This window comes from Silene latifolia, chromosome Y, assembly GCF_048544455.1.
Source record: "Silene latifolia isolate original U9 population chromosome Y, ASM4854445v1, whole genome shotgun sequence".
Taxonomy (NCBI): Eukaryota; Viridiplantae; Streptophyta; class Magnoliopsida; order Caryophyllales; family Caryophyllaceae; genus Silene; species Silene latifolia.
The window spans coordinates 351,538,068-351,610,156 of record NC_133538.1 but is presented as its reverse complement, the minus strand read 5'-3'; the positions used below and the strand labels follow the sequence as shown (position 1 = coordinate 351,610,156).

The following is a 72,089-nucleotide window of genomic DNA, read 5'->3' as shown; positions in this document are numbered from 1 at the left end:
TGTTCTCAAAACCAACTGTCTACTCAGCTAAATGAAATGTTTAATAAACTAATCATGCTACAGCGGAAGACTCTATCATCAGACGGTGGCACATCCCAACTATCCCATGTAACTCGACTCATACCTGCTCAACAACTGCTCACCATCCCCGAATGGATCACCACAGTTTTTAAAACAATAAACGGGGTCAGTACTAATCACACAATTTATATAATCCAACAACACAGTAAACAAACAGCTCAATCATCACATATATTTTCCGAACTCCATTCCCAACTCCACAATACTGACTACACACTAAAGTGTGTAGCCCTGCCAGAGTGCGCATCGCAACCAGTCACTCCACGCCGCCAGTGGGGGACCGCAGCCGTACCCACCAAATCCCTGCTTATCTCCGTCGAGCGATAAACCCAAATTTCTTAATGTGCACATCCCTTCTATGGCGGGTTCCACAGAAGGCGAATAATGGGCGTGAAGCCACTCCAGCAAGTGACTTCACTCAGCCAGGGACGTGCCCCGAAGAACACAGACAGATACAATCAATAACAACTACTATCAACAACCAATTCCAACAATCGTCACAATACGAGTATGATAATATTCAACAATCACAAAACACCATCAACACATTATGGGACTAATACTGAGTAGGGAAACCCTACCTGGAAAGCAACACAGTCAGACGATCTCAACAGCTGATATCAAAAGGCTTCTTCTACGAATCCTCCTCCTAACATACAATCACATAATTACTACCAATCAAGAAACACAACAAAACCCCCCAAATCCCCAAATTAGGGTTTAACTAAATTTAACAAAATGCTATAAAAACAGTATGTAGATATTACCCTCGACGTAAGGATTACAAAGGTATAAAGAAACACGAATTCCGACCTTCCAAGCTCCGGGATTTGCCGATAATGCGATTGATGCGAAGAACGTAGTTTGTTTTCTCTTTTGAAAGCAATTAAGTTTGTAAAAGTGTTTAAAGAAAGTGACGGGAGTAATTATATACTAAATCGCATTATTAACAAAACCCGACAAATCATCCCCCCGTAAACCGGCTACTCGATCGAGTAGCTGACATACTCGATCGAGTTCCTGCTACTCAATCGAGTATCAAGGTTACTCGATCGAGTACCCAACAAGTCAGAAACTATTTTAAAACGCAACACACCCTTACTCGACAGAGTAAGGCCCACTCGATAGAGTACCCAGAGACTCATAAAACCGTAGTATTACAGTCTTCCCTCCTTAAAAAGAACTTCGTCCCCGAAGTTCAAACCACAACAAAACAAAGACACGCACTACAACACTCCCGACTCAACAATCGAAACAAAACTCAACATAAAACATGTTACTAACCCAAACTCAACCCGACTCAACCACAACAAACATACCGACACAACATAAAAAGGTATAAAAAGCTCTTAAAACTCTTCGCGATCATCTCCTACCCCCCTAAAAGAAACAAGGTTACGTCCCCGTAACCATACATACCTGATCAAAAAGGAAAGGGTAACGCTCTCTAATGGCTTCCTCTGCCTCCCATGTAGCTTCCTCAGACTCGTGGTTAGACCAAAGGATCTTAAGCAAAACTGTCTCAGCACTCCTAGTCTTCCTAACCTTCCGGTCAAGAATCTGCTTAGGCACCTCAAGATATGACAAGGACTCATCTAGCTCTAAGCTCTCTGCCTCTAACACATGTGACGGGTCACTCACATACTTCCGCAGCTGAGATACATGAAACACATTATGCAGTCTCTCTAACGCAGCTGGTAAAGCATGACGATATGCAACCTCTCCAACCCGCTCTAAGATCTCATAAGGCCCTATGAAATTCTGACTCAGCTTGCCTTTCTTCCCAAATCTCATAACCTCACGCATAGGAGACACTTTCAGAAGAACCTTGTCTCCAACCTGAAACTCTATATCCCAGTGATGTAGATCTGCATAACTCTTTTGCCTATCCTGAGCCGCTCTCATATTTTCCCTGATCATCTTAATCTGCTCAACCATCTCATGTACCATCTCTGGTCCTAGAACCACTGCCTCAACACTGTCATCCCAACAAATCGGACTCCTACATCTCCTCCCATATAAGGCCTCGAATGGTGCCATACTAATACTAGTGTGATAGCTGTTGTTGTAAGAAAACTCTATCAAATCCAACCTCTGTTCCCAACTACCACCAAAGTGTTAGAAATCTATATCTCATTAATTAACATATTCATATATGTGATGATATAATTTAGTCATAAAATTAATTACAAATCTTATGCATGCAAACTAAAATAGATAAGTGAAGAAATCGTTTTCCTTACTATAAATTTCGGATTAAAAGGGCACCAACAAGATCTCCTTGTTAGTTCTTGAGCATTCCAAATAATGGATGAACAAAGGTTCAAGTATAGAATCTCTCCCAAAAGTGAGTACCCAAGGAAACTTCCCAATAACAAATATTATTATGATCTAGTTATAATAAAAGTCTAACTTAAAAATGACACAAAATATTAATTTGTCTCTCTACTATTTCGGTGGAGAGGAGGAATTATTTGGAGTTTATTTCTCTAGAATTTACACAAATTGTAGAGAGCGTGCATTTTTCTTACACTAGAAAAATTATGATAAGAGTGAATGAATAATTGTAGAGGAAACACTCTCTATTTTTCATGGTGAAATCGGTTGGAGGGAGTATATGTGCCCAATGCATGGGCAAGATTTTCTACCCAAGAAAATGATAGGCATGCAAGGCTAGTAGTTAGCTTTTATGATTGTGTTTTCCACTTAAAACAATTTACACAATTTTTCCACTAACTCCCTTCAATATTTCGGTACATGTCTATAAAATGGGAGGTCTATTTTATTTTGTCATTTGTCAATTTTGTCACATGTAACATGTTACATGACATGTCACAATGTAATGTATTTTTAACATATTAAAAATCAACATACTCATAAAATACATCATTTACAAAATCGACTAGTAATTCGTAATTACTTGTACCAAAATGGTTTGTCAATTATAAATCACAACATCTTGTATTTATAATAAATCATTCATTCAATCTTAATTAAATATCAATTGTTTCGTAAACAATAATTTTATCCAAGTAATAAAACAATTCGATTACTTAGATCGTATCTAATTTAATCGAATTACAATAAGACACGTTAACTTTACTCACAAAATCATCCGACAATTTTAAGCCATTTAATTAACCCGTATCGGCATACGATTAATTAAATAATCAATTAAGAGTATTTTCCTATAGGTATGACCTAAGGGGGTCAACTGATCACCACCGTCGCACGACACTAATGTCAAACTCTAGTCAGCCAATCATTACCGATATGTGTGGACCAGTTGACTGTAAAATATTTACATCCCATATGTATTCTTAAAATGAGACTTAAACATGTGATCATCATGATCGACAGTTGTGATCGCATTATTGTCGGAGGACACATATTCCAACAATCACCCACTTGTCCTCGACAAGTGTGCATCACTACTTCTCTTGTCCTATTACTATCTCCCACTCAATGCAAGGTGTCTTTCAGGTCGTACTTGCAAGTGATCATATCGAGAGTGGTTTCCTCGATCTGGAGAATAACTGATTGACCGGAGTTTATCTACCAAAGATACTTTCCGAGCGTGGCCACGCATTTCCAGTTCATTACTCCTCGAGTGGCCCTGAGATATTGTTATAACCCTGACAAGGGGTGGACGATTCCTATCGCACTTATTCCCTACGACTAGCCACAGCCATCATAACCCAAAATATGCCCATTTGACCCCATTTACGAAGGTCGTAGTAACACAAATCAAAGTGAATCTGAAACTGTGCCATCTTAGGCGAACAGTCTTTAGTCAAAAGAATCGACTCATTAGAATACTATAGTAGCTCTCGCCACGACCAGGCTATATAAATTTGCCAGAACTCTATAAGCGGTCATAAGGCCCGACACGGTGTTCTTAACAGCCTGCCTATGTGATCAACTAGTCATTCTCATATGACTCCATGGCACTTGAACTTGCCATCAATCGCATCACACTCTAGTCACTTCGAGACGTCACCTCATATAAGTGACTATGGGCGAATAGAATGTTAATCCGAGTTCACTTTAACGGGGTTCAATATTGTCTCTACAACTCGTTTGGATGTAACAAAGTATAAAAGGAGTTTTCGGATTTAAAAACTCGAACGATAAATGTGATTATCACATGAGTAGTCAATACTTGATTACTACTTCATATTCTATAATCCAGTTTGATCTTGAATGTAGTTGTTCATCTCAATTCAATTGAAATGACATGACTCATCATGTTAAGCCTATGAGAAGGCTTTGGTTAGTAGGTTTTATCAACTTCTTGTACCTCAGTCAACCTTACTACATACTCGTTTTCCTTTGTAATGTATACATTTGCATTACAAAACTTTCTGAGTATATGTCGAGATCTAATCAAGACATAGGCCCTCTAGCCTTAGAATAACTCCCACCGTTTTCACAGTGTGCGGGACTCATCCTTCTTGCACATCTCATGATTGCAAGTGTACTCAATTTCCGTTGTAAATATTTCTCATTGTTCATTATTGCCTAGAACAATTCTAGAAAATCTATTTCTTAAATAACATAGCCATAATGGTATCTTTAACCATCCTAATGTGTTTTGATTATGGTTTTGTCGGAAACCATGCGCAATCTCAATTGTCAATTGTCACTTGTGTAACACCCTTACACAAAATTGCATCAAAAACACTTTGGATTACATCCTTAATGCTTCTGCAAACACTTAAGGGTAATCTTTATGGCTTACTTGGTAACTATTACTTAAATTCGATTTGAAATAATTCATCATACTCAAAGTATATGAAGTGTTATACATCATTTCCTATTTAATTGATTCGGCAGCAGAAGCAAATGGAATCAATCAAATGTGTTCAACTTGATTGAGCTAGTCATGAATCTTATCAACATAAGACTTCTTATTTGACGCTAATATTATGTGGATTTATCTCCACAAATCCGGATATTAAGATGTATTATAATACTCCAAAAGTCTTAAATCATTCCCAATGATCAATATGTCATCCACATATAAGACTAATTAAATTTTCTGTAACTCCCACTAAACCTCATGTATAAACACAACTTCGAGAAAAGTTTTATTAACATGATCAAGACAGTGATTCCAACTCATTGATGTCCTACTTAAGACCCTCTCTTTAGTTGCACATTATCTCAGGATTGCAAGAATCTACAAAACTCAAGACATGTATTGAATACATTCCTTCTAATTGAAGAAGTGGGTTTTAGATTCACTTGCTATATGTATATCATCATAATGAAACACAATCCCTAAGAAGATCCAAATAGACTTAAGCATTTCAACTAGTGCAAAAACCTTTGCTACCAATCAAGCTTTGAAATCTCTCTTTATTAGTGCAAAACCCTTTGTCACTAATCAACCCTTTTATTTCGGATTTTCATGGTTCTAAGCCTTGTATTGAGTTGTGACTTAAACATTCTCATGTAAGTCATATGTTCATTACTTTCCAGAAGTAATTAACTTGAATCAAATAATTTCTTTGTAAGTTGTAAGCTCTTTACTTTCTTAAAAGTAACATGAATTCATCATCTTCAACAAGTGATGACTTTAACCTCCTAGGTTTTGAAGAAACAACGTCTTACACAAAACGTACAAAATGTCTCATGTAGCCAAGAAAGACCAGTTTCTCGCGACATGACATTCTTTTGTGACTCTTGAATAATTTCTCCCACTCTGTCTTCTAGAAATAAACTTGTATTCTAGAAAGACAGCTTCACAAGCCGCAAACTCGTTGTACTCGTGATTATAGTAAGGAAAAATGAGCATTTGTTTCTTTGTGAAAACTTACAAACATCGTACCCTACCATTTCACATCTCATATGATTCGTTTTAGATTTAATGGAAAAATAATTTAGACAAAATGATAAAATCCCCAAAAGGATCAAGTAACTCAAAGTAACTTGATCGAAGTCCAAACCATATCAAATAGCGTTTGATTTCTTTATCTAACCACATATTATCCCATAATGTGTGCTAAGAGAGATTAATTTGTGATACTATATCACATTTCATTTGGCTTGCATCAAGGTCTTATCTTGATAATCCCATCACGACTAAATCGTGATTCCTTGAACTCTTTGAACTTCTTCAAAGATTTCTCTATTTACCTCATTAAGTGAACACATTAGCGTCAACTTAAATCGTTGGTAAAAGAAAATGATCAACCTATTTTGGATCAATGATTTACAACCTCGATCTCCTTTTCAACCAAAAGGCACGAGACATCTTGCTTTGAATACAAGATACGCATATACCATAAGATCTAATGGTTTCAAGAGTACTCGATAACTCTTTGCGTTCATCATTCCAGAATTTAAGGTTCAATCTTGGGTTACCAATTTGAGTCTTGCATCATCTACATGATATATCATTCTAGTTTGGTTTAGAATATAATCACCTTGATAATGGGCTAGCCATACATCAAATCATGGTGTATAGGGTCACAAAAGTGAAACCTCTTTTATATCTTAACAAGTTTATATTCTTATTTAGAGTTTATGCACTTAATAGTCATAATTAAGTACAACTATAAACCCAAAAACTAGATTGAGTACACAATAACTCTATCTCTCGACATTATTTGATGCTAGTCGTCATATTATAATCATCTTATGTATCAAGTACAATGATGAAAACCACCACTGGTTTCTAATATTGACGAAGTAGTACTAGAAAAATTTATGTCAATAAAATAAATAAAGAATTAAGTCTTATTAGATGTCCCACAACTAACTTGCTTATTCTTTAACAACTTAGGGTAGTTTCTTTTCTAGTGTCCAACATTTAAGACAATGGAAACTTTATTGGTCGGGATTGATAGGTTTAGTATTGTTATTCTCAATAACGTTACTTTTAACATTACCTTGTATCAATTCCATTCTAATTTTACTTCTTTAAAACCTTATCCTTTTCTTAACGGTTTAAGAGAGTGCTCCCACTCATTTCAATGAGTCTTTGCCTTGAGAAGCAAAATTATATTCATGAAGACTACTCTTCATTCCTTTGTTTAATCTTAAAACTTTCATTGAAGTGGTTGCGGTATTTTGGTCTATTACGATTTCCTACAAATCTAATTACCAAAACAATTTATCGCTTCAAGGTACTTAATTCAATTAAGTATATGAAAAACAATCCATTGTAAGTAGATGTGTTAGTCAAGAATCAAAAACCTGTTTGATAATGAATAACTTTTATCTATACTCTTCAAGAGAGATCCTTAGCAATGGTTCATATGAGGTTTTTAGAAGAAAATTCATATTTGTCTTTAGTTACGATGTTTTAATGGAGATTTGAATTAAAATCGAAATGATATCGTATATGAATTGTGGTAAAGAAATAGAACAACATAATAACGGAATAATGAAAATAAAACATTTATCGTTATAATAATACTTGTAAATAACAAGTAAAGCATTTACATAGTGACCTCTACCCAACTATGATAAATGATTCCAAGATCCAAATTCATATTAACTTGGGGCACGGTGTGCCGAAATACCCTTTATTAATATAACTCGGTGGATTAACTCTTTAATCGATTCTACTTTTAGAACTCTTGGTCGATAAAATTACATTAATATTTATCTTTAGCCCGAAACACATCCGGAAATCGTCGTGAATACTTTCGATGAGTTCAACCCAAATTTCGAATAAATGTGTCCATGATCCAAACTCATATCAACTTAGGGCACGGTGTGCCGAAATACCCTTCATTAACATAAATCCGGTGGATATACATATACACCCACTTCCCCTACGTAACAAGGTTTGTACCCCGGTGTGGCCGAGTGCACTCCCTCATGAAATAGGTTTTCATGGTTTCTACTTTTTGGTAAGGCTAAGTCTCAATTGTTTATTTAGCGAGAGGTCATGTCAATTTATTATCTATCACGTTTTAAGTGAACTAAAGCGGTGAACTACGATAATTGTAATTGACACGGTCGATAAACTCGATAAAATGATAATGCATGTTTTAGTTACGGCGATTTAGCGATGCATGCAACATATAAATAAAATGCAAAGCATAAAAAAAATTCTAGTATGGCCTTCCTAAAATAGAAAATCTAATTAACTATTACATATTCGGAAACCAACTCCATTGGTCCCTTGAACTTCGGTTTTGGCACGCATCTCGAGGTAACACCGTCTTTATGTATCGTCTTCCTTGAGTGACACCGTCTTCAAGGAACTCCGAAATAAATAAATAAATTACATAACAAATTACATAATTTCCTATTATACATTTGTAATTAAAATAAAATAAATCTATTAAATTACAAAACGGTGATACAAGATCACAATAAATTACAACTGAATCGATATTCCCATACATTTCGGGTAATACCAATTAAAAACTAAGGCCATATTAAGTAAAATTACATAATTTAAAAAATTTCATAAAATTAAATTATGACAATCATAAATAAAATGTAGCATTATATATGTATCAACATGCCCAATTTTATGCTAAATCGCCTTTAAGGAGCCAATATCGTATAATAATTGGTTTTTACGGATTTGCGTGATTTAACCTTTTAAAATCACAATAAATTACATAAAATTATATTTATGCACAAGTTAATTACCCTAACCAAATTAGGACTCAAAATTAGTCTCCACTAACATTTGACAATAATTAACTTATATTTCTTAAAATTTGTTCATTAATGGACTCAAAATTACAATAAAAAGCCATAAACTCCAAATAAATCACAAAAATTTCAAATAAATTTGAAATTTGAAATTTAAACTCATGAACATTCTGGAAAAATACCATGACACTCATAATATCAAAAAACTTAGGTTAAAATTTTGAAAATGTATCGGGAAAAACAATGTTGCGGTTTATCGGATTTATCAAATATAATCATAAAAACATGAGAAAAATTATATTTATCAACTTTTCAATTTTGGATCTGAAATAGGTAATAAAATGCAATATGTGACGTTTTTCCTTAGTCATGAAGTATGTTTTAGCAATTATTCACTAATTAAAGTCACTATTTATGCTATTTTTCATCAAAAATTCATAAATCATGCATAAGAACTTCATAATAGCCTATTATTTTACAAACATCTTATAAAATTTCATGTGACAACATACTAAATTTATATGACCAGATTCGAAATTTATCTCATATTAACTTATTTTCATTTAAATTCGATTTTTATCATGAAAAATCCATATTTCGAGCATAAAAACTCCAAAAATTCTGAAAATTTACAGGTCATCTAAAAATAATATATGTGAAAACATATCCAAAAACCACTATAAAATTCGAAGTTTAGCTAATTTTAGTCCGAAAATGACATTTTTATCATAAAATCACATTTTTAATGTCATTATTATATAAAATGAACAATAAAAATCCATAAATTAAACAAAATATCCTAAATACATTTTAGGATCAGAAACTTTAACATGCAAAATTGATTTCGTGATATATCATAATAAACACAAATTTATAAGTTTTATATGTTAATCATATAACTCGGAAAAACTATAACCGATTTGCATGCAAACAATCTAAGGCTCATGATCCCGTTTGTTAGAAATATATATCTCATTAATTAACATATTCATATATGTGATGATATAATTTAGTCATAAAATTAAATACAAATCTTATGCATGCAAACTAAAATAGATAAGTGAAGAAATCGTTTTCCTTACTATAAATTTCAGATTAAAAGGGCACCAACAAGATCTCCTTCTTCTTAGTTCTTGAGCATTCCAAATAATGGATGAACAAAGATTCTAGTATAGAATCTCTCCCAAAAGTGAATACCCAACGAAACCTCTCAATAACAAATATTATTATAATCTAGTAATAATAAAAGTCTAACTTAAAAATGACACAAAATATTAATTTGTCTCTCTACTATTTCGGTGGAGAGGAGGAATTATTTGGAGTTTATTTCTCTAGAATTTACACAAATTGTAGAGAGCATGCATTTTTCTTACACTAGAAAAATTATGATAAGAGTGAATGAATAATTGTAGAGGAAACACTCTCTATTTTTCATGGTGTAACCGGTTAGAGGGAGTATATGTGCCCAATGCATGCGCAAGATTTTCTACCCAAGAAAATGATAGGCATGCAAGGCTAGTAGTTAGCTTTTATGATTGTGTTTTCCACTTAAAACAATTTACACAATTTTTCCACTAACTCCCTTCAATATTTCGGTACATGTCTATAAAATGGGAGGTCCATTTTATTTTGTCATTTGTCAATTTTGTCACATGTAACATGTTACATGACATGTCACAATGTAATGTATTTTTAACATATTAAAAATCAACATACTCATAAAAAACGTCATTTACAAAATCGACTAGTAATTCGTAATTACTTGTACCAAAATGGTTTGTCAATTATAATTCACAACATCTTGTATTTATAATAAATCAATCATTCAATATCAATTGTTTCGTAAACAATAATTTTATCCAAGTAATAAAACAATTCGATTACTTAGACCGTATCTAATTTAAGCGAATTACAATAAGACACGTTAACTTTAGTCACAAAATCATCCGTCAATTTTAAGCAATTTAATTAACCCGTATCGGCATACGATTAATTAAATAATCAATTAAGAGTATTTCCCTATAGGTATGACCTAAGGGGATCAACTGATCACCACCGTCGCACGACACTAATGTCAAACTCTAGTCAGCCAATCATTACCGATATGTGTGGACCAGATCAGAAAATATTTACATCCCACATGTATTCTTAAAATGAGACTTAAACATGTGATCATCATGATCGACAGTTGTGATCGCATTATTGTCGGAGGACACATATTCCAACACAAAGTCCATCACACAAGCTCGCAACATATCCTCAAGAGTCTTGATCGTTCTCTAAGTCTGACCATCTGTCGCAGGATGAAATGTCGTACTCATCTTCAAAGTTGGTCCCAAAGATTCCTGCAACTCTTTCCAAAACCTTGAGATAAACCTCGCATCTCTGTCAGATACTATGTCCTTAGGGACTCCATGTAACTTTAGCACATTCTTCCGATAAGCCATAGCTAATTGTGCTTTAGTCCATGTATCTTTCATTGGCACAAAGTGAGCTGACTTGGTCAGTCGATCAACTATTACCCATATCATGTTGTTACCCTGTTGACTCTTTGGCAAACCCACGATAAAATCCATAGAAATGGATTCCCACTTCCACTCAGGTACCTCTAAAGACTGAATCTTACCTTGTGGTCGTCACTGTTCCCCTTTAACTCTCTGGCATGTCAAACAACGGGCCACAAACTCAGCTGTTTCTTTCTTCATCCCATGCCACCACAACGTGTTCTTTAAATCCTTGTACAGCTTGTCACCACCTGGATGTACTGAATATGGTGTACAATGAGCCTCTGTCATGATTGTCTTTTTCAGCTCCTCATCATTAGGGACACACCACCTACCATCAAACCTCAAACTACCATCTGTATGAATAGAGAATCGAGACACTGTCCCTTTCTCTACTCCAGCTCTCCACTCAACCATCTTAGGATCCAACGCCTGTTTACCTCGAATATCATCATAAAGATCAGGCTGCACTGTCAAATCTCCCATGGTATCCCCTCTATTCATCATATGTATCCCAAATCTCCCCACCTCATCTCTCAATCTCATCAAAGATAGAGTTGTACACAAATAATGTACACTCTTCATACTCAAGGCATCTGCAACAACATTGGCTTTCCCTTCATGGTAGATAATATCCATGTCATAATCGCCAATCAGCTCCATCTACCTCCTTTGTCTCATGTTCAACTCCTTTTGAGTGAAGATGTACTTGAGACTCTTGTGATCCGAATATACCTTAAAGGTCTCCCCATAAAGGTAATGTCTCCATATCTTGAGAGCAAACACCACTGCGCCCAACTCCAGATCATGTGTAGGGTAGTTCTCCTCATATGGCTTAAATTGCCTAGAAGCATAGGCAATCACCTTACCGTTCTGCATCAACACACATCCCAACCCGTTCTTTGAGGCATCTGTATACACCTCAAAGTTCTCGATCCCTTCAGGTAATGCTAAGATAGGAGTTATGGTCAAACGCTCCTTTAATGTTTGGAACGCCTTCTCATAACTCTCATCCCAACGAAACCTGTTCTCTTTCCTCATCAAAGATGTCCTAGGTCTAGCTATCTTGGAGAAATCTTTCACGAACCGTCTATAATATCCAGCTAAACCCAAGAAACTTCTAATCTCAGCAACATTCTTTGGTGCTTCTCACTTTGTCACTGCCTCAATCTTCGCCGGATCCACAGCTACTCCCTCCTTAGAGATCACATGCCCCAGAAAAGCAACTTTCTCTAACCAAAACTCACACTTGGACAGCTTAGCATATAACTCATTCTCCCTCAGAGTCTGCAACACAATCCTCAGATGCTCCTCATGCTCCTCCTTAGTCTTGGAGTAGACTAAGATGTCATCGATAAACACCACTACAAACTTGTCCAAAACACGTCAAAGATTCTGTTCATCAAATCCATAAACACAGTCGGTGCATTAGATAACCCAAACGGCATCACCACATACTCATAATGGCCATACCTCGACGTGAAAGCTGTCTTTGGTATGTCCACCTCTCTAATCTTCACCTGATGGTACCCCGACCTCAAATCAATCTTGGAAAAGACTGATGCACCACTCAACTGATCAAACAGGTCATCTATCCTTGGCAAAGGATACTTGTTCTTCACCGTCACTCGGTTCGGCTCACCCCGTCTATGCACAACCTCAAGCTCCCATCTTTCTTCTTCACAAAAAGAACTGGTGCTCCCCACGGCGATACACTAGTTTTAATGTATCCCTTCTCTATCAGATCATCTAACTGTTTCCTGAGCTCCTCCATCTCTTTAGGAGATCATCAAACTCCTTATCCTTTCCCACTCTCTTTAGGGCCTCAGTAAGAGCATCTTGATGCTCCAACATCTTAACTACATCGTCGATGTTCATGCTCTCAGCTCTCGCATACAAAGCATTTCTCTTGGGCGGCATCTTTAAACTATATAAGAAAGGGTAGATATAAACATACGCACTAAAACCTCAAAACACGAAAGCGGATCGCTTGAAACACACTCGATCGAGTGCCTAAACCTACTCGATCGAGTAGAGGCTACTCGATCGAGTGCCCACCATACTCGATCGAGTGTCTCGACATCAGACCCCAAACAGACCTTCTGATCTCTAACATACTCGACCGAGTAGCACAGCTACTCGATCGAGTGACCCCCTACTCGATCGAGTGCCCTATGTACTCGATCGAGTGCCCAAAAACACGATTCTGGTTATAAAAACGTCAAATACCCACTCGATCGAGTCAGGCCCACTCGACCGAGTACCTCACCTACTCGATCGAGTGCCCCCTACTCGATCGAGTCATGCTGACTCGTATATACTATCCGCATGTTATCTCACATATCCCAACATACTATACAACTTTATAAACTCAACATTATAATATAGCTATGCATGTAATTCTACACAACTCTTCATATGATCAACAAAACAACTATTTCATGTTATCAAATGCCACATAATAAACATCCAACATGCTTCTTATTCAAACAACATTTTTATATACTTCACCAACCTTTCATTCACAATTTCAATCTTCTACTCCCAACATCCAACAATTTACAACGTACATCGTCACATCCACATTCAAGCTAACAAACATCACATACGACCTTGACATATACCCCCCATGTGACCGGTTCAAAATTGTAGGGCGAGTTCGCGACTTTAGGACGTCTCCCAAGTCTTTGCATTAGCTCTTACAACCTTTACCCCGGGTTCATTTTAATTGACTCCCTATGTTCATTGGATTCATTGGTTACAGGTTTCAGGATCGTCGCTCTGATACCATTTTGTAACACCCCCATACTCCAAGTGCCTTACCAGGACCACTCAGGTATAAAGATGCTACCATCTCGGTTGCCCGAGGAAATGATAATCATAAAACAATAACGAAACAACATTTAAATAGTATAACTTTAGTGAATAGAATACAATCCAAAACCAAAATACCAAAATACGGTTACATGTTCTCAAAACCAACTGTCTACTCAGCTAAATGAAATGTTTAATAAACTAATCATGCTATAGCGGAAGACTCTATCATCAGACGGTGGCACATCCCAGCTATCCCATGTAACTCGACTCATACCTGCTCAACAACTGCTCACCATCCCCGAATGGATCACCACAGTTTTTAAAACAATAAACGGGGTCAGTACTAATCACACAATTTATATAATCCAACAACACAGTAAACAAACAGCTCAATCATCACAGATATTCTCCGAACTCCATTCCCAACTCCACAATACTGACTACACACTAAAGTGTGTAGCCTTGCCAAAGTGCCCATCGCAACAGATCACTCCACGCCGCCAGTAGGGGACCGCAGCCGTACCCACCAAATCCCCGCTCATCTCCGTCGAGCGATAAACCCAAATTCCTTAATGTGCACATCCCTTCTGTGGCGGGTTCCACAAAAGGCGAATAATGGGCGTGAAGCCACTCCCGCAAGTGACTCCACTCAGCCAGGAATGCGCCCCGAAGAACACAGACAGATACAATCAATCACAACTATTATCAACAACCAATTCCAACAATTGTCACAATACGAGTATGATAATATTCAACAATCACAAAACACCATCAACACATTATGGGACTAATACTAAGTAGGGAAACCCTACCTGGAAAGCAACACAGTCAGACGATCTCAACAGCTGATATCAAAAGGCTTCTTCTACGAATCCTCCTCCTAACATACAATCACATAATTACTACCAATCAAGAAACACAACAAAACCCCCAAATCCCCAAATTAGGGTTTAACTAACTTTAACGAAATGCTATAAAAACAGTATTTAGATCTTACCCTCGACGCAAAGATTACAAAGGTATAAAGAAACACGAATTCCGACCTTCCAAGCTCCGGAATTTGCCGATAATGCGATTGATGCGAAGAACGTAGTTTGTTTTCTCTTTTGAAAGCAATTAGGTTTGTAAAAGTGTTTAAAGAAAGTGGCGGGAGTAATTATATACTAAATCGCATTATTAACAAAACCCGACAAATCATCCCCCCGTAAACCGGCTACTCGATCGAGTAGCTGACATACTCGATCGAGTGCCTGCTATTCGATCGAGTATCAAGGTTACTCGATCGAGTACCCAACAGGTCAGAAACTATTTTAAAATGCAACACACCCTTACTCGACAGAGTAAGGCCCACTCGAAAGAGTACCCAGAGACTCATAAAACCGTAGTATTACAATATGAATCTAACAATTGGTATCAGAGCATAGGATGTTTCATGCATAATCGATTTATAGTTTTTTCTATTTATTAGTAAGTTAATTAAAACTAAAAATTTGTGATTAATTAGATTAAGTCACAAAATCATGATGCATGTTATATATTCTGGTCCTAAAATATTTTTAGGTCATTTTTTTAATTTATGGTATTTTATTGCTCAATTTAATGATTTTTAGTGAAATAATTACATTTTTATAAGTAAAATGAACTTTTATTTACTACAAACAATTAAACTTCATTACTGGCCGTGATTTTTTAGTATGACCTCACATAAATATTTTGCGTATGTTATGTAAAATTTCGTTTTAATGTTATTAATATTTCATGATTTATGATTTTTCTAAGATAAAAATGAATTAAATGGAGGTAAAATGGTTAAATATAGTTAAACTTCGAAATAGGCCATGAAATTTTAATATGTTATCACATACATGTTTTACTCACTGTGTGTAAAATTTGAGATGAACTTGAATCATTTAGCATGATTTATGAATTTTTAGTGTTAAAATGACATAAATAGTGACTATTTTAGCATAATTAGCTAAAATGAATTACATGGCATGAGAAAATTATGTTAGGTTGCATTTATATCCAACTTATAAGATATAAAGTTTTAAAATTGATTAGATTAATTTTTAAGTACTTTAGATGTTTTATTTGATAAAACCGATAAATTGCAACTATATTTTCTCGAAATAAAATTCAAAAATTTTAACCATGATTTTTGACATTATGAGTGTCATGGAAATATTCCAGAATGTTCAAAAATTTAAAATTCAAACTTTGAAATTATTGTAATTTAATTTGGATTTATTTCATAATAGTTATGATTTTAAGGTCAAAATGAGCATAAAATTATATCAAGTTGAATTATTGTCAAAAATTGAGTGATGACTAATTTTTGAGACCTAAGTATGTTATGATAATTAACTGGAGCTTATAATTTGATTTAAGTATTGATTTGTGATTTTAATAAGTTATTATCACGCATTTCCATAAAATCGGGTTATGTAAACGATGTATGTTAAATAGGGCGATTTGGCACATAATTTGGCATGATAGACACATATTATAATGCTGAATATTTCAATTGTTGAATGTCTTTTTTTTTATATAATTTTGAATTATGTAATTTTATCTTAGTATGGCCTTAGTTTTAATCGATATTACCCGTAATGAAAGGGAATATTGATTCGGTTGTAATTGAATGTGATCTCGTATCACTTTTATTTTTACTAGTTTATCATTTTACAAATCTATAATAGGAATAGCTATGTATTTTTATTATTATTTGTAATTCCGGAATTCCTTCAAGACGATGCCATTCGGAAAGTTGTTCCGACAAAGACGATGTTCTTGGGAGGCGTATCACTTGAAGATTCAAGGGACCAAAGGAGTTGGTTTCCGAATATGTAATAGATTAATTGATTTTCTATTTTAGGAAGGTCGTGCTAGGAATTTATTATTATTGCTTTGCATTTATTTTAATATGTTGCATGCATTGCCAAATCGCCATAATAACACATGCATTTCATATCGAGTCATCGACCGTGTCAATTATAATTATCGTAGTTCACTGCTTTAGTTCACTTAAAACGTGATAGATAATGAATTGACAAGACCTATCACTAAATAATAATTGAGAATTAGCCTTACCAAATAGTAGAACCATGAATCCCAATTTCATAAGGAAGTAGGCTTGGCTCACCGAGGTACTAAACTTGTTACGTTAGGTAAGTGGGTAGTAAATTGTTATTACATCGAAATTTGGATTGAGCTCAACGGAAGTATTCGCGACCGTAGCCGCATGTGTTCCGAGCTGAAGATAAATATTAAAGTAATTTTATCGACCGAGAGTTCTAGAAGTAGAATCGATTAAAGAATTAATCCACCGAGTTATATTGATTAAGGATGAATCGGCTCACCGTGCCCGAATTGATATGAATTTGGATCTCGGAATCATTTATAATAGTTTGTAGAGGTCACTATATAAATGCTAAAACTTGTTTTAAATATTTACAAGTTTTAAAATGATAAATGTTAATTGTTTTCCTTCAGCTTCGTTTTCGTAGTTATTTATCCGCAATGGATTCATTAATAATCTTACACCGATCACCATTAATTTATGGCTCCAATCATTCAATGAAAAATGCTTATTGTATGACAATGACCCGACTAGAGAACTACACTTTAGCATTGGTGAGGATGGAAATCTTTGCTATCTTACCACTTCCACACCTCCCACTCATATATTCATGCCCACCTCGTTGGTAAGAGAATCTCACAAATTCCATGGCATCCTCGTTTGTAGACGCAAGGAGAAATATCATATTGTGTGGGAGTTCTAGCAAGAATGTCCTTGCAACTAAAAGGAATAATGGTATTAATAAAGGAAAGGCAAAGAAGGGTAAGAAACCCAAACCTGATAGTGAATTGGAAGTGGTTAGTGAGACTACCACAACCAAAACCAAGAAAGGTGCCCAATCCTACGACGAATGTCATTATTGTAATGTCATGGGCCATTGGAAGCATAATTTCCCCAAGTATTTGGAAGATATCAATGTTGGACTTGTCACTCCGCTTGGTACTATTTCTTCCGGAATCTCTGTTATTGATATAAATTATAATTCCACCTCAACGTGGGTATTGGATACCGGTTGTGGTTTTCACCTTTATAATCATTTACAGGGGCTCGGAAATGTGGAAAAGCTAAACAAGTGTGATGTAGATCTTCGACTAAGAAATGGAGCTAGGGTAGCTGCCACTTCAAGAGGGACTTATGTACTTGTTTTAGCTAATAGCTTTGAGTTGTACTTACATAATTGTTATTATGTAACCATTTTGTCTAAAAACATTATTTCCATTTCTATGTTAGACATGGAAGGATTATTCTTTTGCCATCAAAAACAATCATTGTATTTTGTTGAATATGACTTGACCATGAGCCAAGCCACTTCTATAAATGGTATTTATGTTTTAGACACTTCCAACTCAACTAAATATATCTATAACATACAATCCAAAAGACTTATAACAAGTGATCCAAATGATTTGTACATTTGGCCCTTTTCAATTAGGTGACATAAATGAGAAACGCATTAAAAGGCTAGTGTCGACTAGTTTTATTGGACCATTTGATTTTCAATCATATGAAATATGCAAATCTTGTCTCCTTTCCAAATTGATTCATACCCCCTTTAGTGGTAAAGGGACACGAGCAAGTGATTTGTTGGGACTAATACATGCCGATGTATGTGGTCAAATGAGCATCACCGCAAGGGGAAACTATGACTACCTCATCACTTTTACCGATGATTTAAGTAGATATGGGTATGTTTACTTAATCAAATATAAAAGTGAAGCATTTGAGAAATTTAAATAATTTCTTAATAAAGTAGAGAGCCAATTGTACAAAAGGAATTAAAGCATTACGATCCGATCGTAGGTGGCAAAGATTTAAGTAATGAATTTGTTTTATTATATATGAATTATGACCTTGTGTCACTACCCATAAGATCAAACTAATATGAGTCGGGTTGAGTTGTTGAACTCAATTTTGGGGATTTTTATTTTAATCTGGAGGGTCAACCTGGAGATACCTAAAATAGCAAGTCTATTTAACATATGACATGGATCAGACATGCATATTACATGAATCAAGCTGCCATAATAGAGCTGGTCTTTTATGAGCTATCACGTCAGTCTAGACAAACTTCTATTACTTCACCATATATGTTTGTAACTCACAAATCTATCTCTTAAGAAGATAGTAGTATTTCTAAGAGATAGAGTAGGAGTAGATCGTCACAAACATGTCTTATAGTCAATGTGTTACTTTTTGAAAGTAATGGAACTATAATCTATTAAGATAGAATGGGAGTAATGTACACATGTCTTATTGTTAATATGTTACTTTTTGAAAGTAATGGTATTATGACCTATTGAATGATCAATTGCGAGCAGTCCCAAATCGACTTTGTTGCATAATAGCTATAGCATTACAATCTCACGAGTAGATTTACTTTAAGGCGTGGGTCTCTTTAAAGTAAATAGAGATTTAGAGTACCTAAGAGCATAGATTGACATGAAGATTTTGATCAAGATAAATCATGTTAGGAATTGCCACGTTTCATTTTGATGAAGAATGGCAAATAGTATTAAAAAGTTCGCTTTTCTAAAATGGGAATTTAGAAAAGGATGTGTATGGAACACAAAACCTTAGATAAAGATCTAGGAATCCTCACATATTATGCAAATCTTTCTTAAGTAATCCTAGAATGGTCTTAAGCAAGCCTTTTCGTTCATGTGATAAATGAGAACGGTTTCATTCACATTGTTGAAGAATCATATTTATACATGAAGTTAAGTGGAGCCAGAATTATTTTCTCATATCTTATATGTTGATAACATATTATTTATTGAGAATAATGTACCAATACTCTCTTCAGTGAAAGAGTGATTGAAAGAGTAGGAAAAGGTGCGATGTATTTTAGATTTCCGAATCTATGTAAGAAATATTGGCATAGAGTCGAGAGTCTTATGATGATAATATCTTTCATATCTGTTTTACATCAACAAGGATGAGTAGGTTATTCATGTTGATGAAAGTGGAATTGCTATGATAGAGTCATAGTCATTCACTGAACCTAATAAGTTGTTGATCACATGAAATTGATTTCTAATGTTTCCGTCATTAGAACGATCATGTATGCCATTAAATGCACATGCCGTGATGAATCATATGATTGGAGCATAATAAGTCAATAACAAGTTAACTCGAATGATGGTCTTGTGAAAGCCTTAAAGAACATCCTTAAAATTCTTGAGGAGAATTGAGGATTCGTTCTTATGTTTGGATGATAGACTAAGTTTTGTGTTGAAGGGTTACACAAACTTTAGTTTCCAAACCTATAAGGAATTATCGAAATCCTAGGCTAATTTTATTGACTTAGGAGTAAGAGACTAGAGACATGTTTTAGTTTTGACCATTGCAAATTCTACAAACAGAATCTAAGTAAATTGTGATAAAATGGTCAACATAGGGAATAAGAGTGAATCCCTCTACCAATGACTTTATCACAAGTTATGAGATAACAGTGGGAGCATCTTTCAAGCTAAAGAGCCCAAGTCTAGTAAGAAGACTAGACATATACTTAGATAAATTCATGTTATTAGAAATAACATTGAATAGAAGAAAATAGCAATTCATAAAGTTAGAATATTTGGATACATGGTATATCCACTTGCCAAGCTTTTATTGCACTTCAACTACTGTAAAAGGTACACTTTAGATTATAAGATATGAAGTAGTAATAGTGTATTGATAATTCATATATGATAATCGCATTTATCGTTTGAGTTTCTTTAAACTCGTTTATTACTTTGTTAAATCCAAATGGGTTATTGAGACAATATTGAACCCCATTGAAGTGAACTGGATTAACATAGTATTCGCCCCTGGTTACTTAAAGGAGGTGACGTCTCAAAGTGACTAGAGTGTGATGTGATTGATGGCAAGTTCAAGTGCCATAGAGTCATATGGGATAACTAGTCGATCACATAGACAGACTGTATAGGACACTCTGTCGGGCAGTGACCGCTTATAGAGTTCTGGTAATTCATAAAGCCTGGTCATGGCAAGAGCTACTATAGTATTCTTATGAGTCAATTCTTTTAACTAGAGACTATTCGCCCAAGTTGGCACAAAATTCTGAATGGCTTTAATTTATTCTCTGCGACTGTCGTAACTGAGGTCAAATGAGTGTATTTTGAGTCATCATGAACTGTGGCTATGCGAAGGGAATAGTGCGATAGGAATTGTCCACCTCCTTGTCAGGGTTGTTTGAAATCTCAGAGCCACTCGAGGAGCAGTGAACTGAAAATGCGTGGCCACGCTCGGATGGTATCTACGGTAGATAATTCCGGTCAGATAGTTACTCTCCAGATCGAGGAAACCACTCAAGATATGATCAAATGCAAGTACGACCTACGAGACACCTTGCATTGAGTTGGAGATTGTAATAGGATAAGAGAATTGGTGACGCACACTTGTCTCGGACAAGTGGGAGATTGGTGGAGTATGTGTCCTCAACAATAGTGCGATCACATGTTTAAATCTCAAATTAAGAATACGTAAGAGATGATTCATTTATATACTCAACTGATCAACATTAATCAGTAATGATTGGGTAACTAGAGTTTGACATTACTGTCGTTTGACGGTGGTGATCAGTTGATCCCTTAAGGTCACACCTATAGGACAATTCCCTTAATAGACAAATTGATTAATTGTATGATGATACAAGTTAATTAATTCCTTAAAATTGAACAATTCATTTGTGAGAGAGAATATTTATATCTTATTGTAATTGGATTAAATAAGATTTATTTTAGTAATTAAAATACTTTATTACTAAAATTGATTATTGTTTGTGAAACAACTGAGATAATAATGAATGGTTAATTATAATTACAATATGTTGTGAATTATAAGTATATGACTCATTTTATTTATGTGATCAAGAATCACTAGTCAATTTGTTGTGTGTGATTTAATTAATTTATAAAATGATATTTATTTGATAAATATGCATTAAATTAATTAATTACATGTTACATTCTACATGTGACATATTATGTGACAAATGACAAATTGACAAAATAAAATGGTAGTCCATTTTATACATATGGACCGAAATGGAGGTTGTAGTGAAGTGTGGATGATATTATTTTATGTGATAAAATTTAAATAATCACACCTACACTATCTAGCCTTACACACCTACAATATAGAGAAGAGTAAAAGGAGATGCCAAGGTTTGGCATTTAGCCTTCCCCATACCCGGCACTCCCTCATTTTATTTGTGAAATTTTTGTTCTCATTTTACATTTCTCCATATTCACATGCATTCTTACCTCTTTCTCTCCCACTTCTCTCTAAACTAGTTTTAGAAAATCCAAAGATTGTTCATCCTAAATTCTAATAACAATATAAGATTACTAGTGTAGTAATAAGAATATTATTAGAATCATTTTAAGGATACTACTATATTAATCTAGTTACTTAATAAATTAGTTTAACGGATTTGTTTTGGGTGCAATCAAGAGGAGGATATCTACATTGGGATTAAGGAGGATCATCCGTTATATTTAAGCTCAAGAACAAATAAGGAAGGTGACCTTATTTGTGCCCAAATTTTCGAGCCATATAACAATGTAAGGGACATTGTTTTTCTTATTTTATCACTTATTTAGTTATGCATGCACTAAATCTAATAAACTTACATTAATATGTTAATTAGTTCACTATTAGAAGAGTCTAATAATAGGTATATGAACCTAACACGATCCACCGCAGCCTTTCCATTAGCCAAATCTGCAAAAAAGGGGACGGAAGTTAGTATCCAAAACCCGCCGAAACGAAAAAAAAAATGGCCTAGTAGGACAGAAACGGGTTCTTGCCTGTAAAATAATATGACTCCTAAGATAAGAATGCTCGCGTTTCACCTTCCTGTTGTCCAATCCAAGAATGGTCTCCCCTGGAACTAAGCATGCTGGGCTCCTACGCAGTTCCATTTGCTCCACTATGCCTAAAAATCGAGGGTCGCCTCTCATCTCTTTGTCCATATGCCCTCGTAGAACATAGCAATGAAGAAGGCAAAATCCATAAGCTCTGCGTCTCGCCACATAAGAGATAGTAGGGTCCTCCCTATTTATAAATCGATCGACAAATTCAAACATACGGACACCTTTTGAGGTCACAAGACGGTTTACCTCAGCCTTGGTCAATCAAAGCAAATCCCTAAATTTATTTTTATAGCCTTGAGAGCTAGGAGGTATAGCTGGAACACTTTCTGCATCCCATCCTCGAACCGCGGTAATTTCTTCAGGAAAAGGACAAATTTCGCCTCCCGGAAAGGCAAATTCCTGAAAATTCGGGTCCCAATATTCAAGACATGCATCCAAAAAGGTCCTAATTACTTTCACTAGCTTAAAACTAATGATTGGTCCTAAGTTAAAAGCACCCATGTCGTGTTTCTCCAAATTTGTAAATTCATTCGTCCACTCCTTAATGCGATTTTCAAAAGGCATCCAAATTTTTTAGAAAAATTTAAGAAGATATATGAGGTTTTATGTAATAGACGAAGTCAAGGAAGAATTGTCAGAATAGAAGCTCAACCGAGGCCTCTATTTATACTATTCGACGTTTCCTAAATTCTGCCGAGAACCGACTAGCTGGAGAGAAGACGCAGCACCAGCTGCGCCTCTTCGAAGGATCGCAGCTCCTGCTGCGCCTCTTCCCCAGGATTTTTTCCTCGTTTGACAGCCGCGGGATCTTTCCTAATCTATTTAAGTTAAAGTTTCCTATTCCTATAGGGGCTTAATTCGGTAATTTCGATTAATTACCAAATTTATGTTGCCTAATTTTTTACGGGTTCGCTTTTCGAGGCAAAATCAACATTTTCGCCAAATACGCACACTTATTTGTCTTTACTTTTCTTTTCTTTTTGTTTTCAGGGAATCATTTCACTCCCTCTTTTCAAAAATTTTTATGACACATTTAGACATTTCTTTTAAATTCTTTTTTTAGGGGGTAGCCCTCCCTCCCGTCCGGTCGCGTCATTTGTTCATTTTCGGGAACTTTTTTTCTTTTTTCCTTTTTCTTCGCACTATTTTCTCTTTTTTTCATTTTCTTCATTTTTTGCGCTAATTTAGGCCATCTTAATTCTTTTTGTTATATGAATTTCGGCAGCATGACGGCGCAAACCGTCATATGCCAAACCTGTTTTCAAAGCTAACCTGCAGATACAACAAACACCCAGCAGCAAAGGCACGCAGGTCGTCATATATACAACCAAAATGCAAAAATATACATCAAAATATGGAGTGATCTCAGCATCTCTCGCCTCGAGCTCTCTCAGCAAACGGGTCGTCTCCTCCTGGGACTGCGCCAGGTCACGCTCCCTCTACACAAAAAATGGAGTGATACTTCACTTCACGAAATTGGAGGTAATAAAAAATAAAGACGGGTACAAAAGGTTCATACCTGCCGCCCCGAGCCACCAGTATAAGGGCTTCAATAGCTGTAACTCGCAGCCGGTTGGCCATCCTCCACAGCTCCACATGCCTGGACGGCGCCACCTTCATTCAAATACGGATAAGGTTCAAGCAAATACATTCATATGTAATAAAGCATAAAATACTAAAATAGCCAAAGCTAGGGGCTTACCCTCCGCACAACGTGCAACCACTCATTCAAACCGGCGTCAGTCACCGTCGCTGAAAGACTGGATCTCCGAGATCACCGTCATGCCCGCCGAGTAAGTGTACTCCAACTTCTCTGGAAAAGCAAGGGGCTCGACGCCCGCCACCTCGATCTTCTACAAAACTCAAGTGGTTCATTATTTGCTAATCATTCATCATTTATCAGATCTATCAAAGACAAGAAAACGGTAATTATGCTTACCACGATCGGCCAGTACGCTAGCCTCCGGTGAACAAGCCCAACATACTCCTCACCTGGGAGAAGGATGGCATCACCACTCGCGCCAGCCAGGTCAGCTGCCTTCTCAGTCTCCGAAGCCTCCCTAAACATCGTCCGTGGAGGGTCGATGGGAACCGTAAAGGCGTCAGAAGAGCACTGCCGAATCAAACGCTCACCCAAGTACCACACAGGCCCCATGGGTGTCGTCAACAACAACCTACTCGATCTCCGGGGACGGAGAACCTCAGCCACAAAGGCCGGAGCCCCAAAGTAACTCTCCCAAGGCCTGGACACCCACAAAACCAAGAAGACGAGGGGTCATTCCTATGATCACCTCTAAATAAAGGAAAAATAAAATGAAGACAGAAGACACTTACACTGTCTAAACTCAGGGCATTCACGCCCCTCCGACAAACATCGTAAGAAGGCTGATGGCTCTTTTGATGATACACTATCCAGTCCCTCACGATGGGGTATGCTCTCGGTACGTCCTCCGCCTCGTGGGTGCAAAGCCATGGATGTAAGAGTACACCCACGCCTGCAGTCAAAATAATAATAATTACAAATCATTCTCTACAAAAAAAAAAATCATATTTTCAAGAAAGGTACATACCTCCAAGAGGATTCCAGGACCGGCAGTGGGAGGAGAAGTCCCCTTCTCCATCAACTCCGGATGGACCATGGCCCTTATATAGCGCATGAGGACCGTAATACTTGACGAAAATTCGAAAGAGATACATGGTTATGTTTCTAATATGATCAATTACTCATTTCTAATCTTAATTTCATGAGACAAATCCATTTGGGGCAAAAGCCCCAAATTTTCGATCAAAAATGGGTATATAAACCTAATTTTTTGACCCAAATCAAAGCTCAAATGCAAAATAAAGCAAGTACAAGACACATACGTCAATTAGTCATGATTTATGGCGAGTTTTGATCAAGTTTTGACGGATTTTGGTTGGAATTTGTTTGGGTTTTTTAAGAAAATGAAATATTTGTGTTTTTTAAAATGAAATAAACACAGCATTAAGTCGGGTTTTTACCCAGGGGTGAGCTCGGGAGAAGACGCAGCGCTTGCTGCGCCTCTTCCAAGACTCGCAGTTGTTGCTGCGCTTTTTCCTCAGCGATTTTCCTCAGAGGTTCGTTATTTGTGGGCCCGGACTTCATGCGCCTCTTCCCCGACATCTTATCTTCAACATATGGCTCCTTTTTAGGCGTTCTCTTCGTCCGAATCGACATTTTATCTTCAACAGACTAGAGACAACCATGACATTTTTGTTCCCCAACGAGAATTCGTAATCACTAAATACAGTTCATAGCCTTCTCCTTTTTATCGGAATTTTGCTTGCAAACGACCCGAGCATATTTTCTCCTCATCGGTGCCAAGGATGCGGCGTTGTCGATCGAACACTTTTCCTCAGTAATGCCAAGGGCGCGTCATTGTCGATCTTTTATTTTCTCCTCAGCAGAGCCAAGGGTGCGCCATTGTCAACTCAACATATGATTCTTCCTCACGGAGTTAAAGATAAAATTCACTTAAGAGTACCTTCAAATCCTTCACCCAAGGATGTCTCAGGTATGGTTTTCTCTTATGGCTGGCGAGCTTCCTTACGTAGTCTAATGGACTTTAAACGACCCTCCCCGACAGTTGACAGACTCTAAAATGTTCCTGATGATAGGTCCTTGGTTCAGACCCCTTGAGCCGCCTCGTGTCGCCATAGTCGTCAGGTTGTAATCTTCGATTGACCTCATGGCTATACTTTGACTTTTGCTTCGTCCAAGCCTCATTCAAAGTGGGGACTCTGTAGATACCTCATTTCTATACCTCCCGCCAACCACCTAGTGATGATCGGGCCGCATGTTTGATATGCGGAACGATTTATAAAAGTCCGTAAGTTCATTGTCAAGTGATACCTCAAACACTCGAGTTAACCTCTTGGTCATCATCTACGCACCAATACGGTCATTTTGACAACAATTAGAGTTCATTTGGAGTCCGGGTCAAAAACCGCTTCATTTTCTAAAAACCGTTTAAATGCCGAGTCAAAATATTCCGGAATGTTCTAGAATTCTCTAGATATGTATTCCTAATTAAAGTTAAATATTTTAAGTAAATATCTACCATAATATTGTGTTTTATGGAATAAGGAAGTGTAAATCTACTTAAATTCCATAATAAAACGCGGAAATCTTTCTTGCAAAGGAGGAAACTTCTGGGGAAATGACGCAGCAAGTGCTGCGCCTCTTCGAAGAATCGCAGCTCTTGCTGCGCCTCTTCTCCAGCCCTCTTTTTGCCTTTTTCATAATATTTCCGAGATTTGTTTCCAAATCCGTGTCATTCCTAAACTCTTCCTTATGTTTAGTATAAATAGAGGCCTTCGGCCTCCATATTTGGCACGCGAGTGTTCCGCCCCTTCTTTCTCTCTCTTTCCATTCTAGACTACGCTATTGCCATTCGACGCCTACATGCTTATCAATAGACCACGTAAGCTCAGATCATTCTGAGTCCCAGTCACGTTGCATAGACCGACCAACTTGACCAACTCCACCTTTAATCAACCTAATCAATCTACTAAATCCTCTGACGAGGGCACTTTCCACGCCTATTCGAGTCGAGCAATCACTAAACGATAACTTTAGTCAATCTCGTTTCGTAAAACATGTAAGTCTGAGGGTATAAATCCCATTTTGTTATTGTACTTTTAGTTTGTATCAATTAATGTAAATCTATATCAGGGGCATGTTCGAAAACCGATTTAGAACCCACCTTTTAAAGTCGTTCTTACGAAACAGCAGAGGTCAGACGTCGAGAAGAAATGTAGCAGCAGCTGCTCCTTCAGGAAGGATCAAAGCCTTGTTGCGCCTCTTCCAGAGGCTGCTTACTGCTCCTGCTCTTCTTCTTCTTCCTCGGCTTCCTGCAAGTTTCCTCCTTTTCTTATTCTTTCATTTTTCTTCGTTTTCTTTGTTATTTCAGTATATAAATCATATTTTAACAATTCCCTTTTAGTTTACAATGCTTAATTCGTCCATAATCCTGAGTAATTCAATACTTGCGGGTTTTCGCCGTTTTAGTTCAAACCGATCCTTCGGAGTTTCGACTTGTTCATATCGGGGTTCTGGAATCCTAATTTGATACATAAGTTTTCTTCCGAGTCTTATTTGTCCAGTTTCATCTTAATCTAATCTCAAGTTTCGTTTCTTTTGTATTTCCGACGTGAGTTCATCGTATAATCACAATCATGTAAACCGCTATAATTTCTCGTTTTAATTCATTTTATGACTTGTCCAGATACATATAATTGGTTAAAACACTTCAATTCGAGCCTAATATCGATAATTCATCCTAAATCTACCAATGAACGATAACGGTGTTGCGATTCTGACTTCACAGCCAGAATCCAGCTCGAGAACAGACGCATAAAGTGTTGCGCCTCTTCCAGAAGACACAGCAAATGATGCGCCTGTTCTGGGTTGGTTTCTGCCTCTGAACTCTTTCTCGCTGTGACGTAGCTCCTAATTACGGTTTAAATCAACTATTATTCGTATTATCACCTCTAATCTAACGTATTTTCATATTTTAATTCTAATATATTTTCTTTTTATTTTCTTCTTTGAAATCCCGTCTTTCAGTGTGCTTTTGACGTAGATAAAATAAACCTTGTCATTTTTATGTAATCTTAATAATTGTAATTCATTTTTCATTATTACTATGCATGATTTAATTGTATGGTATTCACACGAATTGAATCTAACATTTACTTCGACCAAATTGTTTGCTAAAACATGTGTTAACGGATATAGTCTAATTTCACATGATAGGATTAATCCATGTTTGTTGCATTGCTTACATTACATCGACGACATATCAAATATGACCGATTTCCCTAATCATTAGTAGAGGTCGCTATCGAGGCGGGCGGGATTAGGTGTTCGAATTAAAGAATTTCCTAATACGTTCCCTCACCCCTTACTCCAGTTATCTCTGGACATCCGTATCCATTGGCATCTCGAGAGTCATTATAGACATAGAATGCTAAGGGTAACAAGTTCTTAGTATTCAAGTCATTACTTTGTGTCTTGACATGGCACGAGGTATTCGAACGGTTTCCAATTTTTCCACAATAAATTGGTGGCGCCTCCACAAATGCAGGCTTATTCAACCTTTCATCAGTTTCAATGCCTCACAAATCGGTAACGGCCCATGACATGCTTTGGCAAACCAAGGTTCTGTAGGAGAATTGCCGCTCCCTCAAACCCAACAACGCGCGGGTGCACGCGGCGCGGGTGGCCCATGTCCACAATTTGTCATCTGATCCGTCCTGTATTCGGGTTAACCGAAGTCAGGATCTTCTTAGACAAGTGCTGGAAAGGAAACAGGGTCTGCATCAGGCAGCCTATTGAGGCGCGAGCCGTCAGGCGATGCAAGCAGGTCTGTCCTGGTTTGAAAACTTGAAAATGGTTGGCCTGTTTAGGCGCGAGTCAGCAGACTGTCCAAGGGACATCTTCTGACTGTTAAAATGTTTGTAAAATGGTTTGAAAAGAGGGTGTTTGATCCCGTCTTGGTTTGAAAAGGTCGTTTAGACCACTTTTGCGTCAATATGAGGAACGAGACTTGAATAATCGTCATTATATTGACAATATTCGATGTCGGGTTCGGTTTTTCTAACTTGACATGAATAGTTTTGAAAAATGATTATGAACTAATTGTTTTAAGTTCAATCGTTTTTAATTAGTCAATGTTTATCATCGTGCTCGTGTTAAAATCAACATGGTATATGGAACCAATGATGACTTTGTATTTGTGACTAATATGTTTGATTTGAATTGTAAAGAAATGAAATAAAAGGTTTTAAAATACCTTTTAAAATGTGATTAACCAAATATCATCACCGAAACACGGATTAAACCGTCATGGTATGAGGAACCAAGGGTGAAAATGTATTATGGTTAAAAGTTTATCATGAAAATGATTTGAAATATTTGAAATGGTAAAAACCGATTGCAAATGAGAAATAAAATAAAAAGGAAAGATGAGAGCAAACTAGGTTGGATTAAGGCCTGAGAGGGCATTGAGGCGCGAGCCTCTCTGCTATGCATGTTTTATCATGTTATTGTCATAAAACAGATGAAAAACATAAAAGAAGAGGATTTTTACACCCTCATACTTACATGCTAGGCTTGAGACGAGAAATCGACGAAAGTGTATTACCTTGTTAGGTCGGAAAACTCGGTTGAAAACCGTTTTAGCAATGTAAAAGAGTGTTTTGTTTAAGTTTAGTGATGGTGTAGTTGGTCGAGATGTTCGGTCAAGTGATTTAATGCACGATGACGGTACCAAACAATGTGTAAGGCTTGTATTTTCGATCGGTAGGTCGAAAATACGTGCCGGTTTATGACTTATGAAGTCGAGTCGATAATTTTAAGGGAGAGATGAGGGGCGGACACTTGCGTCAGGATTATGGTGTGTGAAGGTGGGTATTTATAGAGAAATGGGTGTTTGTGTGCGTTTTGAGTGACGTGGCCGCATAGGCTACTTGAAGAGGCGCGAGCCATTTCGCGGGTCTTCGAGCTGTCTTGTCACCATCACGCAATTGAAATCATGATTTGTTCTATCCTATATTTTGGATGACATGATTTGTACACGACCATTCAAGTATTCCGGGAATACTTAACATGGAAGCTTTGAAAAGTTTGTTTTTTGTGTTTGACTCGATTTGATTGATTGTTGGAGTCGGGATTTGAATTTTTGAGTCGATTTTTGGTCCGGTGTCGGTTTTGACTCTAATTAGTGTCATTGCGACCCCGTCGTCGTGCATTAAACACTCCAGGTACTTTTGAAAAGTTTTGAAATGTTTTGTTTTCGAAATCCTTTTGAGTTTTCCGACATATAGTAATACAAAACTATCGATTAAACGCTGCGATTCCTAAGCATGTTGTAGTTCCTAAGCATGTTGTAGTCCGATAATCATCGGGTGTTTGTTGGAGACTCGACAGATACTGGGTATCTACAGGTTGCATTGAGTGAGCTAGCGAGCGCCTATTTTAGCGCACTCTATAAGTTTAATTAAAACATTGTTTTAGACTTTTATTTCATTTCAGTTATAGGGGTATTTATTCCCCGTAGAACTTTTATTTTCATTTTTTTGTACTCAGTTATTTTTAAGTAGCTACCCCGGCGTCAAGGTGTTTCCGCCACCTTGAACTTATTTACATTATTGTTTTACCAGGGTTGTTACAGTTGGTATCAGAGACATGTTCTTTCTTGTTTAGGTGTTGAGATCGTCACATCTTGACACCGCCGATTTCCCTTTAGAACCTTTTTAAAATTTTGAGACAGAAATTGTTTTAGATTTTTAAGTTCGAGGACGAACTTTGTTTTTAAGGTGAGTGGATTGTAATACCACACATTTTTACAAATTATTTTATGTTGTCTAAACTTGATCTTCGAGGATGAAGTTCCTTTTAAGGGGGAAAGATTGTAATAACCCAAATATATTTTTAAGAATTATTATTATTTCTCATTATTTAGCTGGGAAAGAAAAATAAATTTATTTTATTTCATTATTTTTTATACGAGATTTATGTCAAAACTTATTTTTCTTCCTTCTCTTAAGTATATATACTTAGCCCATTTTACTTGGCCCATTTGGCAATCATCGTTAAAGAAGTCTCTCCTAGCCTATTTATTAATTCTAATCAATTTCTAAGAGTTTTTTTAGGGGGCGTTTGGTTGGGGGTCTATAAGAAAGGGAAAGGGAAACAAAGTTATTGATTCTCTTTGTTGGTGTTTGTTTGACACAAACAAAGAGAATGCAATTCCCTTCCTTACCCCTCAATCCATCTAATTCCTTACCCCCACACCCCCCCCCCCCCCCAAGGTATGAGATTTCATTACCCTTGTTACCCTTCAACCACTTTATTGACCTACCATCACATTTACGACTCCCACCACACCCGTCACCAACAAGACTCCATCGCTGCCACCACCACCACCACATCCATCCCACATAAACCACCACCGCCACAGCCACCATAACGCCACCACCACCATCACAACCACCATAGTCACCCCACTACCACCACCACCACCACCATGACGCCACTGCCACCACCACCATCACGCCGCCACCACCACCATCCTACCTAAACCACCACCCGTACACCAAAACAAACCACAAACCACAACCCACATCACTTCATTTTCTTGATATAACCAAACAACTAGTTAAGTTTTAGGTAATCCCTTACCTTTCCCCTTCTTACCCTTTCTAATTTCCTTTCCCTTTCCCTTTCTCTAACCAAACGCCCCCTTATTCTTATAGCCTATGAATGGCGGCTGTATAAGTCTCATTTAGTTGTCATTCCTACGGTCTCGCATGATAATAAACCATCAACGCCTCTCATCATTGCTGTCCGACCATCCTTCCCTTCAATCCGAATTACGATGTCTTTCGTTGCGCTAGTCGCTCCTCGTTCCTTGATCTCTTTGCTTTATTGTTTGGCTGAAATTTTGAAAAGGGTTTAAGGTAACACGATTCTACCGATCCTATTAATATTACTATTGTTCGGAGTTATATGTATATATGTGCTATTACTTGTCATTATGTGATAAAGGTGATTATTATTGGTGAATTATACTTATTATTACTGTCAATTATTCTTAGATATAAGAGTATATGTATATTTTTACTTTGTTAATTATTTTGCCTGTGAGTCATTTGATTTATTTAGTTTAAAGAGTTAATAATTTATAGTGACCTTACCACTGACTGTGGCTGTCATTCTTATGACTGACAGGTGGTTGATGGTTGCTTTTTATTATTTGCTAGGGTTGCATCGAGTGAGTTAGAGAGCGCCTGTTTTAGCGCACACTATTAGTTTAATTAAACAATTGTTTTAGAAATTTTTTTCATTTGAGTTATAGAGGTATTTATTCCCCGTAGAACTTTTATTTTCATTTTTTTGTACTCAGTTTTTTTTAAAGTAGCTACCCCGACGTCAAGGTGTTTCCGCCACCTTGAACTTATTTACATTCTTGTTTTACCGGGGTGGTTACAATTGGTATCAGAGACATGTTCTTTCTTGGTTAGGTGTTGAGATCGTCACTTCTTGACATCGTCGATTTCACTTTAAAACCTTTTAAAAATTTTTGAGACACAAATTGTTTTAGATTTTTAAGTTCGAGGACGAACTTTGTTTTTAGGGTGGGTGGATTGTAATACCACTCATTTATACAAGAAATTATTTTCTGTTTTCTAAACTTGATCTTAGAGGATGGAGTTCCTTTTAAGGGGCAAAGATTGTAATAACCCAAATATGTTTTTAAGAATTATTAATATATCTCATTATTTAACTGGAAAAGAAAAAGAAAATTATTTTATTTCATTATTTTGTAGACGAGATTTTATGTCAAAACTTATTTTTCTTCCTTCTCTTAAGTATATATATACTTAGCCCGTTTTACTTGGCCCATTTAACAGTCATCGTAAAAGAAGTCTCTCCTAGCCTATTTATTAATTCTAATCAATTTCTAAGAGATTTCTTATTCTTATACCCTATGAATGGCGGCTGTGTAAGCCTCATCTAGTTGTCATTCCTACGGTCTCGCATGATAATAAACTATCAACGCCTCTCATCATTACTGTCAGGCCATCCTTCCCTTCAGTCCGAATTACGATGTCTTTCGTTGCACTAGTCGCTCCTCGTTCGTTGATCTCTTTGCTTTATTGTTTGGCTGAAATTGTGAAAAGGGTTGAAGGTAACACGATTCTACCAATCCTATTAATATTACTATTGTTCGGGGTTGTATATATATGTGCTATTACTTGTCATTATGTGATAAAGGTTTTTATTATTTGTGAATTATACTGATTATTACTGTCAATTATTCTTAGATATAAGAGTATATGTATATTTTTACTTTGTTAATTATTTTGCCTGTGAGTCATTTGATTTATTTAGTATAAAGAGTTAATAATTTATAGTGAGCTTATGAATTTAATTGTCTGACAAGTCAATTGGTAAGTCATTTATTTATTATTGATCCGTCTTATTTGCTTGGTTGCTTTATCTTGATGTAATATGGCTGGGAGGACGTTCGAGTTACTCCTCACTGACTGTGGCTGTCATTCTTATGACTAACAGGTGGTTGATGGTTGCTTTTTATTATTTGTTAGGGTTGCATCGAGTGAGCTAGCGAGCGCCTGTTTTAGCGCACTCTATTAGTTTAATTAAACAATTATGTTAGACTTTTATTTCATTTCAGTTATAGGGGTATTTATTCCCCATACAACTTTTATTTTCGTTGATAGGCTATCGCACACCTATGCAAAGATAATTATCCTAGACACAAATCAATGTAGTAATAGGGGTCGAACACAAGGAGGCGAGAATTGCGTTATGAAATGTTATGGAAAAATTTCTATCAAGGTCGATTACGTTTGGTTTTGGTTTGTTGGTTGGTTTGATGATTAGCAAATATAAAGATGTAAACTATATGATAAAAGGAGTCTAGGGGAGTCGGGTCACACATGCAAATGTAAATATATGTTCATGCTAAACTCGGTAATAGTAACATTGTCAATTGTTTAGGCTTAAAGACATCCACCTCACAATATTAGTGTAAACCATAGACCGGGTCCTAGAGAAACTCTCGTTTGTGACTTGGTCGCCCTACTACACATGTTTAGTCTAATCTGATTCCGTGCCTCTCGACTTATAAAACGAATTAATAAACTTAATCTACGATTACGGCCAATAACCAAAGATTAAACGTTGCGGGGCAAACATGTGATAAAAACAATTAGACAATATTATATTAACCTAAATTATCATTTTACATATTTGATTTTGCATGGCTTTCCTAGCCCCTAGACTAAGGGAATTTAGCTACTCATACTAAATTGTAAACTATAAACTATGTTGTATGAAATGCTAAACATGATTGTAGAAATGATATAAACTAAATGATAAAACATAAAATATAAATTTAAACTATGTGATATGATTGAAATGCTAGTGACGAAACTATGAAAACGTAAATAGAAATGTAAACTAAATAAATAAGAATTAGAATTACCGAAGTAAGGAATTAGAACTTGAATTGCAAAAAAGAATAAAGGAGAACCGAATGCTTGAATAAATTAGAACCAAATGTTTAACATGAACTAAAAGCTTAACAATGTTAAAACTAAAATGAAAACTTTAAGAGAATTTTGTATGCTAAAGCTAAAGAAGAACAAAATTATGCAAGAAAAGTATGTATAAGAGATGTCCTCCAATGATGGATTAAGGCCCCTATTTATAATAAAATAGGGGCATAACGTAAAATCCAAAGGAGGGGGCAACCCCGATCGGGATTGCCAACCCCGATCGGGGGCGTGGGTTTCCGGATATATTAGCTTCAATTCTTGATTAAATGCTCGAGGGATCCAATGTTCATGTTAAATGTCCCTAAATTCTTCGGTTAATGCCTTGATTAAATGCCTTTGTGGAATCCAATTTTGGCATCCAATGATCTTGATTAATATTTGGAGCTTCATTTAGTAAATCCATTAACCCAACTTGTTCTCTTGATGACTCGGTATTAATTTCTTCCCAAAATGCCCTTGTATGATTATCACTTGCTTCCACTTAGCTTAGTAATCCTCTGGTGCTTGCTAATGTGATAGGAAAAAGCCTCTAAATGCTTAGATTCCTACAAAATGTAACATATACAAACAATACACCTAGAACACAAGATTAGCTCTCAAATATACTAATTAAAGTATGATATGCAATCAAAACGGAGCTAAAATGAGGGCTAAAATTATATATAAAATGAACACATCAAACTCCCCCAAGCTAAACTCTTGCTTGTCCCCAAGAAAGAAACCATATCCCATCAATTGCAATATCCTTAAAACAAGCTAAGCATAATGATCCAAAACCCGAAACAATATGGGCATAAGGAATAATGAAAAACACGTATGAGATTTACATGACGGCGTAGCATGGAAGATTTTGAATAAATCGTTAAGCTCTTGCTTGATCTTTTGACTAATGGACTCTCGCGATGCACTCACTCTCATTTGTATGTAAAAGGACATTTTTGTGTGAAAACACTCACTTATCCTATCAATTGTCCAAATAATTACTACATTTATGCTAATAACAGGAAGAACTCACCGCAAATGGTTACCAACAAGAGAGCATAGGATACGGAGCGAGTTAACCAGGGTGGTTTCGAGCAACCGAACAACAACCCTTACTCCGCTATCGCTCATTGCACTAACGACAAATTTAAGTAAGATTTGAACAAAGGAAGTCGAATTAAGTCATATTCTATAGGTACAATTCCCCCCCTTTATGTTAAATAAGATGTTTTGAGACCACCGCCTTTGTGTCAAGAACGTTCAGTCACTCGCTTAGGACTCATGCCCACGCTCCTTCCTTCTCTCTAGCGCTCCTTGCTCAAGACGAAGCGGATTGAGGTACTAACCGCCAAACAACAAGACTGGCCTTCGTCCCGCCAACAAATAATGTCCCCTTCATTCCCCAAAAAGCAGGGTTGGTTTGACCACCATCTCACTTACATCGCTACCGCTCCAAGTACTTTTGATCGCATACGCTTGCTAGTCGTTCTAACAACAGCTTTTGATGCCACATTCTGAGGTGAAAGCAAGGTGAAAGCAGGGGTCAAGAATGGCCGAAAAACAACAAAAAACAAAAACCGTTAATGTCGAACCGTACTTGGTTGAAAAGGCCGGTTTCATAAGAGAATTGGGCATCTTGCATATAGAATAAGGCGTATCTGGGGCCTGAAAGGACTTGCTTTGTCCCGAGAATCTTAGTTTCAAGGGGCCAACCGCGCATAAATAGCAGCAAAAAGATGCCAAACTCAAGACAAATCTTAGCAAAAGCCTGTCCAACTGCATCGTATAAATGCAAATGCCAATTCCAGCTTGGACTACTCAAACCGAGGAAAGTCATATCATACCTCGACTCATGAGAATGTGCCCGCAATCTAATATGGTAAACATTTCAAAACTAAAAGCCAAAAGCAATCATATACAAGCATGAAAAAGAAGCCAAATGGGTAAGACGAAGGCAATGTGTAATGGGTAAGAAAAGGAAACAAATGAATTATGGATTGTGGAGCTAATGTCAAGCTAGCAACAACTAAATGTAAGGATGCTCAATCCCAATTCAAATCCCAAATTACAATACAAATCATAAGTAAACTCTCCAAAATATGTGAAGAATGCATGAGAGTTTCTCACATCAACTTCTTCTTCTCTTTTCTTTTCAAATCATACTTCTTTTTTTCATTTTCTTTCATGCTTTTTCATTTCTTTTTTTTTCATTCTTTTCTTTCTCATCTTTTTTCATTTCAATTCTTCATTTTTTTTTCTTTCATTTTTTTTTCTTTTTCTCATTTCTTCTTCAAGAGCATTAAGACCAAGCTCACAATGATATTTCAAAATAAAACAAATCCCAAATGAGCACCCAAACACAACTAATCAAAGCTACTAGCTCAACAAGGTAGGCAATATGTATATGTAGCTAGTCAATTTTGTGAAGGGTTCAAAAAGGCAAATTTAATCATGTAAATGGCTCCAAAATGCTAACAACATATGAATACATGCTTATAAAGAGATGAAATGAAGACCATACTTGTGCGTTTTGATGAAACACACATCATAAGGAGAGCTACACTCACCTAAGAGAGACCAGATATGGATGCATCGGTGCAAACAAGTTCTACCTTACCCATTTTGTAGCTTGCCAATAGTCAAAATCAAGCCTATTCGGTTCATTTTCCATCTCCCACCTACTATGTCAAGACATCCCCATGTAGCAATTATCCTATCATAAAAGAATAAATCATTAACCATAAGCTATCATTTGGATAAACAAGAGGGAAAGTAGGCCAAAAGCAAGCAAAAACACACAAATTACTCTCAAAATTTTCAAATTTTCTATATGCAAACTACACTACATGCAAATGCAATCTCCCCCCAAGCTAAACACAACATTGTCCTCAATGTGACAACAATTAAATTACCCAACTAAACCATAAAAATGGCTCAAAGCACATAAACAAGAAGGACTAAAGGTCATATTTAATGGGTTGCAAGACATAAATTAAAGTGCAAAACAAAGTAAACTTACTAGACTTGCTAGCCTTCCCCCAAGCTAGTATGTATACAGGGGACTCTTCCTTCATCATTCATCTAAGAAAAGGGCCAAAAGTTGAACCCCTTCCTTCCTTTTCTCTTCTTACCACTTCCACTCCCGGATGCTTCACCTTGTTGACCACTTCCACTAGAATCATCCTCTTGGAGAGGAGTGACATACTCACCAACGTTTTGGCCACTACCAAGACCATCACCATAGCTACTATAACCACCATACCCACCATAGCCATCATACCCTCCATATCCTCCATGTAATGCCTCAACTCCATAATCCGAACCACAAAAATCCGGACCGGGAGCATATGTAGTAAAAGTACCTGCATCATTGTTAGGAGGGGGAGAAGGAGGAGGAAATCCACCCGGGGGATAAGTATAAATTGAAGGGTGTGGCCCTGCGGGTTGGATTACTCCTTACCTCGCAAAATGATCATATATGGGATGCAATGCAAGCCTTTGGTCATCATGAATTATATTAACACTTAAGCTTAAGTCTCGCATCATATCCATCATTTCTTGACTAGGAAAGGAATGAATACTAGAGGTGGAATGACGTGCTTGAGAGGATTGACCTCCCTCACGTCGCTCTATGGTGGTACGTGTCTCAACCCTCAACCCATAAAGCCAAGTGGTAAATAGGTCTAGTAAAAGGGCTATTCCCATGATAGGGCTTGGTATGGACTAAGGCCTTAATTTCTTTCTTCACTTCCAGTAGACTAATGGAGTCTTGCCTACCAATTTTCCAAACCATGTTAGGGTGAGAATCCCTAAACCAATTGCAAGATAGGAAGTATTCATAATCTAGTCCAACCCCTTTTTCCCTAGAGATAAGAAATGGTCTCAAGTCAGTGTTTTCGTGGTTGAAGCGACACAAGTGGAGCAATTTTCGTAACCAAACCTCCTAAGACAATACAACTATTCTTCGGGTTACATTGCTTGGTCAAGTGTACCGCAAAGTTGTAGGGAATATTGATCCCCCAATTATCATCACCATTAACATTAAGGAAGGCACCCAAAATCTCAACCTCAACTTTTCTCACAGAAGGAGGCTCATTTATCCCAAAGAAAGTCCATCCCATAAACCTTTGCCTAACACGAATGTCAGGGTAGTGAATGTATTGGTGGAGAACATGGTCCCAACTTTGAAAAGGGAAGTGATAAATGGAATTCCATGTCAAAACCGGGTTATAAGACTCGGGTGATTCAATAGGTAAGTCTCGATGGGGCAATTGGAAAATATTAGCAATGTCCACTAGGTCCATTCGATGGTCATCATTAAACAATCGGAAAGTCACAAAAAACACAAAACCGGGTTTCTTTGACCTATGAAGCTCAAAAGAGCTCAAGAACTCAAGGGTGAGTTCGGGAAAGGTCTTGTAATCCATTGTATAACAATGTTTCATACCAAGGTTCTTAAATAATGTCTTAACATTCTTTTCTATTCCAATATTGTTTAAAGAAGCTTGGTTAATGAACTTAGTCGGTTTCATACCTTTACTTCTTAGGATGACCCAATTGTCATATTGCTTTTGACAATTGAAAATTACTCCGGGAAATTCCGGATCTTGCCATTCCGGGACCTCTTCCATTTGCACATCCTCCGCAGCCCGGGAGGATTCCGCATCATTTCTTCTCCTCTTAGAAGCACCTTGGGTAGGAGGTCTTCTTGGTGCCATTTTTCTGAAATTTAAGACAAAAATTCATCTTAAGACAAACCAAAATCCATCCAAATAGACATAACAGAACGAATTAGTTACCTAATTCATACTATAAACATGAATAGAGCATAATACAATCAATTTCTAGTATAAATAAGCACAAAATCAATTTCTCGCAATTTGAGTTAGGGTTTGATAAACTTGATTAAATTGATTAAATTGGATGAAAACAAAGAGAAAAGAGAGAAATACTTACTTGATGATGATTAACGATGAAAGATTCTTGCAAAATGATGAAGGAATTGATGTTTCCTTGTGATTTAAAGTGAAGAAATGAAGAAAATGATAGAGAAAAAGGAAGTATGGTACTGTCGGGTATGCTGAAGAATGGTAGACAAATTTTCTTTTTTTTTTTTACCCGTGCTAAAAGAGCTGCCACCAAAATAGAAAAGCATGTCCCCGATCGGGGCTGGCAACCCCAATCGGGGTTGACCAATCCCACGCGTTGACTTATCCTCTAATCCGTATCATGTAATTCCGTCCCGTTTTTTAAAGTTACGCTCCCGAACGGGGTTTTTGCATGGGGAAGCGTGAATTTTCTCCTCTAAGCCTTATCTTCTTCATTTTTCACCTAAAAATCACAAAACAAAACACCGTCAAGACTAGTATTTTATTCTTATTTCTACGAAAAACAATAAATTGCGGAAAATTAAAAACAAAATTAAATATAAGCAAATAAAAAGCTTGGGTTGCCTCCCAAGAAGCGTTGGTTTAACGTCCCGCACGACGTAAGAAGCTATTTTGATCAAGTTTTATCATTGAGCTTGCCACCAACGAGCTCTATTTCATAGCTCCCTTTGCATTCCACAACCATTTGAAATTTTTCAAATAAAATCTCCCTTTCTTTTTGGCACTCTTAGCAATAGTGCCCTTAGCATCGTCACCTATAAAACAAAAAACACCAATATCTTCCTCCAATGGATCCATTAGTAAGGATCCAAGCGTAGTAGAGGTATTAGGAGAGTCCACAGTGCTAAGTAAATAACAAGACTCTTGTAACATTGAGCTTATAATGGTGTTGTTCTTGCTAAAGGTAACCCGTTCATCACCCACTTCCAAAGTCAACTTCCCTTTTTTCACATCGATTAACGCACCCGCGGTGTGTAAAAATGGCCTACCCAATATAATCGGGGTTTGTGAGTCCTCGGCCATATCAAGTATGAGGAAGTCAACAGGTATGAAAAACTTGCCAACTTTGACGGGCACATCTTCTAAGACACCTAAAGGTCGCTTTAAAGAACGGTCCGCCATTTGCAATGTGATTCTTCTGCATTTTAAAGCATCCATGTTAAGTTTTTCACAAATGGAATAGGGCATGACACTCACACTAGCACCTAGGTCGCAAAAGGCCTTATCAATGGTATATGTGCCTATAGTGCAAGGAATAGAATAAATACCGGGGTCTTTAAGTTTCGGGGGATACTTGTTTTTTAAGAGTGCACTACACTCTTCGGTGAAAGCAATGGTCTTAACCTCATTGAAGGATCGCTTCTTTGAGAGGATTTCCTTCATAAACTTTGAGTAAGAATGGACTTGGGTAAGCAATTCTATAAATGGGACGGTGACTTGTAAATTCTTGACAACTTCCAAGAACTTACCGAACTTACCTTCTTCCTTGTGCTTTGCTAGGCGGTGAGGAAACGGCACTTGAACAACTTCCTTTGGAGGAGCATCCTCCATTTATTTCTCTTTCTCTTTCTCATTGGGAGCATCCACCTTCTTAGAAACGGCATCACCCTCCTTGGCATTAGGAGAGACCTCTTTCTCGACAATCACCTCGTCACTTTCTTTGGGCATAGGGGACTCAACATCCTTGGTATAAAGCTTGCTCTTTCTCTTAAGCATCAATAATCGATGAGGAAATGGCACATGATCCCTAATAGGAGGCTCTTCACTAGCCTTCTTTTTAGCATCTCCCCCAAGCTTGGGCTTTTTAATAACCACTTCGTCATCCAAAGTCATGGATGGCCCACCATATCTTGCACCACTTCTCAAAGAAATAGAATTAATGGTCTCATGTGGTTGCGTACCTTGGGGCGGTAGTTGGCCGGTCTTCCTTTGAGAGCTAGAAGCGGCTAGTTGAGCCACTTGTTGCTCCAACATCTTGATTGCGGCATTGTGAGATTGGTCACTTTTTTGTAGTTGAGCCAACATTTCCGATTGGGTCTTAGCCATTTGCATTACCAATGCCTCAAGTTTACCTCCTCCTTGGTTGTTTTGTTGGGCATTTGGACCTTGATTTTGTTGGTAGTTTTTTTGAGGTGGCCTTTGTTGGTTTTGATAACCCGGTGGGGGATTATACTTTTGTTGTTGAAGGACATAGGCATTTTGTTGTGGTGGGGGTTGAGGGTTAAGCACATTGTTGCTTGTATACGACAAGTTCAGATGGAATTTTGAATTCGGGTTATAAGTATTGGAAAATGTACCCGGTGGATATGAACTTTGTCTAAAAGCTTGAAAAACATTTACCTCCTCAATGGTAGCTTGGCAATGAGCGGTGTAATGACCCATACCTCCGCAACCGTCACAAACAATGATTTGACTAGTAGGGGACACGACATTGAGTTGTTGAAGAGAATCTTTAGCATCCCGGTCCGCCAATTGTTGTTGGAGTAAGGCAATTTGAGCTAGCAAGACATAATTATTGGAAGATTCTTCTTTACATTTGATGGTCATACTTCGGGAATTGACATATTGGGCATCATGAATTGCCATAGATTCAATTGTAGCATGAGCAATATCAGTGTCAATTTGATCAAACCGCCCATTGTTGGTGGAATCTAGAATCCTTCGGGACTCGGCACAACATCCATTATAGAATGTTATAGCAAGGAATCAAGCATCCAAGCCATGATGTGGGAATTGCCTTTGAAACTCCTTGTACCTCTCCCAAGCCTCATATAAGCTCTTAAGAGTTTGTTGACGGAATCCGGTGATTTGGCTTCTCAAGGTTTGAGTTTTCTCCGGTGGAAAAAACTTTTGATAGAACGCAAGAGCCAATGTCTCCCAATTTGTGATTCACATAGCGGTACGATCAAGGCTATTGATCCATAACTTTGCCTTGTCTTTCAAAGAAAAAGGGAAAAGTATTTCCCTTATTTGGGCTTGAGTGACGCCCGTTTATCGGATCATGGAGCAATAATCGCAGAAATTTTGCACATGCAAATTGGGATCCTCCAAAGGACTTCCTCCAAATTGCTTCCTCTCCACAAGGCTAATAAAAGCCGGCTTGATCTCGAATTCCGGCGCGATAATTTGAGTAGTTGTGATACCGGCCGGAAGCATGGCCGCGGTGGGCTTTGAGTGATCGGAAAGTTTCACCATCCTCTTAATTGGGGATGGTGGTGGTGGAGATGATGAACTTGAAACCTCCTCTTCTTCAAGAGCTTTTAGATCGTCTAGGTAAGACTTTCTAGCACTTTCAATTTGTACAGGAGAAGCAGCTTCTTTCACTTCTTTCCAAAAATGTCATCTTCTCCTAAAGGTTTTCTCGGGCTCGGAATCCGGTGGAAGCAAATCTCCACTTCGAGAAGACCTGGGCATAAGACAACAATCTCTAGAAAATGATAAGTAACGGTCTCAAGGAACAAGTGTTCCTTAAGATAAAAGAAAACAAGATAAACATCGACAAATCAAAACGCAATAAAACTGTGCACCCCGGCAACGGCGCCAAGATTTGATAGGCTATCGCACACCTATGCAAAGATAATTACCCTAAACACAAATTAATGTAGTAATAAGGGTCGAACACAATGAGACGGAAATTGCGTTATGAAATGCTGTGGAAAGATTTCTATCAAGGTCGATTACGTTTGGTTTGGTTTGTTGGTTAGTTTGATGATTAGCAAATATAAAGATGTAAATTATATGATAAAAGGAGTCTGGGGGAGTCGGGTCACACATGCAAATATAAATATATGTTCATGCTAAACTCGGTAATAGTAACATTGTCAATTGTTTAGGCTTAAAGACACCCACCTCACGATATTAGTGTCAACCATAGACAGGGTCCTAGAAAAACTCTCGTTTATGACTAGGACGTCCTACTACACATGGTTAGTCTAATCCGATTCCGTGCCTCTCGACTTATAAAACGAATTAACAAACTTAATCTACGATTACGGCCAATAACCAAAGATTAAACGTTGTGGCGCAAACATGTGTTAGAAACAATTAGACAATATTATATCAACCTAATTTATTATTTTACATATTTGATTTTGCATGGCTTCCCTAGCTTCTAGAATAAGGGAATTTAGCTACTCATATTAAATTGTAAACTATAAACTATGTTGTATGAAATACTAAACATGATTGTAGAAATGATATAAACTAAATGATAAAACATAAAATATAAGTTTAAACTATGTGATATGATTGAAATTCTAGTGACAAAACTATGAAAACGTAAATAGAAATGTAAACTAAATAAACAAGAATTAGAATTACCGAAGTAAGGAATTAGAACTTGAAATGCAAAGAAGAATAAAGGAGAACCAAATGCTTGAATAAATAAGAACCAAATGTTTAACATCAACTAAAAGCTTAACAATGTTAAAACTAAAATGAAAACTTTAAGAGAATTTTGTGTGTTAAAGCTAAGGAAGAACAGGATTATGCAAGAAAAGTATGTGTAAGAGATGTCCTCCAATGACGGATTAAGACCCCTATTTATAATAAAATAGGAGCATAACGTAAAATCCAAAGAAGGGGTCAACCCCGATCGGGGGCGTGGGTTTCCGGATATATTAGCTTCAATTCTTGATTAAATGCTCGAGGGATCCAATGTTCATGTTAAATGTCCCTTAATTCTTCGGTTAATGCCTTGATTAAATGCCTTTGTGGAATCCAATTTTGGCATCCAATGATCTTTATTAATATTTGGAGCTTCATTTAGCAAATCCATTAACCCAACTTGTTTTCTTGATGACTCGGGATTAATTTCTGCCCAAAATGCCCTTGTATGATTATCACTTGCTTCCACTTAGCTTAGTGATCCTTTGGTGCTTGCTAATGTGATAGGAAAAAGCCTCTAAATGCTTAGATTCCTACAAAATGTAACAAATTCAAACAATACACCTAGAACACGAGATTAGCTCTCAAATATACTAATTAAAGTATGATATGCAATCAATACGGAGCTAAAATGAGGGGCAAAAGTATATATAAAATGAACACATCATTCGTTTTGTTGTACATAGTTTTTTTTTAAGTAGCTACCGCGGCGTCAAGGTATTTCCGCCATCTTGAAGTTATTTTCATTCTTGTTTTACCGGGGTTGTTACAGTTGGTATCAGAGACATGCTCTTTCTTGGTTAGGTGTTGAGATCGTCACATTTTGACACCGCTTATTTCACTTTAAAATCTTTTTAAAAATTTTGAGACACAAATTGTTTTAGATTTTTAAGTTTGAGGACGAACTTTGTTTTTAAGGTGGGTGGATTGTAATACCACTAATTTTTACAAGAAATTATTTTATGTTTTCTAAACTTGATCTTCGAGGATGAAGTTTCTTTTAAGGAGGAAAGATTGTAATAATCCAAATATGTTTTTAAGAATTATTATTATTTCTCATTATTTAACTGGAAAAGAAAAAAAATATTATTTTATTTCATTATTTTGAAGACGAGATTTTATGTCAAAACTTATTTTTCTTCCTTCTCTTAAGTATATATACTTACCCCATTTTACTTGGCCCATTTGACAATCATCGTAAAAGAAGTCTCTCCTAACCTATTTATTAATTCAAATCAATTTCTAACAGTTTTCTTATTCTTATACCTTATGAATGGCGGCTGTGTAAGTCTCATCTAGTTGTCATTCCTACGGCTCGCATGATAATAAACTATCAACGCCTCTCATCATTACTGCCCGGCCATCCTTCCCTTCAGTCCGAATTACGATGTCTTTCGTTGCGCTAGTCGCTCCTCGTTTCTTGATCTCTTTGCTTTATTGTTTGGCTGAAATTGTGAAAAGGGTTCAAGGTAACACGATTCAACCAATCCTATTAATATTACTATTGTTCGGGGTTGTATGTATATATGTGCTATTACTTGTCATATTATGTGATAAAGGTGATTATTATTTGTGAATTATACTCATTATTACTGTCAATTATTCTTAGATATACGAGTATATGTATATTTTTACTTTGTTAATTATTTTGCATGTGAGTCATTTGATTTATTTAGTTTAAAGAGTTAATAATTTATAGTGAGCTTACATGGTCCATGTGGTGGTGCGGGAATGCATGGGCTCGGAGGGATTCAAACCCCTTGTCATCAAAAAAAAAATTATAGTGAGCTTATGAATTTAATTGTGTGACAAGTCAATTGGTAAGTCATTTATTTATTATGATCCGTCTTATTTGCCTGGTTGCTTTATCGTGATGTAATATGGCTGGGAGGACGTTCGAGTTACTCCCCACCGACTGTGGCTGTCATTCTTATGACTAACAGGTGGTTGATGGTTGCCTTTTATTATCTGTTGGGGTTGCATCGAGTGAGCTAGCGAGCGCCTTTTTTAGCACACTCTATTAGTTTAATTAAACAATTATGTTAGACTTTTATTTCATTTCAGTTATAGGGATATTTATTCCCCGTAGAACTTTTATTTTGGTTTTGTTCTACTTCGTTTTTTTTTTAAGTAGCTACCGCGGCGTCAAGGTGTTTCCGCCACCTTGAACTTATTTACATTCTTGTTTTACCGGGGTTGTTACAGTTGGTATAAGAGACATGTCCTTTCTTGGTTAGGTGTTGAGATCGTCACATCTTGACACCGCCCATTTCACTTTAAAACCTTTTTAAAAATTTTGAGACACAAACTACTTTGGATTTTTAAGTTCGAGGATGAACTTTGTTTTTAAGGTGGGTGGATTGTAATACCACTCGTTTTTACAAGAAATTATTTTATGTTTTCTAAACTTGATCTTCGAGGATGAAGTTCCTTTTAAAGGGGAAAGATTGTAATTAGCCAATTATCTTTATCAGAATTATTATTATTATTTCTCATGGCCGTCTTTGGACCTGTGCGGGCGCACAGGGCCCCCAAATTTTTGGTCCAAAATCAGCGGTATGTTACAATTTTGGAAGAGAAAAAAATTGTGGAAAGTAAATTAATGCAATTAAACTTTAAGCAGCATATAATTTCCTCATTTATTTTACCAAGATTTCCAAAAACTAGCATTCAATTTTCCATATCTATAACAAATTTTCAAAATTTTATTCCCAAAATCTTGCATAGCACAACAATTACGTTAGAATTGGTTGAATTTCCTCATTTACTACCTTCTGAATTAATTACTATCAAAAATATTTTTCATGGGAAAAAAACAAACACAAGCAATTAGTAAAGAAAAATGCCACTCCATAAAATTTGTGGGTGAACTTGACAAACGAGATAAACATTGTTGATTGGCAAATTTTTCAAGACGAGAGGTAGAAAAATTGCATTTCTCAACATTAATATTTTGTTTTCCTCCTGTATTCTTTAGGGTAAGTTACTGTTGGGGATAAAATTTGCAAATTTTACTAGCAGGACACGTGGCATAAACTGACTGGTCAATCGCGTGGCTTGAGGATCGCTGACGTGGCAATGAGAGGACCATTGGATTATCTTGAAGAAACACGCACAAGTGGCATGCATAAAACGTGGCAGGAGAAGAAGTCAAAGTAACTGCCCCTATTTTTCAGGTAACGGCCCCTGGATGCTAGGAGCCTGACTCGGAGGAGTCTGCTGCAGTCAAAACCCTAGAAGGATAACTATAAAAGGGAGGAGCATACGTTTGAGGAGAGATCATTCTGGGGCAAAATATTAAAAAGAAACATCATTGTATTTCCTTACTTGCTACGAAAATCTTGAAAGTCATAGTGAAAATACTTGGCGGGATTCCGACTCCCCCCGCGGTTGTTCCCACAACGAGTTTCCGCGTCACCAAAATTCTCTCGTGTCATACATTCTCTTTCGTTGCTTTCTGTCTTCGTTCATCAATTTCTTTGTTTGCCTAAAATTCATAGACGATCACTTTGACCTCACACACTGATATCTAACCGGTAAAATTTACCCAAAACAATTTGGCGCCCACCGTGGGGCCTCAGTGATCAATCTCTCATAAAGATGAAATTAAGCAGTCCGTCCGTCATCATGTCTGGAGCCAGCGCAAGTTCGTCCAGCACCCAGGGGGTATCCTCTCAATCTTCTGGGGGAAGATCTCTTCCAGCAAGCGCAGGATCACTCACCGCATCGTCAGCAACCAGCCAGATGGCCTCGGTCAGCGCATCTCCGAAGGCCATGCCACCATCTTTCAAGCCTCCCCAAGTGCCCAAGGCGTCAGCAGCACCCGGTGTTACGAGATCCGGCAGGGAGAGCAGCCCCAGCAGGACCCAGATCCAGGCGACTGCATCCGGAGGAATCCATCAGGAGACTGCATCAGGAGGAGTCCCGAAGAAGTCAGGAGCCTCATCACCAGACCCGATGCGAGTGGTGTTGGAAGGAATGGATACCCTGCACCGAGCCATCGAAAGCCTGAGGAGGGACAACCAGGACCTCAGGAACCAGATTGCAACAGTAACTAGGACCTCATCACCCGCGCTGCCTCCACCTTCCGAGGCCCCAGTTTCAGTCACTAGCGCGGGCCCCAGACAGATCCCATCAGAGCTGATCACTAGACTGGATCTTGAAGGAGTACCACCCAGAGGAGCCATCGAGCCCAGCGGATTAGGGTTCCTGTCTTTTGATCGACCATTCAGCTTACAGCCAACCCCAGGTAGTGCTCTGTCTAATAGTCAGCCAGGAACTAACTCGCAACTTTTTGCAGGAACACCCATCCAGCAGGTAGCAGGATGGAATCCAAGACCCGGCATCGGCATGGTGAACCCAGCAAGCAGACATTTCTCAGGAGGAACCTGGGCGGGAGGAATCTCTTCCCAACAGGCACCAGAATGGCAGCCAGGAACCATCATCCATGCAACACCTTTGGCAAGTCAGCTAGGCAGTCAGTTCCCAGGAGGAGCTTGGTTGGGAGGTACATCTGTTGGCTCTTTTCCGCCTGTCTCTAACCCTCTTGCGGAGCGGGCGACTTCTTTGGGACAAAGAATACCAGGAATTGAGGGACCTGATGTACAGGATTCCGGGTGTAGCACGACCCCTGGAGAAGGTGACACGAGATAGCTACGCGGACTCCCCTTTCGTGGATGACATAGCCTTGGTCGGTGTCCCGAAAGGATGCGTGCTGCCAGCCATGACACTTTACGACGGAACCACAGATCCTCTTGACCATATCAACCACTACAAGCAAAAGATGATGGTGATCACCGCGACAGGCTCCTTGAAAGAAGCCTGTATGTGTAAAGGGTTTGGATCCACCCTGTCCGGAGCAGCCTTGCAGTGGTTCGTCACCGCCCAACAGAGCATAACACCGCTTCGCCCGACTTAGTCAATGCCTTCCACCAGCGGTTTGCCGGCTGACATGCACCGAAAAACAAACCAGTGACCTGTACCGGATAGTGCAGGGACCTGAGGAGGCCACCGGAGATTTTCTGAACAGGTTCAACAGAGAGAAGGTGGCAATACCTCGGTGCGACATAGCCACAGCCATAGAAGCTTTCCGCCAAGGGCTCCGCCAGGATTCAGACTTGTATAAAGATTTGACCAAGTACCCATGCACTACCTTCGAGGAGGTGCAGACAAAGGCAATTGCACTCATGCGGCTAGAAGAAGACTCGGGGCCCGGAGGGCGACTTATGGCACGATCCTACATCCGAAAGGCACCGTGGAGAAGCGAGAATAAAAGAGCCAAACCCTACAAAGAAACCCGTGAATAAAGTATCGGAGGGCCCAGGAGGAAAGAACAACTCAGAGCCACCTCCGAAATTAAGTGAGTATAAATTCTCAACCAATCTTGCAGGTGTACTCAAGGCCCCGAAAGAGATCCGGGAGTCGGTGGCCCGAAGCGGGTTGACGAGCGTCCCAACGATAAGAGAGACTTGATAAAAGGTGCGAATATCATGATGACACCGGCCATGACACCGACGAATGCTACACCTTGAGAAAGAAAGTCAAATTCCAATACGATCGAGGGAACCTGGACCACCTACGCCGGAGGCTCCACCAAAGTTCATTCCGCTAACCAGGTTCTCGCCTACTCCTCCACCCGTGTGCACTAGAATTGTAAATGTTATTACGGGAGGCTCGGAATTGTGCGGCCCGACCTATTCAATTCAGCCAAAAGACACGCCACACAAACCAAAGGAGATAAGCCGAGTTTTCCTGCAGAGTCGCCGCCAGACCTCCCCGCATCACCTTTGATGAAACAGACGCACAAAATGCTCCAAACAACACCACGACGCTCCGATCATCACCCTCCCCATAGGAAACGTGAGGTACGGAGATCCTGGTGGACACATGAAGCTCCATCAACCGATTATCTTGAAACACCAAGGTCATGGGGTTCAGCGAGAAGGACTTAGCAACAAAAGAGGTACCTCTAGTCGGTTTTAGTGGCGAAACGAAGCACTCTCTGGGAGAAATCGTCATCCCAACCTATGCCAAAGGAGTCAACAAGCAGGTAAGATACTTGGTTATCGATGGGCGCTCTACTTACAATGTGATTCTTGGCGGGCCCGGATCCACGAAATGAAGGCGGTACCTTCAACTTACCACCAATGCCTGAAATTCCCAACGCCTTGGGGAGTGCAAGAGATACGTGGGGATCAGGAGGAAGCTAAGAATTGCTACAAGATAGCCCTAAAACCAACAACCGGACCGCCAAAGATAGCAATTCTGAGCCGAGCATCCAGGAAGAATACGTCGAGCCACCTCGGCGGAGCTAGACGAGATCACTGGATGAGCCGCAACTGAATGAACCATACTCATCGGGTCGAATGCACGGTAAAGTCCGTCAGGAACTTGTTCAATTATTGAGAGCTAACATGGATTGCTTTGCTTGGTCCCACAATGACATGGTAGGTATAGATCCAAGTATCATAACACACAAGCCGAGTGTGGACCCAAGCTATAAGCCTATCCAAAGAAGAGAGGAGGAAGATTGCTCGAGAGAGGAACCAGTCATAAACCAGGAGGTAGACAACCCGCTCATTCTTTGAAAAATCGGGGAAGTAAAGTACCCGGAATGGTACATCTAATGTGGTGGTAGTCCCGAAAAAGAATGGCAAGTGGAGGGTTTGTGTCGATTTTACGGACCTAAATAAAGCTTGCCCTAAAGACCCGTTCCCGCCGCCGCACATAGACGCTATGGTGGATGCCACGAAGAAGGCCATGAAATGCTCACATTCCTGGATGCTTGGAGTGGCTACAACCAGATCAAGATGCACCTTGATGATCAAGAGAAAACGGCATTCGGGTCGAGGAGGTATCTATTGTTATAACGTGATGCCCTTTGGTCTAAAGAATGCAGGTTCCACCTACCAACGGCTGGTGAACACTATGTTCAAAGAACAAATAGGCCGCACCATGGAGGTATACATCGACGACATGGTGGTGAAATCAAAGCAAGCTGCCCGAAGACGTTGAACATCCGGTCGACACTTTCAAAGACTCCCGAGAAAATATGAAATGAAGTCAATCCCTCGAAGTGCACTTTCGGAGTCTCCAGTGGGAAGTTCCTGGGATATATGGTCACCCGAGAGGGGATAGAAGCCAAGACCGATCAAATCAAGGCCATACTCCGGCTAGAGTCACCTCAAAAGCCGAAGGACGTGCAGCGTCTGACGAGACGGGTAGCTGCTCTGAACAGGTTCATAGCAAGGTCTTCAGACAGATGCAGGTTATTTTATGACATCCTAAGGAAGAGCCAGAAGTTTGAGTGGACGGAGGAGCATGAGGCAGCACTCAATGAGCTGAAAAGATATCTGAGCACTCCACCACACCTATCAAAGCCAGAACACGGAGAGCCCTTGTCTTTGTACCTCTCGGTAACGGAGGTGGTCACGGTGCGGTGCTAGTTCGAGAGCAAGAAGGAATACAAAGATCCAAAGATACTATGTCGGTAAGTCCCTTCTACTGCGAGAGACCAGGGTACACCTCACTCGAAAAACTTGTACTTGCGGCCGTCACGACCTCCTATAAGTTGCGACCTTATTTTGAATCCCATACTATCTCTGTGGTAAATAACTACCCTCTTAAGACTATAATGAGGAAACCAGAGTTATCAGGAAGAATGGCCAAGTGGTCCATACACCTGAGTGGCTACGATCTGAAATTCGAACCTCGAACAGCAATCAAGTCCCAGGCTCTGGCAGACTTTATCTCCGACTTTTCCCCCTCCCTCCAGATGCAGGCTGAGAAGGAAATCCTCACTCTGGAGGAGGACAAAGGAGAGCAGATGTGGGAGCTGAATGTAGATGGAGCCTCAAATATAAAGGGAGCAGGAGTTGGTCTGGTCCTTAAGTCACCCCAAGGGGACCTACTGGTCTAGGCAGTTCGGTGCGAATTCAAAGCTACCAATAACGAGGCAGAATATGAGGCCTTGATCTTGGGTCTGCAGCTGGCTCTGGACCTAAAAATCAGGCACCTCCAGGTATACAGCGACTCCCAACTCATCGTGAACCATGTAAATAACTCTTATGTAGCTAGGGACTCCACTATGATGGCCTACCTGGAAATAGCGCAAGCGCTGAAACTCAGGTTCCAGACCTTAAACATTAAGCAAATCCCCAGGGACCAGAATGTGGAGCCTGACGCCTTAGCTGCCCTGGGGGCAACATTCAAGGCAGGTACAATCTCCACCGTACCTATCGTCCACGTACTAGAACCTGCAATATCAAAAGCAGAACAAGACAACGAAGGCACAGGTGGCTCACCACAATCACAGGAAAAAGGGGTGTTAGCAAACACCACCACCAAGAAGAGGTCAGTAGATTGGAGGAAGCCTTATCAAGATTGGTTGCGAGAATGACACACTTCAAAGCAGACAAAAAGAGGTAAGAAGCTTTAAAATGCGAGCTTCGGTTGTCTTGATTGATGGTGTCTTGTTCAGAAAATCCCTTGCGAGAACCCTACCCGAGGTGCCTGGATAAGGATGAAGCCCGGTCGTTTTTACATGCTATCCACAGTGGTGAATGTGGAAACCATGCGGGGGCGGGAGCACATCCAACAAGGCCCTCGGCGGGGGTACTTCGGCCCACGATGCGCAAAGATGCTATGGAATACGCGAAAAAGTGTGATGCTGTCAAAGGCATGCGCCCGATCGACCACCGGCTGCAGAACCTCTGCACCCGATTATTTCCCCCGGCCCTTTAAGAAATGGGGAATGGACATAGTGGGACCGCTACCCAAGGCACCAGGAAACAAGGTCTATATGCTTGCCATGACGGACTACTTCTCCAAATGGATAGAGGCAGAATCATTCTCCCAAGTTACCGAGGCCCAGGTGATATCTTTTATTAAACGCAACATCATCTGTAGGTTTGGTATTCCATCTGAAATAACATGCGATAATGGGTCTCAGTTTATTGGCAATAAGACAGAAGCATTTTGTGCTAGTTGGAACATTTCATTGCAGAAATCTACTCCCAGAAACCCTCAGTCCAATGGCCAGGCAGAGTCCAGCAATAAAATCATAGTGGAAAACCTGAGAAAGAAGTTGGAAGAAATTGGGGGCAAATGGGCAGAGGAGCTACCACTAGTCCTGTGGACTGACAGGACCACCCCTAAAGTAGCAACAGGGCAAACTCCCTTCAGCCTGGTATTCGGGGCTGAAGCAGTTATTCCTTCAGAGGTTAGGGTTCCTACACACAGATACGGGTGCTTGACAGAGGAGCGAAACCAGGTGGAAATGGCAAGCAGTCTAGACACGGTGGATGAGCTCGAAACCGGCGCCCGGATCGGATGGCCTCGTACGGGCGGTGGTGGCCGAAGCTACAACAAAAATGTAAAGGTCGGGACCACTGCAAGTAGGAGACCTGGTCCCGAGGAAAGTCTTCCGAAACACTAAAAACCGGAGAGCGAGGCAAATTTGCCTACAATTGGGAAGGACCGTACCAGGTGGAAAGTATCGTCGGAAATGGAGCCTACAGGCTCATGACAATGGAAGGGCAAATGGTCCCCAGATCGTGGAATATCATCCACCTAAAGAAATATTATATCTAAAGCGACTAGAACAGTCATCAACCAGACATGCAACACGACCCCACCAGGTTCCAGGTTTTGTTAAAATGTTCTTGTCTTCCTAAGAGCCTCAATTTTCAAATAGAACTTTAAAATCCTTTTCAGAGCTTCCAAATTAAATCTTTCGACTTCAAATTATCGGACTATAATTTTCAGTATGCTTTAAACGAATTACTTTAAAATCTAAGTTTTATCAACAGTACGCTTCGGGCCTATTTTAAAAACAAAAAAAATTTTGCATGCTCTAGAAGATAGGAGCATGCAAAAGCTAATCTGGTGGAGTTTCTATGTCCCTACACAGAGAAGCATGGACCTATGGCTAAGTACCCACAGATCGGATGAACTAGGCTCCTGCAGTACTCAGCATCCGTGCAAGCGAGGTTCCTCTGAATAGAGGGGCAAGTAGATCCCAGAGCCTCCAATCAACGAAAGCCGGCAATAATACAACGAAAAAGGTGCACGCACGACAAAATAAAGGTACGCCAGAAAATGGCAGAATATTAACTAAAACGCCCGAAGCGGCAAAATATCAAAGTACGCCTTGCTCCCATGAGCAAGGCCAAAACACACCAAAAATTATCCAAAAGATTAACAAAGTTTTATGCCACACAGGGCCCAGAAAATAAATACTGAAAGTAGAAAGGGAGCTGGTTCAGGAACCTCGTCAGTCCAACACAACACGCTCCACCTCTGCAGCAGAGCCGGAACATTTCCGGAGCGGTGAGCAAATGAAGTTGCCCTCTGGAACCAGATCGTCAGCTGTGTGGATTCCTTCCTGAACCTCCTCCTCCTCGGCAGCAGAGAAGCCGTCTTCCTCCTCCAAGGCGTCAATCTCAAAGTCCGACAATATTCCCGGATCAACCTTCTCGGGAAAGGAGTCGAAAACGACCTTTCTTCCTCTTCCGGATCCCAAGACAGTGCTTCCCCTCTTGAAACTCCCCGATGCAAGCAATCTTCATCTCCCGGAAGAGCAAGCGGCGGCATCGATCGGGGCCTTGGCCTTGGACCAGATTGGCTTTCTTCTCTTTCAAGACCTTGTTCTCAGCAGTCAGAGAGTTGTTAACCTCCAGCACTTGAGCAAGTCGCTCCTCAGACTCCTTCAGGCTGATGCGCACTGAGTCAGCCTCCCCTTGAAGACCGGCCTTTTCCTTTCTTGCCTCATCCAGCTGATCAAGAAGCTCCCTTTTTTCCGTCTGTAGGAGACATACATCATCTTCCAGCTTAACAAGTTTCTCCCTAATAAGGAGAGATATCTGCAGCGACATGCAGAAAGAAGGAAAATCCTCAATACGAAATTCAAAAAAAAAAAAAAAAAAAAAAAAAAAGAAGCAGGGAAAAAGGTCTACCTCAAAGGCATGTTCAGCTTCCAGATCTGCCATCTCTTTTAGGGGCCTCTTCTCCAGCGACGAACGAGGACCAGGAAGCAGCAGGCGTTCTAAGTAAGGCCAGTGACCAAGGGCCCTGGACCTGCCAAACCCTTCTGGGAGCTTCAAGGTCATTTCGGGGAGGGGAGCATTAGGGCCCTTAGGAGTGGAAACGTCCCTATTCTCAGGAGGCAGCGATGCAAGAGGAGTAATTTCAACATGCACCGAGTCAGAAGAAGTAGCAGGCTTTTTCGAGCAAGCAGCCTCGGCATCCAAAGAGGACTCGTTCTTTCTCTTAGAGGCAGGCTTGGGGGCACCTTCAGTGGCCCTCTTCCTCCTCTGAGCCAATATCATTTGCAAAGTAACCTTAGGCCTAGCAGAATCTAAGAACCAGAAATTTTCAGGAACCAGAAAATCAGGAAGCTGAAATAAAAGGCGAGAAATAAAGAAAGGGAAGAGGGACATACCAGACGACATTTCTTCCTCCTCCTCTTCCGCAACGGGGGTTGGTGCACCAGGAGAAAAACCAAGCAGGCGGTTAAAGGAACGTTTTTCAGGAGACAGACCAAAGAGCTTCGTCAAGGAAGCTACCTCGTCCGACGAAGGAACTAGACGATGCAAACCTGCGCAAAAAAGCAAGTAAGGAAAGTAAGAAAGCAAAGAGCAAAGGAACAAGCAATGGAAGGTACCAAGTACCTGTGGTAGGTCTCCACTCGGAGAACAAATAATCAACTGGAGGAGGGAGAGAACTAATTTCCACGAAAATGAAACGGCGGAACCAGTCAGCGTCGTTGGGTTTTGGAGGAAAAATTATACAGTGCTCCTCATTTTCCCTAACGCGCAAGGTCACTTGGCCGTGCCCCAGAGACCTCACGGTGAAGAGATGACCCAGATCCCCAAGATCAATACCAGAATCATACAAATCGTTCATAATACAAAGAGGGATCAAAGTACGCCAAGCATAAGGGGCAACTTGGCATACGGCAAGGTTGTTAAAACGAAGAAAATCTTGAATTAACTTTGGAAAAGGAAACCTTAAACCTAGAAGAAAAGGGTAATAATACAAGCAAGTCCAGCCCGTCCTACGAAAATCGGCCCTCTGACCCGGAAGCGGGACATGCACCACGACATCGTCAGAGAACCCAAACAATTCCTTGATCAAGGCAATGTCAGCCGGATCAAATTCGGAATCACAGGAATGAATGGGAGTAAGAGTCGAGGGTGAAGGGAACAAGTCACTAGGATTAAAACTCGGAACAGAAGAACTAGATGATCGAGTATTTTTCCGAGCCATTGCAAAAGGAAAAGAAAGGAAAACGGAGGGTACCTGGCAAAGGGACGCGGCTTGAAGATGAAAGAGAAAGATTTTTTGGAAGATGAAAGAGAAAGATTTTTTGGGAGATGGAAAAGTAAAGAGGAGAGTGGTATTAAAAGAACTTATGGGAAATAGGGAAGCAAGTGGGCGGTTGGAAGAGTAATGGGATGCGGCAGTTGAAGTGTCCAGGGAAACTGAAAAGTCCAGTCTTGTCACGTCAATGAACTTCTGACGGCTTAGGAAACTGAAATTCCCGCTCAAGTGTGCTTGCCCAGGAATTTGGGGGCAATTGTTGGGGATAAAATTTGCAAATTTTACTAGCATGACACGTGGCATAAACTGACTGGTCAATCGCGTGGCTTGAGGATCGCTGACGTGGCAATGAGAGGACCATTGGATTATCTTGAAGAAACACGCACAAGTGGCATGCATAAAACGTGGCGGAGAAGAAGTCAAAGTAATCGCCCTATTTTTCGTAACGGCCCTGGATGCTAGGAGCCTGACTCGGAGGAGCCTGCTGCAGTCAAAACCCTAGAAGGATAACTATAAAAGGGAGGAGCATACGTTTGAGAAGAGATCATTCTGGGGCAAAATATTAAAAAGAAACATCATTGTATTTCCTTACTTGCTATGAAAATCTTGAAAGTCATAGTGAAAATACTTGGCGGGATTCCGACTCCCCCCGCGGTTGTTCCCACAACGGGTTTTCCGCGTCACCAAAATTCTCTCGTGTCATACTTTCTCTTTCGTTGCTTTCTGTCTTCATTCATCAATTTCTTTGTTTGCCTAAAATTCATAGACGATCACTTTGACCTCACACACTGATATCTAACCGGTAAAATTTACCCAAAACAGTTACTCATTAATGTTTCTTAATTCTTGTTACTCTCTTTTTAATTATGTTCTTTTGTTTTTGGATATTATGTTCAGTTCCTCTTTGTTAATTTGATTTATATATTTCTTTTAATCTAGTTAATAGTCTTTTTTTAGTGTTGTTTTTGGTTTATTGAGTATTTAAAACGAGTCGGACATGAGATTAAAAAAATTCAAAATATGTTATTAGAGTCGTTGCAAAAAAAAAAAAAACAATATACATAATTTCAGCACGGTGAAATTGTCGAGGGCCCCAAACTATAAATTTGCACAAGGGCCCCTAAAATCTCGAGACGGCCCTGTGATTTCTCATTATTTAACTGGAAAAGAAAAAGAAAATTATTTTATTTCATTATTTTGTAGACGAGATTTTATGTCAAAACTTATTTTTTGTTCCTTCTCTTAAGTATATATACTTAGCCCATTTTACTTGGCCCATTTGACAATCATCGTAAAAGAAGTCTGTCCTAGCCTATTTATTAATTCTAATCAATTTCTAAGATTTTTCTTATTCTTTTACCCTATGAATGGCGGCTGTGTAAGTCTCATCTAGTTGTGATTCATACGGTCTCGCATGATAATAAACTATCAACGCCTCTCATCATTACTGTCCGGCCATCCTTCCCTTCAGATTGAATTACGATGTCTTTCGTTGCGCTAGTCGTTCCTCGTTCCTCGTTCCTTGATCTCTTTGCTTTATTGTTTGACTGGAATTGTGAAAAGGGTTTAAGGTAACACGATTCTACCGATCCTATTAATATCACTATTGTTCGGAGTTATATGTATATATGTGCTATTACTTGACATTATGTGATAAAGGTGATTATTATTGGAGAATTATACCTGATTATTACTGTCAATTTTTCTTAGATATAAGAGTATATGTATATTTTTACTTTGTTAATTATTTTGCCTGTGAGTCATTTGATTTATTTAGTTTAAAAAGTTAATAATTTATAGTGAGCTTATGAATTTCATCGTGTGACAAGTCAATTGATAAGTCATTTATTTATTATTGATTCGTCTTATTTGCTTGGTTGCTTTATCGTGATGTAATTTGGCTGGGAGGACGTTCGAGTTATTCATCACTGACTGTGGCTGTCATTCTTATATTATTTGTTGGGGTTGCATCGAGTGAGCTAGCGAGCGCCTGTTTTAGCGCACTCTATTAGTTTAATTAAACAATTGTTTTAGACTTTTATTTCATTCTGTAGAACTTTTATTTTCATTTTTTTGTACTCAGTTTTTTGAAGTAGCTACCGCGGCGTCAAGGTGTTTCCGCCACCTTGAACTTATTTACATTCTTGTTTTACCGGGGTTGTTACAAAGTGGATCAGTTTTAAGAAACTTATTAACTCAATAGCTCTTAATTTTAGTTTTCATATCCATATCGTATAATTATTTTGATTCACAGATAGTAGTAATTGACCATTCATATCTCAATTCTCAACATTGATTAATTGTCTATTTGCATATTTGTTTACAATACAATATCGTTTAATTGTTTTTCAGCATAGCAACTTTGCTAAGAATAAGAAAATTCAAAAAGGCCACTTCTTTCATATGTACAACTTGCAGTAATTCCTTCTTTTTGTCCTTATTATACTCTTATTTGTATATGCATTATAAATACAAGTATATTTTCTTTATGTGAGGAAACCTAACTAGATGCTCCATATGAATTATTGCAAATAAGTAACAAGATATCTAACAAGCATATATGTTTATCGAGAAAACAAAAAAAATTAGGAAAGACGGTCTTTTTATTATATAATTAATTTATTAGGAGCCCATTTTTTATATACCTTTATTATTTGTACCCTTTTATTACTTTGAATGTGTACAGGTTTCTTCCCAAGAAGCGGAAGAAAGTGTCATGCCGGAATCAGATTAAATGCAAAAATATAGCGTGCAAAGCGCATGAAGTCTTGGGGAGATGGAAGAGTTGTCTTTTTACATTATGGACTTTCTCACATGGTGCAACCGCGACGGTCTCGCGCAATAATTTGTGATTTCTTAATTCTTATTGACATGCATGCTATGGTTTATGTTTCAACTTTTTTGCTAACTTCGTAAGGTTCATAATTTTACCATTGCAAGACAAACTATTCGTCAGTTTAGGTTCAATGTATATAATCAATCAATCAATATCTTCTATCTATATTACTAAATGAAGCTTTTTTCGAGCGATTACAGAGAGTCCAACCTTTTAAAACTACCTAAAATAATTATAAATAAAAATATATTGGGAGATAATACTAATATATGTAGATGTAATTGATTACAATTAAAAGTATAGTGTATATAAATGCATTAGGATCCTCTCCAGTTGTTAAAATAACTGGAGGGTCCAGTTCCTCACCTTATCGAATGACACCTGGATGTAAGCCCAAATAAAGGGCTGAGATGAATTAAAACTAAATGTGGGCCATTTGTGATCATTTGTCTCTACTCAGTCAATAGCTCCATCTTCCCCATCCTCACAATTCATGAACACCATTAACATTCAACCATCATCATCACCATCATACAACACCCATGAACACGACCGACGCCATTTATACCACCTTAAACTGACCTACTCTCCTCCTTAAACAAACAGCCCAAAAATATCAATACACCTTGGCACCCCACAAATACCCACCCCCGAGATCCACGCGAAATTCACCAGACCGTCATCCCTATCGGACCGTCGTCCTCCACCAATTGAGGATGATCAAATGAAATGTAGTAACATGCAAACAAACATGTATGATGGTTCGATAATCGTTTTTGAGGATACTTGGTTTGATAATCACCGGCCAAACCGCCGGTATAAAAAATGTCGCTAAAAGTAAATAAGCTTGCCGTCGGAGTTAATTTAATTGGCCGATCAAGTTTTTATAATTAATAAAAGTAGAAAAGAGTGAGGGATGAGAGACGCATAGTAGGTGGAAGAAGCACAACCGTCCAATTATATCTTGTGCACGTGTCAGATGATTACAAGAGGAACTGGACCTCCAGTTATTTATAATAACTGGAGAGAATTCAGGCTCGTATATAAATTGTGGGGTGTATCTCCCAATTGCCTGCAGCCCATTAACGTTTCGAATCTCCAACTTATATATTTGATAGTATTTGTATTAAATTAATATATTTGATAGTATTTGTAGATTAAATTTTGTCTAAACAATATAGACACAACTTCTAAGTCTCTATATATCAATTTGATTATGTATTGGAGACTTACTCCCACTTTTTATATATTTATAAATAGGAGATATTGATAGCCTGAAGACGAACTTATTTTTACGTAATTCCCCTCCCCGTAGTATATTACTCTATAGCTTTTTTACGCATAAAACATATTCCTATATTTGTTTGATTATAATAGGTTTACTGAATAATCTTCTCTAGGAAATATATATGAAGACTAAAGTACGATGTTCAGTTATTGGAGTTTCGACCGCAGATGACTTAGGGAGGACCAATATCGAATTCTTTATATATTAGCTTTTGCTGTTACATATCGTTATTGGGAGACTTTACGTTTTTAGTTATAGTCTTATTCTAAGTTTAACAACATAATATGTTGATGATATCGCTTTACACTTTGTTATACATCTTTTGTTCTTCTTATATGTTCTTTATAGTTTTTTTCTTAGTTATTGTATTAATATGTACCATATATTATTTCTATACTTAATGAGTATGTTAAGTTTTGTTATTAATTTAATGATTTGCTGTTTGATAGCAGGTGTGTATGGGTACACTAAATCAAGTTAGGATGTTGACTGTTGACACGCATTATAGTTCGTATTCATAATTTGGTATGTGTAAATGGAGGGAGCCTATTTCAATTCCTATGATTTTGTCATTACATTGTTACGCTTCGCCTTTATGATTCTTGAAGGCTTCATATATTCAAGGACTCTTTCCATAAATATGTATGGAGTATTATTTACGGTTTTAATTGTTTGTACCCTTATTTTCTTTATTAAAAGAACAACCATAGAGCCTAGGTGGCGCTCTGTGGTTAAAAGTCAAACATTCAAAGTTCTATTTGATTTTCCTAAATATAAGGAGCCACGTTTAGAATGTGAATTAATTATCAACAATCAAATAGTTCCAATTACAAGACACTTTTGCTACTACTGAATGTAACTATTGGAACTACTGGAAAAAAAATAGGAGAAAAATTTGTCTCATCTATTTAATTGTTGTTGATTATAATTATTCGAAAAAAAATCAAGATATTTCAAATACGTAAGAATCGAAATGGAGAAAATATCAAATAAGACCCAAATTAATTATAAACGAGTACATTTTATGAAATTAATTATGACTAATAATTAAAATAATTAAAAAAGAATAAAATTTTTAAGAGAATGATTTTTCATGTAAACCATTACGGTAAAAAAAGGACTATTAAAAAGCAAAAATAAATAAATAAAAAAAAAAAACTGAAAAAATGCTAAAACATAAATAAATTAAACAAAGAATATTTGCTAAGAACAAAAATTAAGAGAAACGATCTAAAAAATTTAAAAGGAAACAAACAAAAATAATTTAGAATATGTGAAAATATACAAGTATAACTTAAACACAGACAAGAATAATTTTTAAAAAAGAAAAAAAATCGAGTACTATTTTAAAAAACAGTGAAAATTATACTCCATGCAATGAAAAAAAAAGGAATGAAATCGGAAAACGTAGCCATCAATCTGCACGCGTTCAGATATGCGCCTTCAATTTCAATATAAATGAATTCTCTGAGAAGAGATCTACATCGAGACACTTCTAAAATACAATCTCCGATATGATATAATATAGGAGTAGTGTGTAATTTTGTGAAAGTGAGAGAGGGAAGAGGGAAGAGGGAAGAGAGGAAGAAGCGGCGGACGTTTGTAATTTTGTGGCAGTAGGGTTGCTTGGTGAGGGAGTTTGGATATTGGGAGTTTGGGTAGGATATGGACAAAGTATTTGGTAAACTAAATGATCCACAATTTGGGCTAATCCATTTTGTCACACGAGAGAGCCAAAGAGGGAGATGTTATGTTAACATAGACTAACCCGTTTTAATTTGTTTGGGATCAATAAAATAAGTTTTTTTTTTTTGTGGCGGAGAGGGAATCCGTAGCCGCTATCTTCGATGGATAAACCCTCGAAGTCACCTGGTAAGCCACCCGAGAGTGACAAGCTCGAAGTATATTAGGCATGGACTCAGGCCAAGAATGTTCCACAAGATTTTGCTCTTGGAAGGCTTAAACCTGGGTCTTCTGAGAATTTCACTCAAGTTTAATTTTAACCACTAGACTCTACCCTTACGGACATCAACAAAATAACTTAATTTGGCTCTTATTATAAATGCATATTAAAATGTAAAATAAATATTATACACACATTATATTATATTTACCATATTATGAAATATAAAGGTTATTTAGTAAAATTATATGCTATAAAACATATAGCATGCTTTATTTCAAAGTTTAGATTATTCTTATTATACTATATTAGTTTTATTGTTTTAAATACAAATTTCAATACATTTTCTTATTTCATATTTTATCGTATTAATTCGACTATTTCAATTAATATTTTTAGTTATTTGAATGCATATTATTACTTTTATTAATTTAATAGCATCATGTATAAGTCAGGTTTTTTACACCACAAAATAGCATTTTTTTTAAGCGATCCGAATAACGAGATAAAGAAAATACTAAATATGAAAATTTTAAAACTTATCAATGTTTTACATTATTTGATGATAACATGATCCGAAACAACAATCCATGCAATTTGCACGGGTTTAAGACTAGTCTAATTTAAACATTCAATCCTCTTTAATCACGAAACAATCAATATATGATCAGTTTAACAAGTTTTTGAATTGTTTTTTTTTTTTTTTTTTTTGACAATCAGTTTTTGAATTGTTAATATATCTATTACTATACGGATATAGGAGTTTATGATTTTCTTAACCCATTATCTTTTTTATTATTAATCCTAAAGATGCGTCAACTGGCATGTATAATTATTTTTTTTTTTTTTTTGATGACGAGGGGGTTGAGTCCCCTGGGCCCATACATTCCCGCACCACCACATGGACCATGTAAGCCACCCCTTTCGAGGGCTGCAGTGGCTAAGTGATCATCACCCCAGCTGGTAGTCGAACCCGGGACCTCTCAACTCCTGCATTTCTACAAGTTTCAAAGTTTAACTCGGCTACCACTAAACTAACACCACTTGATTTGGCATGTATAATTGCTCAAACTTTATTTCATAGATGCCAAGAATTAACTTGGCTAATCTATATGTACATGGCTTTTACAAAACTACAGCTTTCAAAGAGCATTGAATTGTTTATACCATAGATATAAAAAAACAAAACCAAACACATTCTAACATCCTCACTTATGTAAAAACGAAACTGACTTTGGTTGATATAGAGTATATCTCTTATTTACGTCTTTTTCATACAATTTTGTTAGTCTCATATATACTGTTTGATTATGCATGCTGTTGTTTGTTCATTAAATATTGGTTACATAAAAGTATAAAACTAACCTTCAATACAATGTATTCATTTCCAATTTTCCAACGAAAATGGAGTCGGACAAAAAATATTGCGGAAGTTGCTTAAGAGATTAATTTAGTGATTGTAGATTAGAATTCCTATACAACTAATCTTTATGACTATAATAACCATATTATCAAAACGTATGCATATATTCTCATGCATACCATTATTTTTCTATGTTCAGTTAAGCAAAATTAGTTCAGAAACAGGGCCTTATATTATTATTACATCGCAATCATAGGATATTAAAAATTGGCCCGGGCATCGCCCGGGCATTAGTTCTAGTATATAACTAAAGGAGGCTTTTTTTTCTAATTATACTATTAGTATTAGAATTAGAAGATAATTAATTATTTATAATTTTTCTATTATAATTAGGAATATAATTTTCCTATTAGAAATAAGAATTAATTAATTATTTTACAATTTTTTTATTAGAAATAGGAAATAAATTAACAATTTATTAAGGCTTTTTTCCTAATTATACTATTAGAATTAGGAGATAATAATTATTTAAATTTTTTCTATTATAATTAGGAATATGATTTCCCTATTAGAAATGACAATTAATTAATTATTTTACAATTTTATTATTAGAAACAGGAACTAAATTAATTTTCTACAATTTATTAATATTAAAAAATTATTTATTAGTATTTGTTCAGTTTTTATTAAATTAGAAGGAAAAAAATCTTTGAAATATTTGTAATATCCAATTTTATAACAACTTCCGTTTAAAAAAATGAGGTATTATGAGGCTAAAAGGCCCTAGGCCGAACTGGGTTGTGACAAATGTGCATTCATATAATACTTACTACATGGAATTTACTCATGTAAAGAGTAAAATGAACGCTGAAATATGCCCCTACGTCTTTTGTTATTGCTTATGTCATATTTAATTATACATAATGCGAAGTTTATTTTTCAAATGTCATATGTATTTCTCCTACTAATTTTAAAGTTATTTCCCTCACAATACACTTCAACTTTTATTGATAATTTGTTATTATATTATTTACATTCATTTGTCATTATATAAAAGTATATTAATCAAAATTTAAATAAGATATTCACAATTTATTGATAAGTACAAAGTTTGATATCTATTTTTCAAGGAGTATTAAAAGATAAAGAAAGTTGCTGCTAATTCGCGAATCGAAATATCATATTTGTTGGAATATGTGTCCTCCGACAATAATGCGATCACAACTGTTGATCATAATGATCACATGTTTAAGTCTCATTTTAAAGAATACAATTGGGAAGTAATATTTTACTGTCAACTGGTCCACACATATCGTTAATGATTGGCTGACTAGAGTTTGACATTACTGTCGTGAGACGGTGGTGACCAGTTGATCCCCTTAGGTCATACCTAAAGGGTAACACTCTTAATTGATCATTTAATTGATCGTATGATGATACGGGTCAATTAAATTATTTAAAATTGACGGACGATTTTGGAAGTAATATTTACGTGTCTCATTGTAATTTGATTAAATAAGATACGGTTTAAGTAATCGAATTGTTTTATTACTTAGATGAAATTATTGTTTAAGGAAACAATTGCATTTGAATGAATAAATTAATTATAAATACAAGATATTGTGATTTATAATTGGTAAAATATTTTGGTACAAGTAATTATGAATTACCAAGTCGATTTTGTATATGACGTATTTTTATTAATGCGTTGATTTTTAATATGTTAAAAATACATAACAATTTTATGTGACATGTGACATGTGACAAATTGACAAATTTGACAAAGATAAAATGGAATCTATTTTATCTATTATGACCGAAATACCATTTTATCTATTATGACCGAAATATTGGAGAGGATTAGGAAAATATAAGGTTAATTATATTAGTGGTAAACATAATCATGTTTGCCTAATACTAGCCTTGCATGCCTACTTGTTCTTGTGAAGGCAACCTTGTGCATGCATTGGCTCCCTCTTTTTCCCCCTCTTCCACCCGGTTTTTGAGAAGAAAACCACCTTGATTTTTCTTCTTATTTTACCTAATATACACTATCATATACTCTAGTGTATTATTCATTCACTATCATCTAAAATTAGAGTTTTAGAAAGATAAAAACTTCCTTCTCCTCCTTCTCTCTTGACCGAAATAATAGAGAGACCAAATAATATTTTTGGGTCAATTTTTATACAAAATTAGTATTATTCTAGTAATAATAATATTAATTTTATTAAGTTGTTATCTTGGGTATAATACTTTTGGGAGGGATTCTCTTCTTGAATCCTTGTTCATACACTAAGGAAAGCTCAAGAACAAGAGAGTAGGAGAACTCTCTTGTGCCCATATAAACCGAAATATCAATGTGAGATGATGATTTCTTCTTTATTTATATTATTGTTTGCATGCATAAGATCACCTTTTAATTTTATGACTAAATTAAAATTATAACATATATGAATATGTTGAGTATAGATATCTAGATTTCCAACAAGCGGTATCAAGAGCCTTGGTTGTTTGCATGCAAATCGGTTATAGTTTTTCCGAGTTATACGATTAACATATAAAACTTGTAAATTTGTGTTGTTATGATATATCACGAAATAATTTATGCATGTTAAAGTTTCTGGTCCTAAAATGTTTTTAGGATATTTTGGTTAATTTATGGATTTTTATTGTTCATCTTATATAACAATGGCATTAAAAATATGATTTTATGATTAAAATGTCATTTTCGGACTAAAATTAGCTAAACTTTTAATTTTTCAGTTATTTTTGGATATGTTATCACATATATTATTTTGAGATGACCCGTAAAGTTTCATAATTTTTGGAGTTCTTATGCTCGAAATTTGGATTTTTCATGATAAAAATCGAATTTAAATGAAAAATAGGTTAATATTAGATAAATTTCGAATCTGGTCATAGAAATTTAGTATGTTGTCACATGCAATTTTACAAGATGTGTGTAAAATAATAGGCTATATTGAAGTCTTTATGCATGATTTATGGATTTTTGATGAAAAATAGCATAAATAGTGACTTAATTAGTAAATAATTGCTATAACATACTCCATGACTAAGGAAAAACGTCACATGTTTCATTTATTATCTTTTTCAGATCTAAAATTGAAAATTTAATGAATATAATTTTTCTTATGTTTTTATGATTTTATTGTTAAATCCGATAAACCGCAACATCGTTTTTCTGATAATTTTACGAAATTTTAACCTAAGTTTTTGAACATTATGAGTGTCATGGTATTTTTCCAGAATGTTCATAAGTTTAAATTTCAAATTTCAAATTTATTTGGATTTTTGTGATTTATTTGAAGTTTATAGCATTTTATTGTAATTTTAAGTCCATTAATGAACAAGGTTAAGAAATATGAGTTAATTATAGTCAAATAATTAGTGAAGACTAATTTTGAGTCCTAAGAGGTTAGGGTAATTAACTTGTGCATAAATACGAATTTATGTAATTTTTGTTATTATAAAACGTTGAATCACGCAAATCCGTAAAAACCGTGTAATATACGATATTGGTTCCTTAAAGGCGATTTAGCATAAAATTGGGCATGTTCATACATTTTATAATGCTGCATTTTATTTATGATTGTCATAATTTTACTTTATGTAATTTTTGAATTATGTAATTTTTACTTAGTATGGCCTTAGTTTTTATTGGTATTACCCAAATGTATGGGAATATCGATTCGGTTGTAATTTATTGTGATCTCGTATCACCGTTTTGTAATTTAATAGATTTATTTTATTTTATTTTAATTACAATTGTATAATAGGAAATTATGTAGTTTGTTATATAATTTATTTATTCCGGAGTTACTTGAAGACGGTGTCACTCAAGAAGGCGATACATAAAGACGGTGTTACCTCGAGATGCGTGTCATAACCGAAGTTCAAGGGACCAATGGAGTTGGTTTCCGATTATGTAATAGTTAATTAGATTTTCTATTTTAGGAAGGTCATAATAGGATTTAATTTTTCTCTTTGCATTTTATTTATATGTCGCATGCATAGCTAAATCGCCATAACTAAAACATGCATCATCTTTTAATCGAGTTTATCGACCGTGTCAATTAGAATTATCGTAGTTCACCGCTTTAGTTCACTTAAAACGTGATAGATAATAAATTGACATGACCTCTCGCTAAAATAATCAATTGAGACATAGCCTTACCAAATAGTAGAAACCATGAAAACCTATTTCGCGAGGGAGTGCACTCGGCCCTACCGGGGTACAAAACTTGTTACGTAGGGGAAGTGGGTGATAAATGTCTATCCACCGAATTCATGTTGATAAGGGATGAATCGGCCCTACCGTGCCCAAGTTGATGTACGTGGATTTGAATCATGGACACATTTATTCGAAATTTGGATTGAGCTCAACGGAAGTATTCGTGACCGTAGTCGCATGTGTTCCGGGCTATAGATAAACATTAGAGTAATTTTATCGACCAAGAGTTCTAAAAGTAGAATCGATTAAGCGTTAATCCACCGAGTTGTATTGATAAGGGATGAATCGGCCCTACCGAGCCTAAGTCGATATGAATTTGGGTCTTGGAATCATTTATCTAAGTTGGGTAGAGGTCACTAGATAAATGCAATAAAACTTGTTTAAACTTATTTTACGAGTATGATTCAAAAAGGACAAATGTTAATATTTCCTTTCCTCCATATTTGTAGTTCATTACAATGAATCCATCAAACGCTACCACACCAATAACTATTGAGTCATGCCACAATGTTTTTGACGACGTTTGCTCCAACAATGATTTCGACACTACTAGAGAACTTCATTTTGGGATAGGTTCGGATGGAAACCTTAACTTCATCACTTTTACTAGACCACCTACTACTACTAGATTTCGTGTGAACCCGTCTCAGGAAGACTACCTCATACAATCTATAGGGTCTTTGTCTCTAGAAGATAAAGATGCCAAAACTAGTGGGAGCTCAAGCAATTAAGTTCTTACTTCAAAGGGCAAAAGGTTCAAGAAGAAGGGAAAGAAAGTCAAAAACTTCAAGCAAGTTAATGATGAGTGCCATTATTGCTATGGCATGGGACATTGGCTTAGGAATTGTCCCGTATATTTGCGAAATATAAGGGAAGGAATCATCGTTCCAAAAGGTAAAATTCCTAAGGAAATTTATGTTATTGATATAAATTATACTTCCACTACGACATGGGTACTGAATACCGGCTGTGGTTCTCACCTTTGTAATCATTTAAAGGGTTTAAGAGACGTGAAGAGGCTTAGCAAAGGAGATGTGGATCTACGCCTTGGAAATGGAGCTCTAGTAGCGGCCGAATCCAAGGGAACTTATGTATTAGCTTTGCCTAATAGATTTGAGTTGTATTTACATAATTGTTTTTATGTGCCTACATTCTCTAAAAACATTATTTCTATCGCTATGCTAGACATGGATGGATTTCGTTTTGTCATTAAGAACAATCGTTGTACTATTTCAAGGAATGATTTGGTTATAGGCCAAGCTTCTTCCATCAATGGCATTTACATTTTAGAGACCTCAAATCCGACTAATGATATCTATAACATTCAATCAAAGAAAATCAAATCAAGTGACCCAAGTGAAGCGTTCATTTGGCATTGTCGATTAGGTCACATAAACGAGAATCGCATCAAAAGATTAATTTCAAGTAATGTGATTACACCTTTTGATTATCAGTCATATGGAACATGCGAATATTGCCTTCTTGGCAAAATGACTCGTAATCCTTTTAGTGGTAAAGGGACACGAGCTAGTGAACTATTGGGACTCGTACACACCGATGTATGTGGACCAATGAGTATCACCGCTCGAGGAAATTATGACTACTTCATAACCTTCACCGATGACTTAAGTAGACATGGGCATGTCTATTTAATGAAACATAAGAGTGAAGCTTTTGAGAAATTCAAGGAATTTCAAAATGAAGTAGAGAACCAATTGAACAAAAAGATAAAAGCACTACGATCCGACCGTGGTGGAGAATATCTTAGCCTTGAATTCAATTCACACTTGAAAGGTTGTGGTATTATATCACAACTTTCTCCACCCGGAACACCACAACTCAATGGTGTTGGCGAAAGGAGAAATCGAACCCTACTTGATATGGTTCGATCCATGATGAGTCAAACCGAGTTACCAAACTCGTTTTGGGGATTTGCGATTCAAACCGCAATTAGATCTTTGAACAATAGTCCCACAATGTCCACCGATAAGACTCCATGTGAGATGTGGACGGGAAGGGTTCCCAATATATCCTATATGAAGATTTGGGGATGTGATGCTTACGTCAAGGCTAAGACCGACAACAAGCTTGCCCCAAGATCCGAAAAATGCATCTTTGTAGGTTACCCCTCGACCTCTCGAGGACACTACTTCTACAAACCTCAAGATAACAAAGTGTTTGTGTCTTGTGAGGCTGTCTTCTTAGAAAGAGAATTTATTTCTAAGAGACAGAGTGGGAGAAATTTTGAACTTGATGAAGTTCAAGAGCCACAAACCGAAATAGAAACGCAAGAAGATGTTCCTTCGTCGTCTAACACGGTTGTCTCTCCTCCACTTAGAAGAACGAGTCGTATTATTTGCCATCCCGATCGATATGTGGGACTTATCGAAGAAGATGGAACACTCGATGTGTTATCTATAGAAAGTGACGAGCCCGCCACCTACAAGACCGCAATCTCTAGTCCAAATTCCTTCTTATAGCTTGAAGACATGAAGTCCGAAATGGATTCTATGCATGAAAACCAAGTTTGGGACTTGGTAGATTTGCCTAAAGGGGCAAGACCTCTTCAATGCAAATGGATATTCAAAGTCAAGAATGGCATAGAGGGACATGACGATGTCTACAAAGCTAGGATAGTGTCAAAAGGATTTACCCAAGTCCAAGGTCTCCATTATGATGAAACCTTCGCCCCCGTAGCCATGCTAAGATCCATACGGATTTTGTTAGCGATTGCCGCATTTCATGATTATGAAATATGGCAAATGGATGTCAAAACCGCTTTTCTAAATGGGCATTTAGAAGAGGAGGTGTACTTGATACAAGCATCTAGAAGTTGGAATCATCGATTCAATCATGTTATAAAGGAAAATGGTTTCACTCGAAGTGTTGAGGAACCATGTTTATACATGCAATTTAGTGGGAGCAATGTTGTGTTCCTAATCTTGTATGTCGATGACATACTACTCATTGGAAATGATATTCCAATGTTGTCTTCTGTTAAGAAGTGGTTAGGTAACCACTTCCAAATGAAGGATTTAGGAGAGGCACAACACATATTAGGTATCCGGATCCATAGAGATAGATCCAAAAGGATATTGGCACTAAGTCAAGAATCTTATGTTGATAAGATTCTTCGACGGTTCAGCATGGACAAATCAAAAAGGGGTTTGGTACCTATGGTAACTGGGACTATATTGAGCAAGACTCAATCTCCCTCCGAACCCCATGATGTTGAACGCATGAAGTCGATCCCTTATGCTTTCGCTGTCGGATCAATCATGTACGCCATGATATGCACACGTCCTGATGTCTCGTGTGCCTTGAGTATGACGAGTAGATATCAAGGAAATCCAGGGGAGAGTCACTGGATATCCGTCAAGAACATCCTTAAGTACTTGATAAGAACTAAGGATTCTATCTTAGTGTTTGGAGGAGACACTGAGCTACGTGTTAATGGATACACGGACTCGAGTTTTCAAACAGATAGAGATGACATGAAATCACAAGCTGGTTTCGTTTTCATGCTAAATGGTGGTGCCGTTAGTGGAGAAGCTTCAAGGAAGTCAGAATCATGGATTCAACAACGGAGGCTGAGTACATTGCAGCATCAGAAGTTGCCAAGGAAGCTGTGTGGATCAGGCAATTCACGGAAGGTCTAAAAGTAGTACCTATCGCCAATGATCCCATCACTCTCTATTGTGATATTAGTGGGACGATCTTCCAAGCTAAGGAGCCAAAGTCTAGTAATAGATCTAGACATGTACTTA

General features: G+C 37.5%; 1 protein-coding gene and 1 non-coding gene across 2 annotated transcripts; both read left to right on the top strand.

Moving 5' to 3' along the window:
• Positions 1-42,686: 42,686 nt before the first annotated feature.
• LOC141634949 (small nucleolar RNA R71) lies at positions 42,687-42,794 on the top strand. The gene has a single exon (XR_012539663.1). It is a non-coding gene; the product is annotated as a small nucleolar RNA R71 (small nucleolar RNA).
• Positions 42,795-51,989: 9,195 nt separating this feature from the next.
• LOC141631625 (uncharacterized) lies at positions 51,990-52,754 on the top strand. The gene is made up of 2 exons (XM_074444269.1): positions 51,990-52,238; positions 52,344-52,754. Exons 1-2 carry the CDS (start codon positions 51,990-51,992, stop codon positions 52,752-52,754), a joined length of 660 nt encoding a protein of 219 aa, XP_074300370.1.
• Positions 52,755-72,089: the final 19,335 nt, after the last annotated feature.

Bases quoted from the DNA above. Each gene is read 5' to 3' on its own strand.
- LOC141631625 (XM_074444269.1), top strand. From the start codon at position 51,990: ATGAGGAAACCAGAGTTATCAGGAAGAATGGCCAAGTGGTCCATACAC. The intron at 52,239-52,343 runs GTCCTTAAGTCA...TTGGGTCTGCAG, and splicing joins AGGGAGCAGGAGTTGGTCTG to CTGGCTCTGGACCTAAAAAT.